Source organism: Chelon labrosus (genome assembly GCF_963514085.1).
Source record: "Chelon labrosus genome assembly, chromosome: 11".
Taxonomy (NCBI): domain Eukaryota; kingdom Metazoa; phylum Chordata; class Actinopteri; order Mugiliformes; family Mugilidae; genus Chelon; species Chelon labrosus.
Window position 1 is genome coordinate 28808258 of NC_140344.1, and position 69782 is coordinate 28878039.

Genomic DNA, 69782 nt, shown 5'->3' on the forward strand with positions numbered 1-69782 from the left:
TAACTTCCCGGTGGAAGTTGTGCAGCTTTAGAGGCTGAACTCTGCAACAACAACGAGCCCGGTGAGGCTGGCCCATCTCAGCCAGTTGTTCTTTTCTTTTCCTCTCCCTCCGTCCTGGGAGTCCTTCTGTCCCCCCTCCCTCCCTCTCTCTCTCTCTCTCTCCCCGCAGTCTCTCGGCGGGAGTGGGTGTGTCGATGCGGGCCAGTGGTGTAGCTTAGCCGCTGCTTGTGCGCACTTTGAAAAAGAGGAAAAAAAAAAAAGAAAGAAAGAAAGAAAGAAAGTTGGTGATGAGTTTAGTGTGAACGCGGCCCGCCTCGGAGCAGGCTCACCGTCCCGGGATGGCAGTTTGGACCCGAGCGGACAAAAACGGTCAGCTGGACCTTCTGCTCCGCGACCGCTGGATCCGAGTGTCCGCGGAACTCACCCGAGAAACGCTCACTTTGACGGCCGAGGCGGAGGCAGCCGCACCGGGGGCGAACAACCACTGGGACTACAGCAACTCCTCTGTGGGCCTGAGGAATGGCATGTCGAACGGAAACGACCCGGGAACGAGTCCGGGGGGGAACCGCGGTCCGCCGCCCCCGGGTCAAGACCAACTCCAGAACCAGAACCACGGGGGTCGAGGGCGCAGCAGCAGCCCGGGGCGCGGGGGCGTCGGTCGGAGTCAGTACGACGCTGGCTACGGTGTAAACAGCCCAGGAAAGTACCCGAATAACGGCACTAACTCTGACTTTGGAAGTCCCGGCTCCAGCTACGGAAGTCCCGGGGGGTCCAGCTTCGGGTCCAGGCAGGGCGACTTCCCCATCAGCCTGGACGGCTCCTCGGAGGCGGTGCGCAAAGTCCGGGTTGTCAAGCAGGAGTCCGGCGGGCTGGGGATCAGCATCAAGGGGGGGCGAGAGAACCGGATGCCCATCCTCATCTCCAAGATCTTCCCGGGGCTCGCCGCGGACCAGAGCCGGGCGCTGCGGGTGGGCGACGCGATCCTGTCGGTGAACGGCAACGACCTCCGGGAGGCGACCCACGACCTGGCCGTGCAGGCGCTCAAGAAGGCCGGGAAGGAGGTGACGCTGGAGGGTAAGTTGTGCCACGCGAGGACGGGGATTTGAAAAAAGGCCGAGATTAGACTCCTGTGGTCCGGCTGCACACCTCAGGTCTCCACCGCTGTCAAAGCTCCAGGCTCCTGCATGGCTGCCACTACATTTATTCATCACACTTATTGCACTTTACATTAGATCTGGAACATATTTTTACACAAAAAGACTGAAACGTCAAATAGTTTCTAACCATGTGTGGAAATGTGTCACATGTTGGAGCATGCATGGAGGAAGGAAAGTCAACATCAGCCACTAAAACAAACTAAAATTACCTTTTTCATGAAGCATTTGTTCCATAAAACTTAAGAACTTGTTGAATAACGTCCTGCAGTCAAAGTTAACACATAGAACATTTTACATTTTTGTGCCAAATATTAAAACAAATAAAAAAATATGAAGTTTACAGTAACGCAGCTGTGTTTTGAGACCGGTCGTCATGACTTGAGGAGATGATACGCATTTTAGAACAAGCTGTAAAGTCTCTCAAAGTAAATCTCTGTTAGTTAAAGTAAATAAAGACGACGGTCATGCTCTTTCAGTTCACACTCACTTGCCACTTCATTAGGTACACCAGTGAACTCATTCTGCTATAACGGCTCTGCTCCACATCTTGAAATCATCTTTTTCATGAATTATTTGCGCCATAAAACTTTTATAAAAGTGAAGTTTCCAGTAACGCCGGACAAAGAAAGTCACCAAGACCTCACACCAACAGGATGTTTTATAAATTCTAATATTAGAGCAGCTTCAGGTGCAGGTAATAAACTCACCTGTCCTCTTTTAAATGTCATGAACTTTCTAGACTTGTCTGTTCTGTGGTTTTCTCAACTTTCACCACTGTTTACATGCTGTAATATAGAAACCAGTCTATGATCTAAGAGGAGGAGGAGGAGGAGGAGGTTTGAATGTTTGTGGCTTTATAATCTAACAGTCCTGGTTCTGGTGTTCGGCTTTAGTTTCTAAGAACTGAGATGTTGATTCAGTTGTGTTTTCATTGTGTAGAACTATTAAACTACTAGAGTTTAATTCAATCCAGTTCAACAGCACCACAACCTCCATCCTCCTCAATGATCATCAGGTGAATCAACACCTTTCTGACTCTGGTTCTACATCAACTCAACACTTGAGGAGGATTTAGTGCAGGGCTGGTTTAATAGCATGCATTTGATTCCTCTAGTGTACCTAATGTTTTGCCAAGTGAGTGCATATCTCTGAAAAAGTGCAGTGATTTCTTTATGCACCTTCATCGTGTCCCTGTTTCTAACATTTAAAGCCTGGGGAAAGAAAAATAAATGGAAAAGTAGGAGAAAAACAAATAAATATCAATAAATAAATCTGTTTATTTTTTTTAAACTTGTCTTGATTTAAAAAAAAAAAGCAAAAAAAAAGGTAAATTAATGAACAAATAAATAAAGATAGAAATAAAAATGAATAAATACAAATAAATATATATTTTTAAAATAATGCAGTTTAAAAGGAGACATGAAACTTTTGTACCAGTTTCTCATAAATTTATTTTATTATATTTTATTTTTTTAGTTTGCTACCTGTCAGAAAAGGTTTGCAAAAATTCTTGTTCTTCTTCTTCTTCTTCTTCTTCCTGGAGTTGGTGGAGACCCAAACAGAGCTAAGAGTGCATTAAATACTGGATTAATTTCTTTGTGTGTTTAAGTGGGTGTGTTATTTGGATTTCCAGCTTCTCTGACATGGTCTCATGTGGGAGGCAGGTTATTTAGGAGGGTATAAAAGCCAAGACAATGTCTGCTGAGAGTTAGGTGTACAGACATGCTCCCCTGAAACTATGCACATATGAACACGCCTACTAAACCTCAGACAGATGAACTGTACAAACATTTACAAGGATTATTAATTCAGTTTAACCTCTTCACTGTGCTGCGTGATTCTGCAGGACACGTCTAAGTTTAGATCTGTTAAAGGTCACAGCTTCAGAGAACGAAGCAGGTGATGAAATGTGCCGGCTCATTATGAGGCTGCACAGATCTCCATGGAGACGCGTTTACATCCCAAACCTGTCGAACGGTTCAATCTTTTTAAAAGCGGAAAAAAACAAGAAAAGAGGCCGTGGAGCCTCCGGGGGGTCGGAAGCACGAGCATTTAAATCTGGTGTTTAATGGTTTGGAGCAAACGCAGAGTGAATTCTGAACGAATCGTAGGAAACGGATCGACGTGCGACACATTTCCACTCCTGAGTCGTTCGTCCTTCCTAAAATAAACCTGGGTTAAATGTGATCGACTCTTTTAATCCGTCCGCTGTTGATTAAATTAAAAACCAGAGACCAGAGCATGATAACCAGGAGAGATCCAGTTCAGTCTGTTTCTGGTCTGTTTGTTAGTTTTGTGTCTATTTGTGTCACTTGTAGTTGTTTTGTGTGTTTTATTTCTTTTTGTGGTTGTTTTGCCACTTTCTCTGCTCTGTTTGCTTGTCTTTCTGGTAGTTTTGTCTCTAGTTTGAGACATGCGTACTTTTTGTGGTAGTTTTGCCAATTTTTCTGCATTTGCGTGTAACTTTTTGCAGTTTTGCGTGCTTTTTATGTCACATGTCGTTGTCTTGTGTGGGTTTTTTGCTGTCTTGCAGCTTTTTGGTGTTGTTTTGCCTGTTTTGTCTCTGGTTGAGACTCTTTCTGGTCTGTTTGCGTGTCATTTTTGCAGTTTTTCTGTCCTTTTGTTTCACTTCTGTGTTGTTTTTTTTCAGTGGTTCGGTCTATTCGTTGAGGTCTTGCAGCTCTTTTGAGCCAAATTGCATCTGTTTGTGGTTGTTTTGCCACTTTTTCTCTGGTTGAGACTCTTTCTGGTAGTTTTGTGTCACATGTGGTTGTTTTGTGTGTATTTTCTGTCAGTAGTTCGGTCTCTTTGTCGTGTCACAGCTATTTTGAGTGGTTGTTTTGCCAATTTTTCTGTCTTTTTGCAGTTTTTTGTGTCACATGTAGTAGTTTTCAGTGGTTTTGTCTCTTTATTGTCGTCTTGCAGCTCTTTTGAGCCAAATTGCATCTTTTTAAAGTTGTTTTGCCACTTTGTCTCTGGTTGAGACTCTTTCTGGTAGTGTTGAGTCACCTGTAGTTGTGTTGCGTCATCATTCAAAAAGAACGAATCAGAAACATTTCCCTGAAGCTTCAGACACAGACAGAGGATGTTCCGCCTCCTCCTCTTCCCGCCCTCATCCAGACGTCGTCCAGGCCTCGGTTTGTAGGAATGTGTCAGCTGCCCGTCACTGTTTGTGGTGTTTCGGTCGGAGCGAGGCTGCAGCTTCCAGACCGACGTGCCGTGTACACAACACATAAAAACCCCCCAGATATTCCTCCCAATTAGCTCAGGAGCCCCACATTCCTGACCTCCGCTTTCATCTGAGTATTTAGGGCAGAGGTCAACACCGCAGCTCCGACCTGGATGATTCCTGCTGCTCCACATATGCAGAACACTTTTAGGTGATTGCTTTTGAAAGTGTTGGTTCTGCAGGAGAGAAGAGACGTGGAGCTGCAACAACGAGTCACAGTGCAAATATTTAATGATTCCACCTTAAATCTGTTTATCAGATGTTTTTATTTGTCGCAACATGAACCGAAACTAAAGTTTGTAGAAAAATGGGTCTACTAAAGTTGCTCCATACGCTACAAGTGCTGCTGGACCTTTGACCTTTGTACTGCAGACCAGGGACAAGAGCTGCAGTTCTGGAGATGATCTCATCAGTCGTCTAGACGTCACACTTAAACATTTTCCTTTCTTCTAACATCAGCTTTGAGGACAAAACGTTCAACGTGTTCCCTGACACGTCCACCGACTGACAAGAGACAGACGATCATAAGGTCATAATGTTATGGCTCATCGGCGTGCGCAAGTTTAAATGAATGAGTTCTCTCTAAACAGGCTGGTTTCCACTGACCTATTAATATGTGACATACATAACCCAGACATGACACGCTGCTGATTAATCCCCCCCCCCCCCCCCCCCATCCCATATGTCCAGATGATTAGTGGAAGCCCCTCGTGTCCCGTCGGGTTAGCTCGCCGCTCGCCGCCGGACGGAGACGCAGGATCCGACCCTTTTGTCAGCGTAATTGGAGGAATAAAAAAAAAGAGAGAGAGCACATACCAGACACAAAGGGCTTTGATAAAATGGGGACAGCTTCATGGAGGAGCTGTTCCTTTTCTCAAATAGACCAGTTAGTCAGCGCTCTGTGTCGGGACGAAATGAAACGTCCTCGACCTTCAGATGAAATTAAAACCAATGACGGGACTCCTTAAGTCACTACAAACCATTCAGATATAGAATCACCTGTTGGAGTTTTGTGGTTGTTTTGTCGTTTTGTCTCTGATTGAGTCTATTGACGTGTCTTTCTGGTAGTTTTACGTCTATTTGTGTCTCTTGTAGTCACACTTTCAAACCATTTTGCATCTTTTTGTGGTTGTTCTTGGCACTCTTTCTCTTTTTGTATACCTTCTTTGCAGTTTTTGTCACTTGGGAGTTGTTTTGTTGTGTTTTTGTTGTGTTTTGGTCTCTTTGTCGCTGTCTCGCAGCTCTTTTAAGTCATTTTCCATCTTTTTATGCTTGTTTTGCCACTTTTCCTATGAGTCTATTTCTGGTCTTTTTGGTAGCTCTGTGTAGTTGTTTTGTGTGTTTTATTTAAGCAGTCTTGTCTCTTTGTGGTTGTCTTGCATCTCTTTCGTTTCTCTCTTTCTTTTTTGCAGCTCTTTGTGATTCTGTTGCGTCTCAGTAAACCTCCAATTTCTCTTTTTAGTTTTGGTTCTATGTCTTTTCAGTAGTTTCGCACCTTGTTCTGGTCGTTTTTGTCTCTTTGTTATCTGTTATTATCCGTTTTTTTGTTAGTTCACCTCTCCATTTGGTCGGTTTGCATCTCTTTGTGGTCGTTTGTCATGTTTTCTCTCGTTGAGTCGCATCGTTTTTTGATCCCGTTCCATCTCAGTAAACCTCTATTTTCTCTTTTTAGTTTTGAGTTTACGTCTTTGCGGGCGTTTTTGACTCTTTGTGGTCTGTTATTATCTGCTTTTTGTTGATTCACATCTCCGTTTGTTTGGCTTACATCTTATATCTTACCCCTTTGTGGTGACGTTCACTCTTCCTCTCGTCATTTGTGTTTTTGGCCACGTCCTCTTTCCGTCCTGGAGGCTGCAGCGAAGTCTGGAGACGAGCCGAAATCCCCTGAGATCAAGAAGTTCAACCTATCCTCAGATAGAAATGACCTTTTAACGCTTTGCTTATCAATATCTGTTATAAAAAGTTGAAAGTGACCGTGTCATCTAAAAGCTAATTATTCCCCACTTTGCTGTTTTTCTTACGGTTCAGGACACACAGGCGTTAAAAGGAGCTGACGTTAACGCTGCTGCAGCCTCAAAATGCAATAATTGAATATTTTAAAGTTTTTTATTGTGAATAAAACCAACAAAAATCAGAAGACTAGAATTTTGACTAAAACTAAATCAGGAGCCAACGAGGGCTGGGTGTCGCTACCGTTTTCCTGAATCCATTTGGTTCCTGTACACAAGGAACTGATTCAATTTACATTTCAGTATCTTAACAATCTTTATTAGTTATAAATAAACTTCTCCCTCTAGTTTCTCATCTTTCATGTGTCCTATCTAATCTTGTTGTCTCGTAGACATGAGGCCGCAGCAAGATTTTAAACGAGAGGGAACTGATGTATATTTTAAGAAATCAAGCCATGTATTTTATTAATTGATGTCGAATCTTTTCAGTTAATTGGAATATTTTTGATTTTTTTAAAATCGTAGAGCAGGTTGTCCACTAATCACAGGGTTCAGTCCCTGACTAGAGGATGCTGGAAAGATTTTATGAATCCACATCAGATCAAACCCAGTCCTAGTTTTCTTGAGCGTGAGGTTCTCACCACCTCCACGTGTCGTCCAGCTGATCTCATCATAATTAGATACCAATGCGTTCTGGATAAATTTACACTTGTGCATTAACTTGTGTCTTCATTTATCCAGCAAACATTTATCTAGCATGTTATCGTCCTGTCAGGTTGGACGGTTAAAACCTTTTCATTGCAGAAAACCTCCAGAACTAGCAGCAGCTGGAGCAGCACTGACAGGTAGATGTTTGTAATCTTTACCAGTCACTGAATGTGATTAGTTTTGTCTGTAATCTGCTTTATCCTCTGTAGAAAGTTGACATACATATCCAGATACGACTCTAAACTCAATACTCTGACCTTTTCGGAAAACCGATTTATGTAATTCCATAAATGTGATGGCGTGGTGTCGCAGATTAACACTCTCATGTGTTTACACTTGAGTGACGTGATTTCCCAGAGGCCCGAGGTTAGAGGACGTTAACATAGAGGATGGGGGCAGGTGTGACCCTGTGTTTGAAGGATCAGGGGAATATTTTCCCTGTTTGTGATCTATGTATGCAGGAGATACTACGTCTGTGATGGTGTTTGATTTAACTGTCATGACATCTGGTGTTTGTATTTGGTGTTGGCCTTTATATTTAATTAATGTAGCATGATATCTGTTAGAGCCTGACTGTTTAGACCCTCGACCCATCAAATGGTTTCCATGTTATCTTACTTTAGCAATTAATCAGCTTTTAAAATGCTGGGTGTCAATCAACCAATCAATTCATCAGCTGATGTTTGAAGCTGTAGTCCTAATCAGAAACAATCTGATTCTACTTTTGATGTTTTGGTTCTGACTTGGCGCTTCATGGTCTCAGCTTGAGGCTTCATTGATGGTTTTGACTTGAAACTCGTTTATTAGACTTGAGAATTTTTGGTTTGGACGTTGACCTTGACCAGAGACTTGACTTCGGATGTTCAACTCGTGACTCTTGGTTCTCAAATTTGGATTAGATGTTGGACTTGTTGGTGGTTTTGAGTTGGACTTGACTTTGGATGTGTTTGGGACTTGGCACTGTGTGCTCCCAACCTGGGACTACACTTGGGACTTGAAAACTGATGGTCTCGACTTGGGATTTTGTATTCTTGTCTCATAACATGACTTAGACATGACTGGTTATTTGACTTGGAACTTGAGCCGTGACTTGACTTTTGGACGTTTTGGTTCTGACTTGGTACTTTGTGATCTCAAGTTGGGACTTTTTGTTCTTTACTTAGGACTTGACTTGGAACCTCTTGCTTAGGTTTTCACTTGGAACTTTGTTTTTCGTGGACATGGTCTGTAGTAAGACTTGAGACTTCCGGGTTTGGGACGTGGAACTTAACCCGAGACTTGACTTCAAATGTGTTGACTTGATAGATTGTGGTATCAACTCACAACTCTTTGTTCTCCACTTTGGATTTGACGTGGGACTTGTTGGTGGTCTTGAGTTGGACTTGACGTTGGATATGTGAGGGACTTGGCACTTTGTGATTTCAACGTGGGGCTGCATTTGAGACTCTTTGTTCTTAACTTGGGAAAATGTTGATCTTTACTTGGGTCTGGACTCTCTGTGGTCTTGACTTTGGACTTAACTTAGACCTGATCAGCTATTTGACTCTGGACTTGATGGTCTTGACTTGTGACTTGACTTGGGACTTGATTTTGGACATGTTTGTCTTGACTTTGGACAACTTGCAGCTGCATTTGGAACTATTTGTTCTTAACTTGGGGAATTGTTCATCTTCACTTGCGTCTTGACTAGAGATGTTGTGGTCTAAGTCATTACTTGGCGTAGACTTTGACTTGGGACTTGTATTTTAAGGTTTTGTTCTTGGTACTTGATCTCAGCTTGGGGCAGCATTTGAAACGATTTGTTTTTGGGTTTTCACTTTGTTTTTCTTTTCCTGTCTTGAGACTTCCTGGTTTGTACGTGACAGAGTGACCAGCTTTAGGAACATTCATGCATGTTGTTCTAGATGGTTCTGCAGACGTGCGACACCAGAACCTCGTCCACCCACATGTGGTCTTTGTTGGACACGCTGTTTTCATTATGTTTCTGGCTGAACGAGTGGAAGCGGGGGGAGAAAGACGATTTAGAAGGAAACCACCGATGTGGAAGTTTATAAGAGGTGAGGGAATCGAGCAAGGAGGATGAAGAAGATGGAGGAAGAGGAGGCTGAAAACAGTGAGGAGGAGGGAGGAGTGATAGTGGAGAGTAGAGGGCCAAACCACAGGCTGGGGAATTTGTGGGCAGTTTTGGGGGAAAATTCAGAGGCCAGGGTCTGACCGAGGGACTGCTCTGTAAGCTATTATTTCAGTCATACCATAGGATGAATACTTACTGTGTGTGTGTGGAAGGAGAGAGTAGTTTTAGCCCTGCACAACCACAACTATCACCGCAACCAAATATGTGTCGAGTCAGACTCTCCTCCGCTTCTACGCACTTTGTTCTTTTCCCGTCCACCATCGTTCCCTGAAGGCACGGAGGCAGGCAGATGAGCCGGGACCCTCACGGGACGCCGGTCGGCATCTCGGGGGGACTCTCCTCTCTTATATGATGCATGAATATAGAAAGATAGAGATCCGTGCACAGAGCAGGAAGTCCTCTGTGGACAGGCCTAATTAGAAGCAGAAGTGGAGCTGAGTGACGAGCTGAGTTCATGTGAGAATCCAACCAGAGAATCTGTTTGTAATGATGGCAAGGGAACAAAGCATTTTTTTAACTCGAGAGACGCAAAACCTAGAACAACAATGGGAATTTAGAACAATAAAAAAAGTCCAGAGAGTTGAGATCTGCAACTGATCGGTGGAAATTTTACCGAAACCCAACGTGGATTAGAAAAGAAAAAGACCTGACACAGGTTCTGGATTTCTGGAGTCTCTCTGTTGGGAACTGATTCTGCTCCTGCAAACATCTGCAGGGCCAATCGGCTCGTTGTGGGGGCGGGGCTTAATGTGGTGATGGACAGAAGAGTAACAGTAGTCGTACCACGTCATCTGAACACATGAAACTTTACATTTTGACATTCCCCGGTTCCCATGTGTCCTCTCTACTAGTGAAGCATGTTTCAGACTGACATGTGGATTTAGTTGGTGCACCTGGTTGTAATAAAACTCCTCTAGATGCCGGCGTCCACGCAACGAGAGGTTAAAATAATCATCGTCGTCACCTGTAAAGTGGTTTGTACTAGTTAGAAGCAGCTTCACATTGTGTTCACGGTGAGACAACACGATGCATGAGGACGGCTCTGGGGCTTGAGCTTTTAAATGGTGGCAACATCCCACCGTGATGGGTTTGATTTCTGTGGTTACATCAAAGACTGAATCCGCTCTGATGCTTTTTATTTTCACTTAGACCCAATGAGAGAAAAAAAGAAAAGAAAGAAAAAGCTGAATAGAAGCAGATGTACAGCGGTTCCACACGGCCAACAAATTACACAACACAGCTCCACCACAACAAGACTAGACATAATTATACACAATAGAGTCAGAGAATAAGAGCTCAGGTCTGCTCCTTCCTGCTTCTTCTTTAAGATTTGTTAAACAAATTTTTGTTTTATTAATGAAGAAGATCAGAGCTGCAGCGGTGGTTCTGGTTCCAGGATGTGAACGAGTTTCTGCAGCTTTATCGAATATCTGTGAGCATGTCACCTTAAACTTTATAGTTTTACATTTTTCACTGACTGATTTAGGAAAACAATCGGTATATTCACCAGAAACCAAAAACAGTTAGCGCTGAGGCTTTTTGCAGGATATTTATTACGTAGTTGTCAGTCCTTATCTACTGGCCCAGCTACTATTATGACTTCATTTATTTTTTTTGTGTAAATAATTCCTGAAAACTGTGATTTTTTTTTTTGTTGGTTTCCTCTGTTAAATTTTAGTCCGGAGCAGATCAACAACTCATCTAGAAGACGATTCACTCGCTTTTGTCTCTTTCAGTTTTAGTTTCTCTTTTGAATAGACGCAGAATCGTTGGCTAACAGTGATACTTGTTGTTTGGTCAACGTTAAATGAGCTTAACGGTGGTAAACGCAGCCATGTGTCGATGAAATTCAGAGTGTTGTAGCTGATGATAGGAGATGACCTTTATTTAGACGACCGATGGGAGCGACTGATCCAGTTGAGTTCCCTAAATGGTTACCTGAATGAAACACTGTCAACCACTTTGGTTCCCACCACAAAATCCACAAATTCAAAGCTTCTGTTGACGATCTAAACGCTGCTCTGCTCTCAAAAATACCTGGAGAACATGGTCAGATCATTTAATCTACAATCCTCCCCAGCTGGAAGATGCTGACCTGGGAACCTTGGACTCATGTTTGTCTGCTAAACTTATAACAAGAAAGAATCACATTTTACGCCTGTTTAACAACATTAAATGCATCATCAGTCAAACTGCTTTCTCACGCCTTTACCCAAAAGTCAAAGTTAGTTTCCAGCAGCTGACCAACAAACACATGAATTCCAGTGAATGAGTCATGTGCAGCTTGTCTATGCTGTCTCATAATGACCATAATCTGTGGTTCAGCCACTGACTTTCACTTTCGTGTTTGCAGAAATTCGATGCAAAACCCCCCCCGCGATTTCTGCTAAATGACGTGTTGTTCCCGTGTCCTCCTTCCCTGCACTCACTGCTGCTTTAGAAAGACTTCTTCTCTAGAATGACACATGTGACCGTAAACATTTGGACGGAGGAACAAATTGTTTTAGCTTCAGAGCCGAGTCTCTGCTTCAGTTTATGAAGGGAAATGACATAAGATGATATCAGATATAACCCTGAGAAGTGAGCAAATTATTTCCTCAATAACTCCTGGAGTCTTCATTTCCTCTTTATCATCAGAGATGTTTCATTCCTCTGAGGATGAAGCTTCCAGGGTTCAGTTCTAATCTGAGTCTTTGTCTCATAAATAAATCAGATCTTAACATGTGAGAGTCTTTCCATCTTGTTCCAACATCTGGATCATGTCTCCAAGTCAACAAGCAGCTGTTGATGGTTCTGATCCAGCGGTAGGTAGAGATCCATTAGAGACAGCAGCTGGTACAATATTCTACTGACCACATGATGGCGCTGCTGATTTACAGACACACAAACTGAGATCAGATCTCAAGTGCTGGCTGGGGACGCATGTGGAGACACATTTATATTAAGACCAGGTGACCAAACTTTAAATTCTCAAACTAAACTACAAAATTAAAGATACGTGTAGTTATGTTGCAGCGCCGGTTTGAAATCAGATTGTTGCTCCGTGCTGCAAACAGTGAACAGCCGCCTGATTTTTCTGCGATAAAAGACGATGGTCTGTCTCGCTTTCATCAAGTTAACCAAATGTTATTTGTTCATAGCCTGAACACCGCAGCACAGTGAGTTGTTCATGCAGAATGTGGAGATATAATCAAGCAGAACCACGGAGAGGACCGGGTCGGCGCACGGAAAATATCTCGGCTCGACATCAAACCTGCAGCAGATCTGGTTGTTAGTGTGAGAGTCGTCCTCTTCTCTCTGACCCTCACACATAAACATGACCATCCAGGAATGCTCTCACTCACTCACTCACTCACTCCAAACCACTGACGTCTGCTCAATCTGCTGTGGGTGGTGGTGGTGGTGTGGTTGGGACGGCCGGCCTTGGCTCGTTGCCTCAGCGTTACTCGCCGACCCGCCCTCCGCTCTGACTCATACGTAGAGTAAAGTACACACAGGCGTGCAGGGACTCATGCAGCGAGCAGCCAGCTCTGCATCTGCAGCTAAAATCATTAACAATGAATCTCACACACTGGAGGGTTTTAACATCGAGTCCTGATCTGATCTTAAACGTCCTAGAGTTGGTCTCCTGTAGCTCCCCAAAGTCTGTCCTTGTCTTCCTTGTCTTCTCCTAGAGTTGGTCTCCTGTGTCTTCCTAAAGTCTGTCCTTGTCTTCCTTGTCTTCTCCTAGAGTGGACTGGATTCAGTCCAATAAATCTTTCAGTCAAAGTTAGTGTAGTGTGGAGAGGGTAGCTGGTACCTTGTGTTCTCTACTCCAGAAATGTTCTGGTCATCCAACGCTGCCATAAACTCCCTAACCCTCTCTGGAAGATGTTTCTCCTTGACGCTGTCTCCAGGAAACTTTTCTCTTCTTTTAAACGTTCAGTGTTTGTTGTTGTTGTTTGGGTGCAGCCTTTCTTCTTCTTCTACTACTTCTTGTTTGGGTTCTTCTTTTTTTGTGGTTTCTATAGTCATCTTCTTCTTCTTCTTTTTCTTCTGGTTCCTCTTCTTCTTCTTCGGTCATTTGCCAACGGTGCCAACCAGCATTAATTAACACTCAAACAGAAGAGGAAGACGTTTTGACACTACAGGGGCGTAGTTTTGGTTTACTTCAGACCTAAAACAAATAACTATGAATGAATAACTAGATCAGACTTGAGCTGGATTCGTCCCTAGCACTTATAAAACACTTTTCTACCTCTTAGTTCTCAGTTCTTAGTTCTTAGTACTCAAAGTTCACACCATTCACTCACCACTTACAGAAGCTTTCATCCATGGTGCAAACCTGGGAACTTCCAGTTCAAAGTCTTGCCCAAGGACTGAAACTCCAACTCTCCAACTAGCAGACAACCCGCTCTACTATTTTCCGATTCAAATCAATCTACATTTGAAGGATCCTGCATCCTCTCATTCTCAGGTTAGCTGTTTAGTCTAATTATTATTCATCATCCGACTTTTTAGCCAACTATTTCAAACACTTTTTCTACACTTCTAGCTTTATTAAACAGCTTTAACATCTATTTATTAACCCCTTGACGCCGCGACACACCCAAGATAACATATTTGTTCCTCCAGTACCGGTTTGTGCACATTCAGTACGTACCTAGGAACCTTTTGCAGGCACTAGTTTCTTGTAGGACCGGTCAGAGTGGGAACTACATCCGGTTTATGGAATCTAACGAATAGAACAAATTAACGTTTTAAAGTTTAGAAGTCCTAAGTGAAAAACTTGAGCTCTGTTTCATATTGGATTATAATAGTTGGTGTTATAGTGTGTAATTTGAACATTTATTGTAATTTCAATAAATGTTTTACCATTTTTACCCGTTGCTAATTTGCATCATACCTAAAATTATATCTATACTATGTACTATAGACAAATTAACAATCTCCACTTAATTTACTCCACTTAAATCAATTCAGGCATCAAGGGGTTAATTACTTTTAACTGTATTTCAACTATTTTATTATTAACTTGTTCATTATCAAACATCTGTTGATACTTTTCTACTGTTAATCCATTGCTTTAGATGTTTAGACGTTTAGATATGTCCTTTATTTAAAAGGTTTATGCATTAGTTTACAAGCTACAAAGTAAATTCTATGTATTTCCTGTTCTTCTCTGTGTTACAGCTCATATTTTCAATGTCTTTCATAATTTACACTTGTTTTAAATGGTTCCCCTGGTTAGAAGTCCCTTCTCTCTCTCTCTCTTGTGCATGAATACCTTCACAAACCAAATATCTTGGTCCACATTCAGGAATGACCTCACCTCCCTAAAATCTCAGGTTTCAGACCCAGACTCTCTCTCTCTCTCTCTCTCTCTCTCTCTCTCTCTTTTTTTATTATTTCTCATATTCATGAACTCACTTCGCTGCACGAGAGCCAGAAAGTTCACGCATACAGGAGACGAGGAAGTGAAGTGGTCGAGGCTGCAGGACCAAATTTGGAAAGTGAATCCATCACAAGTTGAGCGGCCAAGTCCTCTGCTGCACAGCCAAGTTGTTTCTCTAAGATAAATTCTCACAGGAGACCACTTTGTGCTTGTAGGAAGATAGCAGCGTCTGTTTAATATCAAGGCTCTCGGCTCGAATTTGATCTATTAGGTAATTAGTTAAGTTTAAACTTCAGGTCGGACAAAAACTCGAGCTGATTTTCTGCACATGCGGTTTGAGACCTTCAAGCGTTAGAGGCCCCAGAAGTGTTTTTAAATTCTGACTCCCAGAGTGTTTCCTGATGGTTTGGTTTATACTTGGTCCCTCCATGTACCCCGAGTGAGGGGCTGATTCTGGGGGGGAATCCAACAGATGGTTAAACTATCTGTAGATACTCGGCAGGGACATTTAGCTCCTTGGATATGAAGGAATATCTGAGAATCTCCTGTTTGTTGGCTTCATTCGATCAGTTAATGGAGTTATTTTAAGGAGCTGTGGGAGACATTCAGCCGTCGCCTAAACCTGAAGCTAAATTCCTTGAGGTTTAGCATTCTACTGATTCTCTTTAGAGCTGTAGTCAATGATTATTTTTATTAGTTGTCAATCATGAGGTCTCGTAAACGGTCTAAACTGACATTTTAAAATGTACAAAACACAAACCTATTAGGGCGCTCCGATAGCCTGGCGTTGGGTGGTCCTACAGGTTGGCTGCAGTCTTTGTGGATGCACATTTACTAAAATGTAAACTGCTCCGTGGTCTAGTTAAATATTTGGACCATTCCAGTTTAGTCTGATTGTTGGTTGGTGGTCAGAAGCATAGACTGTATATAAATATGGACACCACGTCTCCACTTCCTCTCAACTGATGCTATTTTCCCGAGGACACGGGCGGCGCCATCTTGTGACTTCAGAGCCAGAGTCTGATCAGTACGGTCCGAGGGTGGAGCCACGTGGAGCCGCAACATCAATGCCCTGCCCACTTCCTCCAGACTCACTTTAATTAATACTACGCTCTGCTCTACCTCCACCTGTTACAAGGAAATGTTGGGTTATACACTGGACTTGTTTTTTAATTTCTTTTTACAACTCTCACGGTCTCACAGGACGGCTTTACAGAACGGTTGGCATGGCAACTGGTAGTCGCCATTATGTCGCATCCTGTTTCTATAGCGCCAAATAACTAACTAAAACGAAAATTATCCCAAAAACTGACTCTTGAACATTCATCGACATTATATTAACTACCTAAAATGACAGAAACCATCCTTGGAAAAAAAAAATATTTGAAGTGTATGTTAGTGTTTTAGTTTGGTCCAAGTCCCGCCCACTAACATGGAGGGGGTGGAGCTTATGACCTATACTGCAGCCAGACACCAGGGGGAGCACTAGTTTATTTGGCTTCACTTTAGAGGAGCTGTTCCACCGTCTATCTTTATTCTGTCTACGGTCTGAACCTTGGAGTTGTCGTTGTGTCCTCATGAGTTGTTTTTGAGAAAAGAACTTAACAGAGACTCCAGAGCAGATGCTAATGAAGATGCTAACAGCTAGCATGAAAGCGCCGCCTTCCAACAGTTTGTTTCTACTCATATAGACGTCTAAAACTAAACCAGGTAGAGTCTTAGTAATGTTCTGCCCTAAGTGGGTGTTAGCAACCGTTAGCAGTGGTTAGCATCGCAGCATGAAGGTTGTGGGTTCTAACCTGCTGTACGGCTGGGGTCTGTCTATGTGGAGTCTCCATGTTCACTTCCATATACAGTCAGCTCAAGTTAAATCAAACTCTATCTATATAATTAATGACAGAATATAATAAAAACATATTTCCTAATTAGACTCAGTAAATGTTCGTTATGATCATTGGTTTGTTGCAGCCGTAGACCATCAACACTGACCGTACATCTCCATCAGAGACGTCCACCTCTTGACATGCGTCCTCTGTCTCCCTCCACAGTGAAGTACATCCGCGAGGTCTCCCCGCTCTTCAAGAAGCCGTCGCTGGTGGCCGACCTGCCGTGGGACGGCGTACGCCCCCAGTCGCCCAGCTACAGCGGCAGCGAGGACTCGGGCTCGCCCAAACACGGCAGCTCCTCCTCAGCCAAAGACAGGAAGGTGATCAGCCTGAAGATGTGCTTCATCAGCAGGAACCTCACCATGCCGGATCTGGAGAACAGGTCGGAGACATACCTGAGCGCTGTGTGGGAGGGAGGGAGGGAGGGAGGCTGGGCGTGGGGCAACTTCCTCTTCATTAGATTGGAATGTTTGATCTGTTAGAGATAATGAGCTCAACTAAGAGTTCAAGAGACAAACTCTCTTTAACCCTTAAAGCCTGAAAATGTCCACCTGCACTGTTTGGTTTGTTTCAATGATAAAAAAGGTAAAAACTATCATGTGATACGTTGAACTGACTCAAATCCTGAACAACTCGTCAGCAGTTCATCAAACCTGTAACTTGTTCCTCTTTGTCTTCGATGCTTGTCTTTATTTCTCCATCCGCTTTGTTGATGCGTTAAATAATTCATCAGGTTTATGCTTCATGCATCTGCAGCTTTTAATGCACACAAGCTTTACACCGATCAGCCACAACATTATGACCACTGACAGGAGAAGTGAATAACATTTAAACCATCTTGTGACAGTTCAGTGTTCTGCTGGGAAACTTCTGGACCTGGCATTCATTGGTGTGGATGTTACTTAGACATGTAGCACCCACCTAGACCAGACCAGGCACCCCCACCCCATAGCAATGACACTCCTTGATGGCAGCAGCCATCCCCAGCAGGATGCAGCCTGACACAGACACACACACAAAAACACTTTAGGAACAACTAAAAAAAAAACATGAAGAACAGCACAAGGTGTTGACCTGGCCTCCAAATTCACTAGATCCCAAACTGATCAAGTATCTGTGGGATGATCCACAGAGGCCCCTCCCCTCAAAGGCCCCCCTCCCCCACTAACAACAGGACACCCTCAGAAGGCCCATGTCCAGTTGTGTGTGCATCTCCAGTTACAATTTTTGAAAAATAATTTAAGATTAATCTATGAAATAGTGATGAGACTTTGTAGAAATGCTCCAACCAGATAAAATGATGAATGTTTCATATCTGAGAGGTGACGTCATGATATGTAACCCTAACCCAAGTCTTCATTTCTTATATGACACGAGTCTGACATGGATAGAAACTGAAACCTGACCAGATTAATATCATGTTATAATTAACATTAACATTTCCGGAGTTTCAAACTTCGTCCAGACGTTAACCGTTAACCTAACTTGTCTCTCTTGGTTTTCTGCCAGCGTCGATGCCTCCTCTAAGAGCTCCTGTTGGTTTCACTAAAAATAAATCCGTCCTGTTTTCAAGGGAACTCAGCAAAGTGGAAGTGGACTGAAATAAAAAAGAGGAAAAGAGCTGCTCAGAGTTAATAACTGGACAACGGCTCATCAAACCTTTAACTCGTTCCTCTTTGTCTTCGCTGCTCGTTTCTGTTTCTATGTTCTCCAGCTGCTCTGTTGATGCCTTAAATAATTCATCAGGTTTTTAGTTCATGAACCTATAGAGAGCCGAAGTCTAGCCCCCTCTACTTCCGGGTTGTGGGACCTATCTTTCGAAAAAATATGAACGGCAGTCTATGGCGAAAGATAAATTATTTTCTGGTCCCGATCGACTTGTGCCTTGGATTATACATATGTTGTTTTTCAGAATAAAAAATGATTTTACATGTCAAGAATGTCACAGTTTGTCGCAAGATAGTTAAGTAAAACGCTATGGAAAATACGTAATTAAACGAACTACAAGTCCCGCATGCTGGCGCGTACAGAACCGACCAAAACTCCCTTCGTGTAACTACAGCTCTCGACATGACCCGATTTATAATGATTTTCACCTCGTTTGATGCTTCTGCCTTCGTCCTGGAAGAAGACGGTAAAGCTCAACAAGGAGACAGCCATAGTTCTCTAGGGATCTCTAGAGAGACGTAGTTCACTAAGCGATCTCATACAAAACCTAATGTTGTTCAGCTTATTTACGTCAAATAATTTATCTCTTGACGTGAAAAATTATCTTTTAAATTCACACACATCATATGTGAAATTCATGCCACAATTCGATCGGGACCAAAAAATAATTATTATCTCTCCATAGACTGCCGTTCATATTTTTTCGAAAGATAGGTCCCATAACCCGGAAGTAGGGGGGCGGGACTTCGCCTCTCTATATATCAGTGTGGGTGGGGCCTCATTAAATAGAACAAATTAGTTTTCTTTAGAATTAAAAAAATAAGTTCCTGTGTTATTTCACAGCAGATACTGAAAACAAAGGTTCACTGACTCTTACACCTCTCTGATATGTAATATTGGCTCATTTATCCTGAATAAAGAAACAGACAGGTCTAATATTTCTGTTTGTTGACTTTTAGGACATTTTTATGAAGAAATGTGTAAAATTAATACCAAATTTTTGCAGATTACTGTTTAGGACAATTTCCAGATTAAATGCAGTATTATTAAATGTGACTTCTAACCTTTGTCCCGTCCAGACTGCTGGAGCTCCATTCTCCGGACGGCCAGCACACGGTGGTGCTGCGCTGTAAGGACGGCACCTCCGCCAACTCCTGGTTCACCGCCATCCACACCAACATCGCCGCCCTGCTGCCGCAGACGCTGGCTCACATCAACGCCTACCTGGGCGCCTCGTCCTCCACGCACCCACACCTCAAACACATCGGCTGGCTGGCTGAGCAGGTATGCAGGGACGTCTGCAGCGTCACGGGACGGGAGGAGGACATTTAAACTCCTCGCCTCCCTGAATCTCTACGACAAACTTCAACATAGGATGTGAAATAGTTGATGTAAATGATCTGACGTTAAATGTGACGTTCAATCAGTTTTCTGGTCCATGAGGATTTAACTCCGTACGTTTATCGTTTTTACTAATTTCCTGTTTTTCTCCACTTTCTTTATAATAGTTTATTTATTCTTTCTTCACAGCACAATGAAAATGTTCAGATATATTTGCCCTTAGGTCGTTTACAGTCGGCGCTCATGAGCTCTTGAACTTTTAAAAGCAGTCATGTGAGGTTTAACTTTAGATGTGCAGAACAATCTTCTCAATCTTCTATAGATGTAAAAAGTCTAGATTTAAATAAAGAAGGAACTGTTTTAAATAGAAAAGGAATTTACAATTATATTAATGTGTCTTTAATCATTGAGCTTTATAAAAATAAAATTAAAATCTATATAATAAATAAAATAATTATATTAGAAAATAATAGAAAAAATAATAGAAATAATAGAATTAAAAAATAAAATAAATATTTTCTATTATTTTAAATAAAATAAACAGAATAATAGAAAATAATAAATAGAATAAAAAAATAAATATATTATATATATTTTACATAAGATAAATGGAATATATTTATTTTATTTTTTTATACAGATTTTATTTTATTTTTATAAATTTAAAATGAACTAAAAACATTTTTCGCAATAAAAGAAATTGATCCAATTTTTTAATTTTTTAGGTGTTTATTTTTAATTATTGAACATTTTTTTTAATTCTTGAACATTCTTGAACAGGGCCACACTTTAAACTTCTTATTTATAATAATTATTATTATTATTATTTTAGATCCGTGCTCAGTATTTAGTCTAAAGGACTAAGTGAAGTTACATCAGTGCCTCTTTTCATCCGTCAAAGCTCAAACTCTGACCTTAACGTGAAACCTGCAGCAGCTCAGGAAGAGTTTGTGTTTTCTTGTTTTATCCTCGACCCTGAATCATAAACGGATTTATTCTCTCTTTAAAGCTCTGGGGGGTTTTCTGTTTTTTTTTTCACGCTGACCTCCACAAACAGGAAACGCAGGTGGAGGTTTCCGTTGCATCACTTCCTGTGGTTTCTGCTACAACACCTCCGTTATTTCATTCTAGTGAGTCAGACAAACACGACCTGTTTTCACCACAACGCTGTCAGAATCCAGATCAGACTGACTTCTACTTTACCCTGAGACTAATTCACTTTCACACAATCCTGCAGATTCTGTGGAGGAATATTATACTTATCTATTTGATTACATATCAGTGAGGTGTAACACAGGTTAATGTCTGGGTCAGTCAACGACTCGTGAAATGAAACTAGAAGTAAAAACTCTTCATCAGGTTTTCACTGACGCCTCCTCCTGACTCCTCCTCCTGACTCCTCCTCCTGACTCCTCAGGTCCAGCTGGAAGGCGGGCGGCAGCAGTACCGGCCGGTGGTCATGGCGCTGACGGAGAAGGACATCCTGCTGTTTGAGTCCGTGCCGTGGAGCCGAGAGTCCTGGTCCATGCCTCTGCTCACGCACCCGCTGCTCGCCACCAGGTAAAAACACGACAAGTTGGTTAGTACTGAGTGATGATCTACTACCACCTCACCAAACATCTACAAGTACTAACTACTGTCTGACTCACTTCATTTTACACAGCAGATATGGTTAGTCACAGGATTCGTCATCTTTGATGTTTGGCAGCTTTGATGCTAGCAACTGACATTAAAACAGAAGAAGAAGACGTTTACTGAAAGGAGCCATGACAACTAGATAATCTCTCGATGTATGTTTCAGCCCATGTTGAAATCATTTTAATCATCGGACTAATGTTTGTCTGTGTCTGTTCAGACTGGTTCACTCCGGCGGTGCCCGTGGTTCTCCTGCCCAGGGTTCAGACCTGGTGTTCGCCACTCGGACCGGCACCGGCCGAGGCATCGAGTCCCACGTCTTCAGGGTGGAGACCCACTGGGATCTGTCCTCGTGGACGCGAGCGCTGGTGCAGGGGGCGCACGCCGCCGCGGAGCTCATCAAAGAAGTCTCCATCGGTGAGTGTGTGGATACGATTGGTCGGTTTGTGATTCTGTTCTTATCAGACGAAAAATAAATGTTGTGCTGGAGAAAAACATGGGCGTGAACATTTCGCATTGCATCGCATCGGATTGTATTGGATCGTATCGTATTGCATTGTATCGCATCGTATCGCATCGTATCACATCATATCCTATAGTATCACATCGCATCGTAACGTACAGTATAGCATTGGATCGCATCGCATTGTATAGTATAGCATCGTAGCGTATAGTATCGCATCGTATCGCATCGTATCACATCGTAACGTATAGTATAGCATCGTAACGTATAGTATCGCATCGTATCACATCGTAACGTATAGTATAGCATCGTAACGTATAGTATAGCATCGTATCACATCGTAACGTATAGTATAGCATCGTAACGTATATTATCGCATCGTATCACATCGTAACGTATAGTATAGCATCGTAACGTATAGTATCGCATCGTATCACATAGTAACGTATAGTATAGCATCGTATCACATAGTAACGTATAGTATAGCATCGTATCACATAGTAACGTATAGTATAGCATCGTATCACATCGTAATGTATAGTACAGCATCGTATCACATCGTAACGTATAGTATAGCATCGTAACGTATAGTATCGCATCGTATCACATCGTAACGTATAGTATCGCATCGTATCACATCGTAATGTGTAGTATCGCATCGTATCACATCGTAACGTATAGTATAGCATCGTAACGTATAGTATAGCATCGTAACGTATATTATCGCATCGTATCACATCGTAACGTGTAGTATAGCATCGTAACGTATAGTATCGCATCGTATCACATCGTAACGTATATTATCGCATCTTATTACATCGTAACGTATAGTATAGCATCGTAACGTATACTATCGCATCGTATCACATCGTAACGTATAGTATAGCATCGTATCACATCATATCGCATAGTATCACATTGTATTGTATCGTATTGCATCGTAACACATCACATCGGATCGCATTGTATTGTATCGCATCGCAACATATCGCATCGTAGCGCATTGTATCGTATCTTATTTCATCACATTGTATCATATCGTATTGTATCGTATTGTAACGCATCATATTACATTCTAATGCAGTTAGAATGACAAGTCGTAGCCTCCTCCTCGCTCAGCAGTTTGAATGACAGCTACGATCAGCTGCTAGTTTAATGTAGTTGTACAGTAGCAACCATGTGCTATTGTTTTTAGCATTTCCCTGTGAAATTAGCTTTAGCTAAGTTAGCGGCCCAACTCTCCACAACAAATACATTCACGACAAACTCCAGCTCCTCCACCACAGTCCTCTCAATAATACTATCCAATAACAAAGCGTCGATGTGGAGGTCTCATCTGATTGGCTGCTCTGAGCCTGAGGAAGCTACCTGATTGGCCATCTTCAGTCTTCAGCTTTAAGCCTTATCTGCTGTTTAGCTCTGGTCGTTTGTCTGACTCTGGCTCCTGTTGTTTGCTGGCAGTCTGGAGCCACGTTAGGGTTGAACTAAGAGTTAGCGTTAACGTGTGTGTGGTCTCAGGTTAGCAGAGAGCATTAACCAGAGGATGTGGGTTCGCTGTTAGAATCATGAAATTAAGTTTCTTCACAAAATATTTACTCTCAAGCTGAACCCTGACATAGTTTCCATGTTAGCAGAGAGAATATTATTCTGGTGAAATGTCTCTGACTGTGGCAGGAAGCAGTCGACTGCAGCGCCGTGCAGGAAAAGCAGGAGTGGGAGCCAGCAGAGGGAAATGTTTCCACTCTGAGCAGAACAATCGTTGGCTGCTGCAGCAGAACTGGAAGGCCTCGGCCTTTTCTTTTTTTATTCCTCTTCGCTGGGCGGCTGTTGCACAAACTCTCACACACAGTTGTTGAGGAACATTCAGGACATTCAGAGAAACACATGGAAATGTTTTCAGATCAGATGACCTCATAGTTAAAGCTGCTGGAAGCTGCAACGACTGATCCGTCAACGTTTATTCACTTCCTTTAATGGTTTAATGAACTATATCAGCTGTTTATAACTGTTATCTGTTTTATATCCACATTATATTTAGTTTGAGCTTTTATTTAATTATTTCTAGAGGTTAAAGTTATGACACAAGAACTATTGGCTCAGGTGGTGGAATAATTCCTCCTCCTCCTCTTCCTCCTCCTCTTCCTCTTCCTCCAGGCTGCACGTTGAACAGACAGGACGTCCGGCTGACGCTGCACTATGAGAAGGGCTTCACCGTGACGAGGGAGCCGGCCGATCCACCGGGGGGCGCCGTGCTCTTCAGATACCCCTACGAGAAGCTCAAGATGTCCGCCGACGACGGGGTCCGCAACCTGTACCTGGACTTCGGGGGTCCGGAGGGAGAAATGGTGAGATAACGTTACCAGTAAATCATTCTGTGGTTGATCCAGAAAATGTTAAAAAAAAAAAAAATAATAATAATAAAATAAAGTGCATTTCATAAAAATAAAAAAATAAATAAATTTAAATTTAAAAAATTTATAAAAAAAAATCTAACAAAAACTGAAAATTAAAATTAAAAAATTAAAAACAATAAAAAATAAAATAAAAATAATAAAATAAAACCAAATTACATTTAACGCACTGTCAGTGATTACATAGCCTCACTGCTGCAGTAAAGTTTGTTATTGTGAAAAAAAACAAATGTAATTTAAAATCTTTAAAAATTAAAAGGTAATGTAAATGACAATATAGATAGTCTGGTGCAGTTTAAACTAAATCCATCCTTCCATAATAAATCTTATTTACGCTGCATAACGGGACGTGTTAGCTTTGCTACCCTTAACGAGCATCTGCAGTTTTCTCTTATTTCATGATTATATTCTAATGGCAAAATAAATTATTGAATATTTTATGTTCGGAGACTGAAAAACAAATTTAATTTAAAATCTTTAGGATAAGAAAAGATGAGACTTTATTGATCCTCGGGCGACAAGTTAAACAGAAAATGGAACAAACTAAAAAATAAACTATAAATACGTTAAAGGTTCAAGAAATATTAGTTGTTTGGTTCACTTAAAAAATATAAGTTAATATAAATCAGAATATAAACTGTAGATAATATCAAAGATTGGTTTAGATTATTAGAAGCATTACAGTAATTTGTTCTTGTCCATCTTGTCCTTCCTCTAACGTCCTCCTCCGTCCGTCCCTCAGGTGTTTGACCTCCACTCTGGTCCCAAGCCGGTGGTGTTCGTCCTCCACTCCTTCCTGTCGGCCAAGCTCACCCGCATGGGCCTCCTGACGTGAAGCCACCGACGCCGCCCACGGCGTGGACCACGGAGGATTTTATTACCTTTTAAACGTGTTTTCATATTTTTTTTTTTCCAGTTTCTCCTTTCACAGCTGAAGTTAGACGTGAGGCGGCGGCCGTTTTATCTTTTCTCATGGATTGTCTCAAAGATGTGCCTTGTCCTCCGGCTTCTCCTCGGCCTCCTGTTAGAGAAGGCGTCAGTGATGTAGGAAGGCTTTTCTAGACACAGCCCCTGTTTCTACTGCCTATCATTCCATAAGAGCCTTTTAAAGTGTGAGAGGACGTTGGTAGCGGAGGTTTGCTGTGAGCGTGTCTCCGTGCTTCATGCTTCCCTTCGGCCCGGCGGCGTGACGCCACGTTACCCCAGAACTACAGGACTCGCCAGCTGTGCCTTCTTCTTCTTCTTCTTCCACCTAGACTCTTTATAACGTGTCCGCTGTTTGTTTGTTTTGTTTTTTTTATTGTTTAAATTTCACACAATAAGAGAACATTACGCTTCAGACACAAGCAATAGTATTACTCTTATAGTGGAAACAAGTGTTAGCGTCGTTTTGGTTTTTATTTTCTCCTCGTAGCACGAAGCTACCAGACCTGACCTCCTCCTGCTACAACCTTCACCTTGTTTCTGCCACCGAGGGCTCGTTACAAGGTCACATGACAGGTAATATACACTCCCTGGCCACTTCATTAGGTACACTAGTGAAGTCTGATCTAAATAATGTGGAGGTGATGTAGAAGCAGCGTCAGGAAGGAGATGATTCACCTGGAGGATCATTCATGTGGAGGATGGAGATCGAATCGAATTAAACACTAAAGTGTTTCTGTTATTGAGCTCAGCCCACTGACTACTATGTCAAAATATTAGGAACACGTGCCAGTTCAATAGTTCAGTTATTAGAAGCTAAAGCTGAACCAGAACCTTCACGGAGACTAGATTTAGAGCAGGACTGTGTTCACTTGGTGTACCTAATGAAGTGGCCAGTGAGTGTATCTTCCAGTCACGTTCAGTGTTTCAAAGCTTTAGCAGTTGTTTTATTTCAGGATAATTAAACTGAATGTTTTCAGTGATCTTATGTTGAAGAAGAAACTGACTCATTTAAAGGAAACATGCTCTGAAACGACGGCGCCAAGTTGAACATAAACGTTGACCAGTCTGATAAATGCTGCGCTCATTTAGTCCCAGAGTTAAATGTTGATGAAGACGAAGGTGAGAGCTCTGCAGGTTCAGTTAAATGATTTTTATTGGAACCATTTTAACCTTTAAACGAGTCTTTTTGTCGTTAAACTTGAGGAGAACGAGTTAACAAAGCCCCCCCACCCCCACCCATCCCACCCACCACACCCCCCTCAGCAGAGCCTCTGTGTCCTATTGGACCTCAGACAATGAACCACTGTGTCCCAACAAGACAAACCGTCTGTCCTCAGATCAGGAACACAGCCTCCCGCCTCGCTGACCTCGGCTTCAGGGCTCAGCGTCCTCGATGTGAATGTTTCAAGAAAAGTTTTGGGGCTTTTTTATATAAAATGAAAAATAAGTTTTAAGCAGAAGTAGGTTTCCCTCCTTCCAAACATCAGGGGGGGAGTTTTATATTCAGGCCGTCCGTCTGCGATGCACTAACCCGACGAAGCCCCTCTTAGAGCCTGTGAATGTACCCCTCTCCTCTGTCTCTCCTGTTCTATGCAAAGCAACGCTTCAAACCGGGGGCTCCTGAACCAAAGGTCGCCTCGACACTGTGGCAGCTCGCGTCCAACACAATCATGAAACTGAAAAGTCACACGGAGACAAAGTGCTGCTGCAACAAACCTGTCATATGCAAAGTATTTTACACTTCCTTCCAAGATACAGTATACGATGTATGATAGCAGTGTAGTAATCTCAAATGTAAATATCTACCAATAAAACCTCTAAATGACAAAAGCTAAGAGACTTCTTTTTGTGTTTTTAAATCATTTTTGCATTTAGTTTATATTTTTTAACACATTTAAGCTCTTATGTCCATGACTTTTTAATTTTATCTTAATATTTTAACTTTATCCATTATTCCTTAAATTGTTTGAACGATAGAATGAGTTTCACAATTCTGTAGATGCCAGATCTCAGTCAAGATGTGTATATATATGTATATATTTAAGTATTAATTTATAAGACATAATTTACTTTATACTCTATTTTTTATACCTTTAAAGTTTTCATTTCATTTTCATTACGAGTAGTGATTTTCCAATTAACCGTGACCTTCTACTAGTGACCGCTAGGGGGCAGTAGCTGTAGCCCGTTGAATAAATGCTACCGTTATTTACCGTTATTCCATTCGTCAAGTTACTAGTTTTAGCCAGGAAACCGGAAGTTATCGTTTATGTCTTCAGGTTAAAAGTATCGTTTGTGTTTATTGTGTTAAATAAAGTGCACATACAATTTTAACTTGTGAATATCTTAGCCATACGTTTGATTAGATTGTCGGATATGTGTATTTAGTCATTTAAGCGTCTGTGATTTTCAATTTAATGAAATATTTTTGAAATTTTAAACCGGAAGTCAAGCTAGTATCGGCTAGCTTGTCGGTCGACGCAGTGTTGTTGCTGTGGTGGTTGTGTTGGGTCGAGGTGGAGCTGTCATCCTTAGCTAGCCGCCGTATTATTAGTATTAGCCGCAGCTGTGTGTTGTCATGTCCAGAGCGGCCCGTCCCGTCACAAAGCAGGGCCGCTGAACGAGCTCATTTCTCCGCCGCATCCACCTTCGGGGAGGGTCCGAGGATAGAAGTCTTGTCGGAGAGCAGAAGAGTGAGATGAAATGACAACGTCAACACTACAGGTCGGCTGCTGTTAGCTAGCAGGCTAACGTTAGCATGCTATAAGAACTGGACATTTAGCATTACCGTTAGCTTCTCTTGTGTGGCTATATATTTATATAAAGGCTTTTAATGCTGGTTATCTTTAGGAAAGTAAAATAATAATGGTGTTTGAATAACCCAGAGAGGACTTATACATGTTTTAAATGCATGTCTACAATCTATAAAGACGTATTTTAATATTCTTTTAAAAACATATTTTGTCTGCTAAACAATATTAAAGATTTTTTTTTAATTTGTTTCCAAGCTAGGCTCTGCTACCTGGACAGAAAACACCTATTTTATTATGGAAAACGGGCCAAAAAATATATGTTTGTATAATTTAAAGGACGGAAAATGCAGCCAAATTTCCCAAAACAGTGTTAAATAATTTTTAAAATACTTATTAAATTACGAGGAATGTTTTTAAACCACCTTCTGGGTCTTTTAAAACCATTTCAGGTGTGTAATACACTCTCAGTAAAAAATAACGGTTCGTTGTTGACCTGTATGCTAATGCAGCTAGCTTAGCCGGTGCTGCAGCTTTAAGCTAAACTTGCTAGCACAACAGCTGACACTGAAGCCTGCTAACTGTGCTAGCAAGGCAGCTAATTAAGCATTTTACATCATTTACATGTGATGTCAGTGTGTTAGCTGACTACATCATATAGTCGTGGTTATATTTATTAGTTCTGGTGTGTTTAGAGGAGGTGTGGAGTGCTAGCTAAGGTTAAATCTCTGCCTCTCTGTTAGCAGGACCCTGCTAACACAGTAAGCATGCAAATATTTTAGTTTAGGGATTGTTTTTAAGATATAGCACAGAATAAACAGCTCTGATCTTCTTTGTTTTGTCTGAATGTCAGGTTTTAATGAGAAGTTACACGTGTTTATTTATACTTCTAACATTTGTCTTTTTCTCTGTATCTGCTGCAGAAAGCGATCGATCTCGTCACCAAAGCCACAGAGGAGGACAAGGCGAAGAACTATGAGGAGGCCTTGCGCCTGTACCAACACGCCGTGGAGTACTTCCTGCACGCCATCAAATGTGAGCACTGCGTCCCGAGCTTCTTCAGCTGGTCGCCGTGTTGCATTCGTGTTGACCGTTTGACTTGTTCCTTCCAGATGAGGCCCACAGCGACAAGGCGAAGGAGAGCATACGAGCAAAGTGCATGCAGTACCTGGACAGAGCGGAGAAGCTCAAGGACTACCTGAAGAATAAAGACAAGCAGGGCAAGAAGCCCGTCAAGGAGGCGCAGAGCAATGACAAGTATGTCACGCTCTCCTGCTGATAACAGGTCTCCAACGCAGACGTGGAACTCACTGTGTTTCTCATTTTATTCTCGGTGTGTTTTCAGGAGTGACAGCGACAGCGAAGGTGAAAACCCAGAGAAGAAGAAGCTGCAGGAGCAACTCATGGGTGAGTTGGCTTTGAAACCTCAGGAACGTTGGACTGGCTCTAACTTTTTTTTTGTCGCTCCTCAACCAATGAACAAAAGCCCCCGCTGAAGTCTACATCGCTGGCAACGTTCACCGTGTAGAGAGCGGAGATGGCAAGAAGAGCTTTCACTTTTTCACTCAACATTTAGAGTGAGAAACACACAAGAGTGTTACCTAGGCAACCACAGCCCGAAGCATCCAGCAGACACCGACTGTCGGCTGCAAAGAGACGGACGACAAGTGACTTGCTTTAAATGTGGACGGAGCTTTTGGCTCATTGTCACAGTAACGTGTTTAGTTTGGAGGATTTTGATGACAGCAGTTCATTCGCTGGGGGGGGTCATTGGTCTAGAGGGGGGGTCCACCCTGGACAGGTCTCCAGTCTATCCCAGCTGTCATTGGTCTAGAGGGGGGGTACACCCTGGACAGGTCTCCAGTCTATCCCAGCTGTCATTGGTCTAGAGGGGGGGTCCACCCTGGACAGGTCTCCAGTCTATCCCAGCTGTGATTGGTCTAGGGGGGGGGTCCACCCTGGACAGGTCTCCAGTCTATCCCAGCTGTCATTGGTCTAGAGGGGGGGTCCACCCTGGACAGGTCTCCAGTCTATCCCAGCTGTGATTGGTCTAGAGGGGGGGTCCACCCTGGACAGGTCTCCAGTCTATCACAGGGCTAACACAGAGAGACACTCACACCTACAACCAATTTAGAATCACCAATGAACCTAACCAGCATGTCTTTGGACGGTGGGAGGAAGCTGGAGAACCTGGAGAGAACCCACGCAGACACAGGGGGAACATGACAGCAGTTCTGCAAATGAACATGTACCAGAGGCTGATAATGATGATGATGATGATGATGAGGAAGATTTAATGACTCTGCTGCTACAAACACAGCAGTAGTTTTCCAGGACTCGTGAAGGCAGAAGATCTCCCAAAACCTTTAGCTTGTCCAGAATCAGAACCTCCAGCTCAGGAAACTCCTCATGTTTCCATCCATGTTTGACCAGAGAACAGAGGAACTGCAGCTTTGTGCAATAAAGTTTTAATTAGAAACAGAACACTTCCATTTGAGGGGTTAATAATTCTGACATAATGAGTTTCATGTGTCTGTGTTTGTAGGTGCTATTGTGATGGAGAAACCCAACGTGAGGTGGAACGATGTCGCTGGACTGGAGGGAGCTAAGGAAGCTCTGAAGGAAGCCGTCATCCTGCCCATCAAATTCCCTCACCTCTTCACAGGTACTGTGGAATCGTCACTCTCCAAACATCAGTTAGGAAACGTTTCAACTTGTGAATCATAAATAACGTTTCTTCTCCTGTTCCCAGGCAAGCGGACTCCCTGGAGAGGCATCCTGCTGTTCGGACCTCCAGGAACAGGGAAGTCGTACCTGGCTAAGGCCGTGGCCACCGAGGCCAACAACTCCACCTTCTTCTCCGTGTCGTCCTCAGACCTCATGTCCAAGTGGCTGGGAGAGAGTGAGAAGTAAGTAAGACTGCTGTTGTTCAGAAATGTGTGAGAATATCAGTTTAACGCCAAACCTGGTACTGGTTTGGCAGAGTGCAAGTAGGTCAGGAAAGTTTCCCAGTCGGTGTGACAGAATGTCTTCTTATATCTCAGTATTTTATCAAATCCAAAAACAACTGGCATCATACGCTTTTAATAGTGTTTTTATTATGATTCTCCATCAACCGTTCACCACATGGTGACTTGCCAGACAGAATCTGATTCCTAAGCCTCAGTTTCATCCCCTTGGCCTCCATCTAGTGATGGTACTACAGACAATAAACACAATACAGTCATCTTGTAGTGAAAGTTAGCTTAGCACCGATATGTAGCATGACTTGGTGACTGGTCATTAGCATGGACCTGATGGTTCTGGAGATAGTCCTGATTTATTTGGTCTTCACAGGTTCATAACTTGATGATTTGACAGAAAAATAAGCATCAACCAGTTTGACAAGCTGCTAGTTCGCCTTTATTACCATTAAAGCAAGAATTATTTAAGTCGTTTCCTGAAATTGTCATATCTCAGCCTCTTATTTATTGGTTTTCTATGATTATAAACTGAATATTTTAGGTTTTTGACACAAAAACAACTCAATGCTAAACTTTATTTTAGAGATTTTCTTCTCTATCTTATGACTAAACTATCGGTTCGTTGAAAAAGTAATTAATAACAAAATTAGTTTTCATTTGCAGCCGTAAAGTCTTCATCTCTTTAGATTAAACATGTCAAACACATCAGTCCTGATAATCCCGTATCTCTGTCAGGTTGGTGAAGAACCTGTTCGACTTGGCTCGTCAGCACAAACCCTCCATCATCTTCATCGACGAGGTGGACTCTCTGTGCGGCTCCAGGAACGAGAACGAGAGCGAAGCCGCCCGCCGCATCAAGACAGAGTTCCTGGTCCAGATGCAAGGTGAGACCGAGACACTAAGACACTACAACACGGCCTGTGTGCCACTTCATTAGGAACACTAGTCAACTATAACAGTCCTGCTCTAAATCTGGTCTCAGTGAAGGGTTCAGCTTTAGTTTCTAATAACTGAGACAACTGTGTTCTCATTTTGTAGAACTATTGAACTGACACGTGTTCCTATTATTTTGACATTGTAGTCTGTGTTCTAGGCTAAATAATAGAACCTTTTTTTTTCTTGAAATCCCACTCTGACTCTGCTTTTTTGTTGTAGGTGTGGGAAACAACAACGATGGTATTTTGGTGCTTGGAGCCACCAACATCCCCTGGGTGCTGGACGCCGCCATCCGCAGAAGGTCAGAGGTCACGTCACTGCACTTATATAAACATCCAACTGAAATATCATCCTGTGACAGAGGCCTTTAGCTGCTTAGATGTTCCCCTGGGTTCCTTTGGGACCTCTCAGACTATTATGGTGTGACTCTGAACACATGGACTCTGATCTGACCTTCTTGTCTCGTCCCGGGTCAGATTTGAGAAGCGTATCTACATCCCTCTGCCGGAGGAGCCGGCCCGATCTCAGATGTTCCGGCTCCACCTGGGAAACACGCCGCACAGTCTGAGCGAGGCCGACCTGCGGCAGCTCGCCCACAAAACCGACGGCTACTCCGGCGCCGACATCAGCATCATCGTCCGGGACGCGCTGATGCAGCCCGTCAGGAAGGTCCAGTCGGCCACGCACTTCAAGAAGGTGGGAGGAAACAAGACGCTGGGTCTTAAACCTGATTTTAAATGGGTTTATAAATCAAGCAGAGTTTACTAAAGTCCTTCTGGTGAAGCCTGCACAAATTCTCTCTCTGTCAGCCATCTTGTTTGAATAACCTTTATTAAACCGTCAGTTGACAAAGGCTAACCCTGCTAGCATGCTATAGCTAAGAATGTGGAGGCGTGACCTCTGACAGGAAGTGTTTGGATCCCAGGAAGTCTCCGTCCAGAGCTGACCTTCCTGTTCAAATAGAGGATTGATTTATTTATTTATTTATTTTTTCTCTTGCAGGTCCGCGGTCCTTCCCGAAGCAACAACCAAGTGATGGTGGACGACCTCTTGACTCCTTGTTCCCCCGGCGACCCTGCAGCCATAGAGATGACCTGGATGGAAGTGCCTAGTGATAAGCTACTGGAGCCCATCGTCTGCATGGTGAGATGTTTTACTAACGCTGCAGTTATGGACGTCCGTCCTTTAAATTAGTCCTTAGACACAGAAACTACAGTTGGACAGACTAAACTGTTGGAGAATGAAAATAATGATGATGATAATAATAATAATAATTTGGTTTGTGTGTCTTTTCAGTCGGACATGCTGCGCTCTCTGTCCACCACCCGTCCCACGGTCAACACTGAAGACCTCCTGAAGGTCAAGAAGTTCACAGAGGACTTTGGGATGGAGGGTTGAGAGACGGAGCTCCACGTCTGAGACCATCAGACTTCAAACTGCCCCCGATAACAACACTCCTTCCTCCTCCTCCTCTTCTCTGTTCACCGCTGTATCAACCTTTAAGGCTTCTCATCTCTGGGCTGAGCGCTTGGTTCACTGCCTCTCATGGATTTAAATCTGGAGGCGTTTTGAATCCTTGGAGAGGACACTGACCAAACGCTGCAGCAGAAAAACCTTGGTGTGATTTAGTAGCTGGACCGTAGATCCCACGTCGTTTACCCCCCACCTGCCCCCCCAGCGTATTTATTCACTACAAGAACTCTTCATCCTCGCTGCGTTTGACGTTTGGACACGAGTTTGTCCCTCTGAGCCGATTCTGTTTTGTTTTTTTTTGACTGAAGGACTGAACGTTCTGCCGCCGTCGTGCACTTTTTGCTTCGGATCGCAACGAAGGACAATGAAGAAGAAGCTAAACTAAATAAAGCTGTTAGTCGTCCCGCCAGGCATGCGAGTGTGTGAATGCATTAAGTGTTTTTATTAAACTTGTGTCTGTGTCTTAATGTTAACGTGGAGAGCCCTGTTGATTTATTATTTAATTTAATGAGTTAAATTACAAGAGATGTGCTTGACTGAGATATTCAGAGCTGCAGTTAAAACTTAAAACTCCAAATGTTCCTGGTTTTCTTTGTCTTCTATTGCAGTCTTTGGTTTTCAGAACCAAACTAAACGTTTAAAGTGTTAAGTCTGAACTGTGCCAAGTGTTTGTTTGGTGTTTTCGGAGGTAAATCTACACAAGTTTAATGCTCGGTCATTAATGTCCCTGTACGGAGACCTAACCCATCAACATTTAGTTGATTTATGGAGAAAATAGACAGATTAATGCATAAATAATAATAAGTTGGAGCCCTGAGTCTCTCTATAAAGATTTGTTGTTGAGCTTTAGTTTAAATTAAATCTTTAATTTATTTTAATCATCAGTTGATCATTTTCTTTTCTTATTAAAGTTAATTTAAGTCATTTTTGAGCTATTTGAAAAGTAAGAAGACTTCATTTTTTAGGGATTTCTTTGTCTTCTATCCCTGGAGGTTAAGTGTCTTTGGATTTCAGAACCAAACTAAACATTTAAAGCGTTAAATCTGAACTTTCCAAAGTGTTTTCAGTCAGTAACAAACTAGTTTTACTTGATATTTGTATTTTAGGAGGTAAATCTACTCACTGAGTTTAATACTCAGTTATTAAAGTCCCTGTACGGAGAACTAACCCACCGATGTTTAGTTGATTTATAGAGAAACTAATCTGGGGACAGTATATTAGATGTATTAGTTTATTAAAAATAAGTCAGAGCACTAATTCTGCTCTGTTGTTGAGCTTTAGGTGAAATTTAACCGTCTATGTTTTTCTCTTCAACACATTTGTTTTAATCATCAGTTGATCTGATTAATTAATAAATAAACAAAATATCACATATTTTCAAAATGTCCTCAAAGGAATTAAGGCTGGGCATCGATGGTGCAGTGAGTAAAGCTGGAAGGAAACGGACCTGAAAAATAATAATTAAATAAATGACAAAAACATCTGACGTGTGTGAACTGACAAGGAAACGTCGACCGTCCTCACGTCAATAGTAGATACTAACTGATATTTCTTTAACTCAGTCAAACACATCTCTTCATGTTTAAGCCGGCTCTAATGGTTCAACAGTGTTACAGAACTTCATTTCTATTTATTTGTCTTGTATCTATCTCATCGTTGGCTATGTTTACACTTGAAGTACGACTCTGGTGGTTGGTGGTTGTCTGCTGGCCCGACTAGACTCCCTGTTGGAGGTGATGACCGTGTTAACGTCAGCGTCTCAGACTGACTCTGGTGTTCATGGAGGTTCCTGTGGTTCAAAACGTCCCTGCTACCGGGACCCGCAACCATTACTACTAATTTAACCTGAATTAATAAAAACTGACATTTCAAATGAAAGACGAGGGTCAGTGCTGGTTTCACCTGTTTTATTCTGTTCAGTGGTTTAAACAAAGGAAATCTGTTTAAGATTGAGGGAAATATTCTCAGTTTTATTTATAGTGGAGGAAGATCCAGTGACGACCTGTTAACTGACTTTTATTTGAGCTTTAGATTAAGTTTCTTGTTTTTACTGCACAAAACTAAACCAGCAAGTTCTGGTGATGTTAGCACAGTGTGACAGATTAATATTTAATTATTCTTATTTCAGTCATGTTCCCACTGCAGGATTAAAAAAGTCTCTGATCCACGTTTATCCAGAGAGTTAAAGTGTTGAATCCTGATCTGAGCAGCTTTATGAACTTTTTTAATTGTGATAGTCAACAGAGAGAATAAGAGGTAACTCTTACGTCTTACTCTGAAAGTCCTCTTCAACTTCCTGTCTCTGAAGACCTGGATGATTCTCCATCTTTAAACAGGTTACATGAAGCCTCAGAGGATCTGGAATCACGGCCGCCACTTCCTTTCCTGTCCATCTATTATGTCAGAATCTTGTTTCATGCTCTTATTTTGAAAGTACAGACCCAGTATCTCTTAATTACAGCTCCAGGACGTTTTTATCTGTAATTATTAAGACATAGAAGTTTGTAATACTTGGATTTTCCTTGTAATCATGAGATGTCAATCAACAAAATGTTCGATTTGTCTGTTTGACCTCAACGGGGAAAAAACATCCCCACCAGAGTCCAATGTCTCTTCATCATCATCATCATCATCGTCTTCGTCACACCTTGCTCCTCTTGGAGTGGCTCTCTGCCGGAGCAGCTGCTCGCTTGTTGCGGTGATGGGGGAACGTTGGCATCAGCTCCGGTTCACAGGCTGGAAAAGATAAACGAGTTAAAGGTTCATCTGAGAGGACGGAGACGGAGTGAGACATGTAGGACGTCTGTGGACTCACGCAGAGGTTTCTCTTTGAAGTAGGAACTCTCCAGACTGTCTTTAGCCGTCGCTCTGAAGGATCAGGAGAAGAGACACGGGGTCAGTGACCTTCAGCTACAACAAGTTCCAGGTAATGAATGAATGAAAACACTAGGGACGTCCCGCTCTGGTCCTAAATGTCCTAGAGTTGGTCTCCTGTGTCTTCCTAGAGTCTGTCCTTGTCTTCCTTGTCTTCTCCTAGAGTTGGTCTCCTGTAGCTTCCTAAAGTCTGTCCTTGTCTTCCTTGTCTTCTCCTAGAGTTGGTCTCCTGTAGCTTCCTAAAGTCTGTCCTTGTCTTCCTTGTCTTCTCCTAGAGTTGGTCTCCTGTAGCTTCCTAAAGTCTGTCCTTGTCTTCCTTGTCTTCTCCTAGAGTTGGTCTCCTGTAGCTTCCTAAAGTCTGTCCTTGTCTTCCTTGTCTTCTCCTAGAGCTGGTCTCCTGTGTCTTCCTAAAGTCTGTCCTTGTCTTCCTTGTCTTCTCCTAGAGTTGGTCTCCTGTAGCGTCCTAAAGTCTGTCCTTGTCTTCCTTGTCTTCTCCTAGAGTTGGTCTCCTGTAGCTTCCTAAAGTCTGTCCTTGTCTTCCTTGTATTCTCCTAGAGTTGGTCTCCTGTGTCTTCCTAAAGTCTGTCCTTGTCTTCCTTGTCTTCTCCTAGAGTGGACTGGATTCAGTCCAATAAATCTTTCAGTCAAAGTTAATGTAGTGTGGAGAGGGTAGCTGGTACCTTGTGTTCTCTACTCCAGAAATGTTCTGGTCATCCAACGCTGCCATAAACTCCCTAACCCTCTCTGGAAGATGTTTCTCCTTGACGCTGTCTCCAGGAAACTTTTCTCTTCTTGTAAACGTTCAGTGTTTGTTGTTGTTGTTTGGCTGCAGCCTTTACCCTCCTCCTCCTCCTTCTACTTCTACTACTAGCAGACATGTTTGGTCACCCGACTCTGGTTCTTCTTCGTTTTTTGGTAGCTTTGACGCTCGCCAACAAAGAGGAAGACGTTTTGTCTGTACAGGGATGTGATTTTATACTAAGCTCGAAGCCAGATACTAATCAGATCATTTTAGAAATACCTGGATGAGCCTTGATTAGTTTAACGTGTCTAACTTTAATAAACTTAATTGTCACCGTAGGGAGATTTGTTCACATTTAGTCATAGTTAAACCACCAGTCCTTTACAGCTACATCTTCATCTTCAAGAAACTCTAGATGTCCTTGTTTATTTAGTTATACTATGACCTGGATGAGCTCGTACCTGCGCTGAGGGTTGTACATGAAGAGCAGGTTGAGCAGTCTGTGTCCGGCGTCAGACAGCCAGGTGAATTTATTCTTCAGGTTGTTGTAGGGCTGCTTCCTCAGACTGTACTGACCGATGAGAGGGAGCTGAGAGAAACCCTGCAACACACGTACAACCATGAACCATTAACAACAACGGAGATGATAAAACGTTTACTACAAGTCCTGAAAGTAGACAAAGACAGGAAGAGTGAGCCAATATTACATACCTGCTGCAGCTTTCTAAATAACAGATTTGTACGCGAGTCATTGTTAATATTTGTTTTCAGTCTTATTTGGAGTAACATCTTACTGCAGTAGGGATCTCCATGCAGGATCATTTACAGACTGAACTCCATTTCATTTGATTAATCTACATTTATAATATAAATTTAAAAAGCAATCACAGAAACGAGACTCCTCCCACAAAGATTATTTTAACTGGACTCATCCTCTAATGGATCCGTCGTCTCCAGTCAGGACCTACAGGGTTAGGGTTAGTCTCACCGGCCAGATGTTCTCGTTGGGCGTTCCCAGCAGCTGTACGATCAGGTCGACCTGTTGGATCTCTGAGGTCCCGGGCAGCAGAGGTTTGTGGGCCAGGAGCTCGGCCAGGATGCAGCCCACCGCCCTGCAGAGGAAGCAGCAGGTTTCATTTCTTCTAATCTGGTACGTTATAGTCTGACTCATTAGCTTTATAAAACACTTTGCCTCTGTGTTTAGGAATATTTATTCATGTTTTTAACTGCTCATTATTTTTGATTTTGAAATTGAAAGCTCCAGTCTTGAATAATAATAATTGGTAATAATCCATGTTTCCTGACGCCAGCATGACTGAGGAACGTTCAGTCTGCAACCAAATACTAAGAACTCAAATATCAAAATATAAACAAAGGTTAAAATAAGTACATTTATTCAAAAGAATCCCAGAAATGAATCAAAATTATCTTTAAATTAAATTAAACTTGAACAAAGTTAAAGATGAGAATTTGAACTTTCAATCAAATCCTTTTTTTTTTTCCAGATTCATTAAACGTTTGACTCCATATGTACATACACCTCTGATTCTACTGTTCATTTGTCCTTCTATGTGTTAGTGTCGAGGACATGAACTTACTTAAAAAGCTGATGATTAAATGCTAATATATATATATATATTATTATGTTATATGTTAATTATATTGAGTGTCTAGCAGCGGCCGTCTTGTGTTTTCTCACCACATGTCCAGAGCTGTAGTCTGGGTCTTGGTCCCTAGGAGGAGCTCTGGAGCTCTGTACCTGCACCACGACAGAGGTAATTAATGAAGGATTACAGCCGGAGGATTACAAGGAGAGTTTCCACTGAGGCTGCACAAGTAGAGCAACACAAGGTTTATCTGCAGCACACACACACCACACACACACACAACACAGCACCCAGAGTGAATTACACTCACCACAGTGTGACCACTCTGGGGGTCATGGGCTGCTGGGGGATGCCGTACATCCGGGCCAACCCAAAGTCAGCTGCAAGAAAGATCAGAAAAACATTTTGTATTTTATTAGGAAGTAAAAACGAAAGATACAAGTTAGATAAGAATGGAACAAAAAGGAATAAAAAGGAAGACCAGCATCTTTTAAAAGGCTCTCATTACTAATGAACAGACATCACTGACTCATGTGATCATTTCTACTAGTGGTTGAATGAATGAGTTAAACTCCTCTTCCTCAGATCAGCCCTGTTGAGTAGGTGGTCTTTAATGTGACCCAGGACTCATTGGCTGCGTTCAGACTGCCAGCCAAAATCCGATTTTTAGCCCATTCAGATTTGAATCGGATCTCGATTTTGAAGTCTGAACAGTGACAGATCACATGAAATCCGATTTTTGCCAAACGGTTGCAAACCACATCCAGAGGTAGTTTCATATCGCATTCGTATCGGATATGGACAGATGCGTCTCAGTCTGAACAGCTCCCAACACTCAGATGGGTTTTGACTGTCCGTGACGTCACTTACGCGACGCCAGGCCAGAACCAATGCACCAGACCGCGTGCCTATTTCCGTTGTGGAGGAGCCACGTTACGGCCACGGACAGTGATACTACAGCTATCACAATGGAGGAGGACTTTGAAAACAATTCGCCTTGGACAGAGGAAGAAACTGCATGCCTTATAAATCTTTACACTGACGTGACGTACATCCATTGTGTTGTTTGTTGTTGTTTTGCTTGTCGCTGTCGCAATTATATGACGTCTGACAAATACACGTGCTGAATGACGCTTCCACTCGTTGCTACAGCAACCTATCAGACCGGTGAAGAATGTGGCCCAGTCTGAACAGAACCATATCCGATTTGGACACTTGCTAAAGGCAGTGTGAACAGTCAGCCCTAAAAATCGGATATGAGAAGGAATCAGATTTGAATCAGATCCGTCTGCAGTCTGAACGCAGCCATTGTGTGTTCACACTACCAAAGGAAGGAGGTCACATGTGTCCCGGACCACCTCCACATGTGGACTGACACCAGATCAGTGTTCACACCTGGACCTGTTTAACCTGGACACTAGAGACCAGATCAGTGTTCACACCTGGACCTGTTTAACCTGGACACTAGAGACCAGATCAGTGTTCACACCTGGACCTGTTCAACCTGGACACTAGAGACCAGATCAGTGTTCACACCTGGACCTGTTTAACCTGGACACTAGAGACCAGATCAGTGTTCACACCTGGACCTGTTTAACCTGGACACTAGAGACTCGATCTGTGTTCACACCTGGACCTGTTCAACCTGGACACTAGAGACCAGATCAGTGTTCACACCTGGACCTGTTTAACCTGGACTCTAGAGACCAGATCAGTGTTTACACCTGGACCTGTTTAACCTGGACTCTAGAGACCAGATCAGTGTTCACACCTGGACCTGTTCAACCTGGACACTAGAGACCAGATCAGTGTTCACACCTGGACACTAGAGACCAGATCAGTGTTCACACCTGGACCTGTTTAACCTGGACACTAGAGACCAGATCAGTGTTCACACCTGGACCTGTTTGACCTGGACACTAGAGACCAGATCAGTGTTCACACCTGGACCTGTTTAACCTGGACACTAGAGACCAGATCAGTGTTTACACCTGGACCTGTTTAACCTGGACTCTAGAGACCAGATCAGTGTTCACACCTGGACCTGTTTGACCTGGACACTAGAGACCAGATCAGTGTTCACACCTGGACCTGTTTAACCTGGACTCTAGAGACCAGATCAGTGTTTACACCTGGACCTGTTTAACCTGGACTCTAGAGACCAGATCAGTGTTCACACCTGGACCTGTTCAACCTGGACACTAGAGACCAGATCAGTGTTCACACCTGGACACTAGAGACCAGATCAGTGTTCACACCTGGACCTGTTTAACCTGGACACTAGAGACCAGATCAGTGTTCACACCTGGACCTGTTTAACCTGGACACTAGAGACCAGATCAGTGTTCACACCTGGACACTAGAGACCAGATCAGTGTTCACACCTGGACCTGTTTAACCTGGACACTAGAGACCAGATCAGTGTTCACACCTGGACCTGTTTGACCTGGACACTAGAGACCAGATCAGTGTTCACACCTGGACCTGTTTGACCTGGATACTAGAGACCAGATCTGTGTTCACACCTGGACCTGTTTAACCTGGACTCTAGAGACCAGATCAGTGTTCACACCTGGACCTGTTCAACCTGGACACTAGAGACCAGATCAGTGTCCACACCTGGACCTGTTTAATCTGGACTCTAGAGACCAGATCAGTGTCCACACCTGGACCTGTTTAACCTGGACACTAGAGACCAGATCAGTGTTCACACCTGGACCTGTTTAACCTGGACACTAGAGACCAGATCAGTGTTCACACCTGGACACTAGAGACCAGATCAGTGTTCACACCTGGACCTGTTTGACCTGGATACTAGAGACCAGATCTGTGTTCACACCTGGACCTGTTTAACCTGGACTCTAGAGACCAGATCAGTGTTCACACCTGGACCTGTTTAACCTAGACTCTAGAGACCAGATCAGTGCTCACACCTGGACCTGTTTAACCTAGACTCTAGAGACCAGATCGGTGTTCACACCTGGACCTGTTTAACCTGGACTCTAGAGACCAGATCAGTGTTCACACCTGGACCTATTTAACCTGGACTCTGGAGACCAGATCAGTGTTCACACCTGGACCTGTTTAACCTGGACTCTAGAGACCAGATCGGTGTTCACACCTGGACCTGTTTAACCTGGACTCTAGAGACCAGATCACCTCATATTCTATTCTTCAATCTATCACATCTATCTGTCACAGAGGTCAGAGGTCAGCGGGGTTTAATGTGATTACAGTGAGCTCTTCCCAGACGACTCACCGATCTTAACGCAGCCTTTGTCCGTCATCAGCAGATTAGACACCTTCAGGTCCCTGATAATGAGATGGAGGAGGACAGTGAGACGTCTGCCAGGAGACGCAGCATTACAAGTGTTCAGGGTGTTCTGCCATCAGAACAGAGACTACTGCTCCTCAGGTGTGTACGGAGCCAAAACCTTTAGGGCACAGGTGTTGTAATGTTGAGAAACAAAACCATAGCTCAACTTAGAAGAAGCGACTCTTTTAAAGAGGAGTTAAAGAAGACGTCTGTGTAAACTTTGTCCACGTCCCTTTATTTTATTTTAGTGTTGTTTTAACAGACTCTCTTAACCCCTGAAGGTCTGGAGTGTCTCCACTGGGAACAGATTCTGCTTCTGCAAAGATCTGCAGGAGGTCGACTGAAACATTTTTAGATTCAGTGCGATTCAAACGTTCAGGGACGCCTTAGTTTTAATAATACTCCTTATTATAAAATAATCAAATTAAATCAGATCGATAACATAATTATGAGTCACTGAATCAGACGTCTAGATCATGAGATAATTATTTTAGTTTTCTTAGGAGGCTGCACTGTGCTCCTTCACAGTATCGCAGAGTGAAAATGTCAAAATTGAAAACAAATGTCACGTCTATTTATTTTGATGTAAACCTGTAAGTTAGCTGTGTTCTGTGACTGACCTGTGAATAATGAAGTTGTGATGGAGGTACTCCAAACCTCTGAGCAGCTGAAGGACGATACACTTCACCTGCCGAGGAAAAAACACTTTAGAACACAAACTAAACTAGAATCAACAGCTCTCTCAGTTATTAGAGACTAAAGCTGAATACCAGAACCTCTAGTGCACATGTGTCAAACTGATCCGTGAAAGGGCCATGTGGCTGCAGGTTTTCATTCCAACCATGCAGCAGCACACCTGACTTGGCTCCATCCATCAACTGAACTGCCTTCACGCAGTCATTTCAGGTGTCCTCTTGCTTGATTGGAACAAAAACTTGCCAGCCACACCCACTGCATGGGTGCTGCATGGTTGGAATGGAAAACCTGCAGCCACAGGATCAGTTTGACACCCCTGCTCTAGTGCACGGCTGTTATATTAGAACGCATTCACTAGTGTACCTAATGAAATGGCAAGACAGTGAAGTTCCTCGTGTTCCTACCTGAGCCTCAGAGAACGGCGTCTGCATGTTCTCCAGCAGACTGGCCAGATCCTGTTCACAGTAACTCATCACCAGGAACAGACTGAACAGGAGACGCACAAAGTTAACCAGCAAGACAGAAACACACAAACGTCCTGAAACTAACATGGTCCTGGTGATTTCATGGACCTCAAAGTTTGAAAGGCTGCAGCAGCAAATCAGAGAATGAAAGAGTGTTGACCTGTATTTGATATTTATGAAATGAACTGACTGTTTAAAGCATCGTTTTTAGCAAAGACAGGAGATGTTAACGAGAACCCTGAGTCAGAGCAAGTGTCTCAAACTGCAGTTCCTCTAACGTCCACTAGAGTCTGACTCCTACAATGAGTCAATCCATGTTAAAACTTTATATGAGAAATAAACATCTTTACAGCTTGGTACAAAAAACAGAATTAAGGCCGTGGCTTCACCTCTTTGACTATTTTTGAATCAGCTGGGAGTCAGGTGAGCTCCAAAACTAATGCATTCATACAGACTGCTCTGCTGCAGGATCTCTCTTGTGCGTTACCTCTCCAGCTGGCTGCCGACCACCACCTCCTTCAGCTCCACGATGTTGGGATGTCTCAGCCTCAGCAGCAGCGTGATCTCTCTGAGGCTGCTGATGGGGATCCCTGACGGAGAGACGGCAGCGTTTACAAAAAAACTAAACTACAGAAACTCTGAACAAGAACACTTTACATCATGACTTTAGCATAATCAACTCCATGATGCTCAGATGATGTGTATGACTGCTGTTACTCTTCTGTTTAATTGGCCCAGCAGATGTTTGCAGGAGCAGAATCAGTTCCCAACAGAGAGACTCCAGTTAAATGATGCAAAGAGTGAAACACAAAGTCTCACCATCTTTCTCTTTGTCCATGCGGACCTTCTTCAGCGCTACGATCTCATCTGACTTAGTGTCACGGGCTCTGTCTACATCCAGAAGAAGGATCAGATTACTTACTGGTGAACAGGTTTCACGGTCAAACTGTTGCATTAGATGTTAAACATTCGCTGCGGTCGATACTCACACACGATGCCGTATGTTCCTTCTCCTATTCGGTTCAGTTTTTCAAACTCTCTGACGCTTCTGCAGCTCCCAAACTGAGAAACAGTTTCACAGATAAAGAGAGAGTTTCCCCTCAGATCTGACATAGTGTTCACTGAAGGTTTCTGCAGCTTTAAAACAATCTGAACGGTCAAATCTTTCAAAATGTGACGGGAAACAGTGGAATATCTGTAAGTGCTTGAATTTGTTGACATTTTTTCCCCCCAGTAATTAAAAGCATGCTTTGATGGTCCCCATTTTTTGGACTGATGGTCAAATAAAACATATTTAGGCAAACAAATTAATATATGCTCAGAAATCTGTTAATTTATACTGTGCAATTTAAAGCTGCTTTTAATATTTAAGGATTGTTTGTTAAAGTAAATAGACTTAAAGTGTCAGCATTTACAGAAGGACCTCAATTTCCTTTCCGATACAATATGTAGCTTAAAAAAATAAACGTGGCATGTAGTTCCCCTGGATACATGATTTTTAATGAAGCTCAAATGAACTGATTAACATTAATCTAATAAAGGAATCTAACAGTGAGATTTGGCTCTCAAGTGGAATTTGTCATTACCTAAATGGAATTCAGCTTGAAGGTTAAGTAATTCACACTAAGAGGCTCGTCTCTACTTAATTAGTTAATTGCAATTAATAACTGTGCAGATAAGAGGCACAGGTGGCTGGTTAGTGTGAGATGGAGAGCAGACCAAACTCCATCTAAAAATCTGCCATTTTAACCACTGGGCACAAAACACTTCGCCTGTTTTTAAGCATGTGCAATGATTATATTTTAACTTGTTTAGAAGTTAGACGTGATGGCGCTTGCTAACTTAATATTAGCTCATTTTATTCATCGTTACAACGACGTGAGGAATCTGAAAACAGTGACTCAAGAAACTCGCTTATACAACGACATCTCTCCATTAAGGTTTAACTTGAACTATTTCAGATATAAGCCGAATTTGGGACCAGGCTACCATGTTTTGTTAAATACTATTAACTCGTGTTCTTTGTTAAAGTAATGTCGCTGATGACCAGAGTTTCCTTAAACTACAAGAATCGTGAATGGAGTTTGGCGTCACTTGTTCCCGTCTCTTACCCTGTCGCTTTGAGGCACTGTGAAAGTTTTATAGTCCTTGATGGACTTGAGCCTTATGGGGTCCGGTTCGTCCTCTCCGACGGCGTCCATTCTTTAATTAAAGAAGGTTTATTTAGCTCAGTAGAGACGATAATCATCCGTCACGGCTTCAACTCGACAAGCCGCAGTTCACTCCAGCGGGCGCCGCCATTTTTGTTTGTTTTGGGCCGTGAGGACAACAAAGACCTTTCCCGGAGTTTGAGGCGTAAAAGACACGGTGGATAGTTTTGGTTGTCCACGTTGAGTTCCTTACATAAAACCTGTAATAAACATAAATATGTATTAAAGTTATTAAAGATTTCTACGAGGAAAAAAAAATAAAAAATCTGAACATAAACTATTATAATGATTAAAAGTAATAATAGTTATTGGTTGTACAAAAAAGTGAACAAACATTTTCTACACTGAATTATTAACTGTTTTTTTTTTTTCCGTTTTGTTCTCAGAAACATTAGTAGAAACTAGAGCAGCAGATCCATTGATGTAGAAATCAGATCAACTACAAAACCTTCTCTTGATGGAGGCTCTCAGATGAGATGAGCTCTTGGTGCTTTTCTTTGTCCTGTGTTACTGGAAACTTCACTTTTTTAAATTGGTTTTAATAAAATGTAAATAGTTCAGACGTTAACTTGGACTCTAGGACGTTGGGATGAAGTTTTGTGGAACAAATGGTTCACGACAAAAGATGCAAACAGACTCAGAAGAAGGAAGGAACAGAGACAAAACTACTACAAAGAAACACAACACAACCACAAAAAGACAAAAAAGACAGAAACAGGCCCAAAGGTGGTGGAAACACAATATCAAAGAAGATACACAAACTACCACAAAATGAGATAAAGTGAAGAAGGAGACACAAAACATCACAAACAATATCACAAACTGAGGCAAACAAATACAAAGACAGACACCAAAGAAAATGTTTCCCACGTCTACGCTGTATGTAGGAAGGATTTTTATGTTTTTATTTGAAGCACATATGAATCAGTGGAAATAATTTAATGATAGATTGACATATTTATAAGTTGGGATATGTGGTTGACTCTTTCCTCTCAGCGTACCTGATGGGACATTCTGCGTCACCGTCCGGTCGGTGGTTTCCTCCCCACGACGATGGGAGTGGAGGAAGGCCTCCGCTCTCTGACGACGTCAGCCAGACTCATGTTGGACGGCGTGGCATGGATGTCTTCCTGTGACGGAGCTGTGATGAGGATGGTGGGAAGACGTGGAGACAAGCCGGTCGAATCTGACTCGGTGTTGGACTGTGACGGGACGGTGCTCTCTGAACCTGGGGGAGGAGGTGAAGAACGCGACCAACCAGTCACATCCACTTACACCCAGGTAGAAGAATGGAAAGATTTAACGACTCATATCATCAGTACAGGAGTTAGATGTCTGAGTTAAAGGTGCAGGTGACCCCCACCCTCAACATGTTTGTCTTATTGAAGGTTTGTGTAAAAATCCAAAACGATAGTTGAGAGTTGTGTGAAACATGCTAAGTTAAAGTAGAAATAGTTGCCTTGAAGGAAGTCTCACCTTTGGGAACTGATTCTTACCCAGCAAGACACTGGAGTGATGTGAATAACATTTAGTAAAAGCACATCAACCGAAGCCTTAGTCCCAGATAAAGTTTAATAATTCAGATCTGAGTTTTCTTGCTAAATTCACAGTGAGATCAATTGATGTAGATGTGGTGTTTTGCTTCCTGTAGCTAAAGATAAAAGCTCAACATCATGCTGTCACTAGCCCGAGGTTGACCTGCAGGTTAGGTAACGTATACCTGCTGACTCCAGAAGAGGTTGTGTATGTGTGGTCTTGTTGTTTTATGAAGTTGTGGAGGGCGAAAGTTCATGGCATCCAACTTTTTGAGGGGGAAAAACCATAGACAGTATAAAGATGGAAGGTGGAACAGCTCCTCTAAAGCGAAGCCAAAGCAAGTAGCGCTCCCCCTGGTGGCTGGCTGCAGTATCGGTCATAAGCTCCACCTCCTCCATGTTAGTGGGCGGGGCTTGAATGAAAACACTAAAATACACAAAGAATTTTCTTTCAAGGATGGTTTCTGTCGTTTTAAGTAGTTAATATAATGTTGATGAATGTTCAAGAGTCAATCTTTAGGACAAGTTTCGTTTTAGTTTGTTATCTGACGACGTAAAAACAGGATGTGGCATAATGGTGGCCACCAGTTGCTATGCCAACTGCTCCATAAAGTTGTCTTGTGGGTGCGTGAGAGTAGTAAAAATAAAATAAAAAATAAGTCCAGTGTATAATCCAACATCTCCTTGTAACAGGTGGAGGTAGAGCAGAGCGTAGAATTAGTTAAATGAAAACATGAGTGAGTCTGGAGGAAGTGGGCGGGGCATCACTATCACGGCGCCACGTGGCTCCACTCTTAGACCGCACTGATCAGACTCTGGCTCCAAACTCACAACATGGCGCCAAAATTAGGATCAGTTTGGCCAATGAAAGAAAGCGGAGACGTGTTGTCCATATTTATATACAGTCTATGGTCTAAACCTGTTAAGACGTGTTAATGATTACAATTAGGTCTGGTTTAGGTACTAAGGAATGCAATGGTTCAAGGTCCTCACAAAGATAGAAACACAAGTGTGTGTGCGTGCTTAGATGCAGTGTTTGTCTGATACAGCAGCACATTTTAAATTGGATTGCGCTAATTTCTTAAGAGTGTTAAGGTTCAGTCTGCATCATATGAGAGCTGCATGGAGGAAAAAGGATTCTGGGTAATTAGAAACGGTATAATTAATGATTATTTACGGATTAATGCCTAACCTTCCTAATGCGGTGCAGCTCTGTCACATGGACACCCCCTGCCATGTGTGTGTTCACTTGTTTTTAAAATGATCAGATCTTTTTTAGTCATTTGTTATAGATCTGAATAAGGACTTTCACACAGCATCAAATCTGCTGAGTCAAATAACGTCAGTCAGACATGGTTAGTAACTAGTGTGAGGTGGTAGTAGTTGATCATCTAAACAGAATCCATGGAGTCCACTCAGTCAAAGGCTGCACCCAAACAACAACAACAAACACTGAACGTTTAAAAGAAGAGAAAAGTTTCCTGGAGACAGCGTCAAGGAGAAACATCTTCCAGAGAGGGTTAGGGAGTTTATGGCAGCGTTGGATGACCAGAACATTTCTGGAGTAGAGAACACAAGGTACCAGCTACCCTCTCCACACTACATTAACTTTGACTGAAAGATTTATTGGACTGAATCCAGTCCACTCTAGGAGAAGACAAGGAAGACAAGGACAGACTTTAGGAAGCTACAGGAGACCAACTCTAGGAGAAGACAAGGAAGACAAGGAAGACGAGGACAGACTTTAGGAAGACACAGGAGACCAACTCTAGGACATTTAGGACCAGATCAGGACTCAAAATTAAAAGCTTCATTTGATGTGTTTTTATTAAATGTTGTTTACATCACTCCAACGTCTCGCTGGGTAAATTAGTCATTCATTTATATTCAGAGCTTTCTACCGAGATGATATGACGTCATTCTTACCTGATTCTTCCTTCTGGCTTGCTCCAGCCCCCATTTAGTCTTCAGTCAGCTGTCCTACATGTCCTCATACAGGATGTTGGTCAGTCCATGCTGCAGCACACATGGGAGTCGTCTGCATTCAGCATTGTTTGTGTGAGGCTTTGCTCGTCTTTGTCTCCCGTCCTCTCTCCCTCTGTGTGACAGACACTAATCCTGTCGCTCACAGGAGAAAGTGATCCTGGATTTATAAAGGCCTAACACGGATAAGAAGCACAAACTCTTGTTTTACTGTGAGAGAACAGAGAACAAACCACCGACAGATACTGTTAGAAAGGTCATTGGTTTTATTTTAATAACATTAACTGATCTGAAACAGTAAAACGCTACCCGGACTTTAAAAAAAGACTCATCTAATCAACATAACGATGATGTCGATGCTTTTGTCAAAAGTCCACACAAACATGAAACACCACTCCTGAACAGGAACCAATAATAACTGCTGCATATTTAATTCCATCCTGAACTCCAGCGTGTTTCATCTGCTGGTGTGTTTTTACGACAGTTGGTTCGCCCAGCGTCTGAGATACTCCAAGTCATCCTCAATCTCCTCTTCCTCCGTCTGGGCTTTGGAGGAGAAAGGAAGAAAAAAGACGGTGTGAGCAGTTTGTAGGAATTAGAAGATGAATGTGAAGCTTTTAAACATGTTGTTCCAAACACAAACAGCAGAGGCAGCACAAAGTAAAATTAAACTATGTTCCTTCAGGACCACAGTGCTACGTAAAACTAGCCTGAGGTATCCAGACTCTTATCAGCATACACACCGATCAGGCATAACATTATGACCACCTTGCCCTTGTGGTGACTCACCAGAGAATGGACATGGTCCTTCTGAGAGTGTCCTGTGGTGTCTGATCGGCAGAATGTTGTTAGTGGGGGGAAGATCAAGCATCCCACAGATACTTGATCAGTTTGGGATCTAGTGAATTTGGAGGCCAGGTCAACACCTTGTGCTGTTCTTCATGTTTTTTTTTTTAGTTGTTCCTAAAGTGTTTTTGTGTGTGTGTCTGTGTCAGGCTGCATCCTGCTGGGGATGGCTGCTGCCATCAAGGAGTGTCATTGCTATAGGGTGGGGGTGCCTGGTCTGGTCTAGGTGGGTGCTACATGTCTAAGTAACATCCACACCAATGAATGCCAGGTCCAGAAGTTTCCCAGCAGAACACTGAACTGTCACAAGATGGTCAATGTCAGTCACTTCTCCTGTCAGTGGTCATAATGTTGTGGCTGATCGGTGTAAAGTGCAAGTTTGCAACGTATGCAGACAATGCCAACACACAGAGAACAGTAGAGTGAGAGTAAGGTGCAGGCAAAGAGTAGGAATAGACTAGAACAGCTGACCAACGTTTCTTCTTGTGGTTCTTACCAGGACGAGGAGGTGACACCGTGGGGTCGTCCATCTCAAAGAGACTCTCGTCCCGATTCTTCTCCAGCCTCTCCAGCTCTGCCAGCAGCTCATCCTGAAGGGAAACGCGCACACACACACACACACACACACACATATATATGTATTGTTTGGGAATTTTTCGCTTCATAAATGATCAAAATACATAATTTGAACATTTGCATTTATATATTGTCCAGTTCAGGGGTCACTTTTAGGGGAGCTGTGACCCAGCGGTTACAGAAGCAAGATCTGGGACTTTGAGCAACCCCCAAATGGCGGGATGGGTTAAATGAAGAGAATGAACTTCCCCATGACGGATTTATAAACATTTTAATAAAAATTTATGATTAGAGTAAATGTCAGTGAAATACGCAAAGATGACTCGCTTCCCATGACATAAGATCATAACTGTCATCCTGCCTCATCAAATTCCACTTCCAAGCACCAAGATGTGTGGACGGAGTCGGACATGTCTTCATTCACATCCTGCTCCTCCTGAATGTCCTCCATCAGGTCATTCACCTTGTTGACGATCTCTCTGCAACAGCCGGCAGACAGTTCCAGTTAAATGTGTCTTTAACACCACTTTGAGGATTTTAACAAAAATGAAGATCTGCGTCAATGACCTGTAATCCTTTGTGATTTCATGTTGATGTTTTTACTGTTTTACTCTCTTTCATGAGTGTTATTCATTCTAACGATGTCTCTTCTTCCTTACATGTGTTCCTGAGCAGATCTCATGGCCTTGAAAGCGTAGTCGATGTACTCGAGCTGCTTCTCATAGCGCTTCTTCTTTCTGAGAGCCTGCAGAGCCACTGGGAGGAGAGGCAAGACATTTCAGAAGAAACACTTTAACTCAACTTTACTTCCCACGGTGATAAATTAGTTGTATTAGTTTGCATAACACCCTGGAACCAGCACATGTGTATGAAATGCAGCAGTAAAACAATAAATATTTGTAAGCTGTCAGACATTTAAATATATTTTCTGGCTTTATTCATTTTTATCTTTAAGCAGAGTAGCATTTGCAATAAAAGGAAAAGATTCTTGTTAAAAGATGTATGAAATACAACATATAATAGTAAAAAACAGCTAGTCTTTCTTGATGTCTTCTTTTTCTTGGTTTGTTTTCATGGTTCACACATTATCAGATGCCTTTTGTGAATAACAAACTAAAAATGTTGATTACTTATTTAAATCCAGGTTTGTTTTACTTTTTATTGCTGTCAGTAGCCTCAGCATTGATATGCTTTTTCCAACCAGAACATGTGAATGATACAAAAACACAAATCATCTACCAGGATAGTTCGATTTTGCATTACACCACTTTATCCTAACTACTGTATGAACAGTATGAGCTGTGTTAGTCACAGCAATGTAAATCAGACAATATTGTGGAATAAATTAAAGGATAATCTGTTATAAAAAGTTATTTCTGGCATAATTTCTTTAATTGTATAATAATAAACCAAATTGTAGAACATTAATTCCCACAGTAAAATAACCTGGATTTGGCCAGTTTGGTCAAGACAGTGATCACACCTGCAGTGACAGGATCAACTATTAAATCTATAAGTTTTAGCTTTTTCAACTTCTGTCATTTTTGGATTTTCAACGTTTATCTGTTACTTTCATCTTGCTATTTTAATTGTTTATAATTTATTACTTCACGTGATATAACTCTGAATCCAGGTCAGTTATAGTAGCAACTAGTTAGCTAACATGCTAATTGCTATAAATCTTCCACTATTAATCCATTTCCGTTTAGATTTTTTTAACTTTTATTAATCACGTTCAGCTTTTCACAGTTTCACAGTTACTTTCACCTGTTATTCGACTGTTCATGAATTACTTTTAGTTCTATTTCTTATAATTCAGGCCTTTAGCCGTAGCAGCTAGTTAGCTAACATGCTAATTAAAAAAAAAATAATAATTATATATATATATATTAATTCATAACGTTTGGCTTTTCCACCCTTTGTCAATCACTCTTAACTTTTCAGAGTTTATCTATAACATCCCACTTGCTATTTTAACAGTTTATAAATCACTTAATATGTCTCTTTGAATTCGGGTCAAAAACAGTAGCAGCTAGTTAGCTAACATGCTAACTCAAATAAATCAGTACAGTTCAACTATGAATCCATAACTTTTAGATTTTTCGACCTCGTTGCTTTCACCTTTATTCATTCTACTATTCATATTTTTATTTATTTTATTTTTTAGTTATGTGTTTCTTTTAATTCAGGTCTATTACAATAGCATATAGTTAGCTAACATATTAATTAGCGTGATAACTCGCTAACTATCTCTTCAGTTAGCTAACGACCTTTAAAAATATACTTTTCAGTAAAATATCTCACCTGTTCTGTTTATTGTGCTATTTTTCTTGGCAAGCAGAAGTTCCTGCTTAATCCTTTTCTTCAGAATTTCTTTCTTTTTCATCAGAAACTCTCGTCTCCCTGGAAGCTTATTGACTTCCTCTTCATAGCAGGAGGTCTTTCTCACATTTTCACCCTCACTAAATATCTTAAACACAGACATTGGTAACTGTTTTTAGATCCTTGGCTTGTGCTGATGAAAGGTGGTGTCCACTGTAAATTAGCTGCCTCCTCTCTGAGCCTCTACAGCTGCCTGCAACTGGTAAGACCACTTTCAAAAGAAAACACTTCCTACACTAAAAACTACAGATCCTAGTCAAAATGAGGAAACATTTTATTAATCTTAGGGAATTTAAGCATACGGTGGACTATAATTATTCCACCCCTACTTTACAATTTTAAGTAAAAATGGATGAATTCATACCAGACCATTTTATAAAATGGTCGCCATCTTTGAAATGATCCTATGATTTAGCCTTAGCTAAAGAAGTTTTTTTTTTTTAATAGATTTAAAGCAGCGTTAATTGTTTTAAAATGTATTAATTATATGTTTTAAAATTTTGAGGCTTTTTGCGAAAGTTAATAAAGCAGACATCAACTGTCACAAGAAACGGGAAGTATGACGTTGCCATGGATACACTGAGCGGAGCATTTGTGCTCTAGCTAGCATCTACAGCTAAAACACGAGTACTGGTTATTCTTTTAAGCCCATATGATTTCATATTATGGAAAATTAACAATGCCGAATGAGCTATTATGAGTTTGTTTTTTATACTTACCGGTGGATGCCTTGACAACTATCAGTGAATTGTTTCGTTACTCAAGAAATCTTAAAAACGTGATTATTCTCGGGCAGTTCTGGACAGTTCCCTTCCAGTTTCTAACACAATTTTAGAATATAACATTAATTCACATTTTACAAACTTTTACACTTGGCCAATAATGCCATAAGAATAATAATTTTCTTGACAAAGTGTAGTTTTGATTTAATGTTATTTTATGATATTATTGTTATATTATTTCTAACCCACGACATTTTAAATATAAATGTTGTACCTTTTTACTCCCCTACAGTTATTAACAGTTTAAATTAATGTTTGCTTTTTGAATTAATGTTTTATCAAATAAAAAAATAAATAAAAAATTTGTTGAATTATAATGGAGTAAACTAACCCAGCTGTAGATGAAAAAGTTTAAACTGAACTAAACTAAATGGAGGCGTTTTTGTTTGACAGTAGGTGGCGGTGTTTCACTTAAAAAGAGAGGCAACAACCTTAGAACAAGGCAAGAGAGACGAAGAAGAAGACGATTTCTGGTCACGTGTGTAGTTTTGGACCAGGAAGAGACACGGTAACAACACATAAACAAATAAAGACTACAATTTTCCGTGATCGTTTGGAATCGTATTCGCGTTGACATGGACGGTACGTTGTGTTTTAACAGTCGATTTGTCGTTTTAATATACTTTGAGAATGTTTTTGTTTAGCTAGACCTCCAGTCTTATGACATATAGCTAGCATTAGCCTTTTAGCTTGGGTGTGTGGCTAGCCGGGGCTAGCTGCCAGACCTGTTTTGATTTTTCAGCTGATTCATTTCTGGTTTCTCGTGTTTACTGTTGCTCCCAGATTGTTTATTAATATGAATTTGATTTAACAGGTTACTCAGAATCTGTCTGCTACTTAATCATCTCTTAAAACTTGTTTTATTAGGATTGTAACACATTCAGACAAACGTTGACACTTCCTGTGTTTGGCAGTTGTACAAAAATATGACCTCATTTAACTAAAATGTGCTCTAGCTTTAGAAACGAGTGTTTCCGGTTTATATTTATAGTACCAGGTAAATTGGCTACATGCCATTATAACAATAAACTTAGACTGAATAGCTCGTCAGTGGATTTACATATAAATAGATACTTTATTTATCATAAGGGTAATTAGCTATCCAGCAAGATAAAGGGTCAAAAATAAAAGTATAGTGAGGTAGAATGTATAAAAAAGTATATGTAAAATATACGATATACATACAATAAGTATGGATATGAAATATATGGTAATTAAGATTTGTAAACATAATGTAAAATATATAGTGATAGACAAATATGGGGTAAATATGGTGTATGTAAATATAAGATATATACAGTAAGTGAGTAAGTCTCTGACCCTTTCATTAGTTTTTTGTTTCTGGTCACATATTAGTATCAGTCTGTATTAAACATTAAACTTCTTGAGCATTTGATTTAAATTTGCTCATACAGAGTATTTCTTGTATTTCACAGAACATACGCCCCCGCGTTGGGGTCTGACCTGTGTTTATTTATGTTCCCACCAAAACCTCATTCAGGAAGGACACACACATTCAGAGCAAGCATGCAGCAGATGCAGATAGTAAATGGAGCAAACGAACAAAGTAGATATGCAGAAAGCAGGAAATAGCCATTAAAGAAATAATGCTTAAAAAGGAGAAAAGTTGAGGGTGTTGTTGAACTGATTCCTCGCTTAAAACCCTTATTTATATGTTGAGATGTTTTTTTTCCGGAATAATAAAGCAAGAATTTGGGTTTATGAGTCTGAATCTCAGCCAGTAGAGACATAAACTCCTGTGTCAGGGTTCAGAGGTGCAGATTGTTTTCAGCTGCCCCTGTACGTTATCTTATTTATGTATTTATTTTATAATAAGACCTGCTCTTCTTCCAACTGAAGCAAAGAACAGACAGACATCAGAGTGTCTGCAGGTCGTTAAAAGTCTGAAAAATCCTTAGCTCCTCCACAAAGAAGCGTCTTCAGTCTAACATTAGTTAGGACCTGATTTGTTTGGGGTTGTGGGCTCTCAGAAGACATACGAGCTGTGTGGCAGCAGGTTTTCTAATTCTAATTCTTTTTGTTAAACAATGTTCAGTTTTATTGGGTGAACACGGCAGAAACACCAGTGGAACACTTTATCTGAATGAAAGGCTCTTATTCAAGTTTATGTTTGTCCACAGACACTACAGAGTAACATCATATACACATTTCTAACTGTCTCTCTCTCTGTCCCTCTACAGAAACACTATTCCAGCTAAAGGTATGGTGCTTTGAAATTATGAATCCATATAAGCGTAAATAAATAATATAATGGATTCTGTTCTTTAAAGTCTGTTTTATCTCCTGTTTGGATCACAGTTCACTTCCAAGCAGCTTGAGCGACTGGCCAAGAAGGCAGAGAAGGAGTCTGAGAAGGAGCAGGCCAAGGTCAAGAAGGTGAGCTGCAGGTCAAACCGCTGGTTCAGTGTGGACAATGAAACCTCCCACAATGCTTTGTGTTATCGTCTTGTTCATCAGCTGCTCTATGTTTAGCACCAGTGAACAATTTAAAACATCCAGGCCTCTCGGAGCGTGTCTTTATCTCTTTTGTCAGTTCCAGTCGGTGCGTAGATGTCAGTGATGACGTCTGGGTGCGGCTGTTTGACGTGTTCTGTTCTGTTGAGGCTTTAGGTTTAACGCCAATCTGTTGAGCTCTGACTGCCACACCCTGCCTCAGTGTCCGTATGTGGACAGAGTTTATCGTCGTCTTTCACTCCAGCAGTATTACCCCTCACATGAGTCAGCAGGGGGCAGCGCAACTTCAGAGATCTGCACGGCCCTGAGGAAACTCTGCTCCTGTTTAAATGTTTGATGCAGAGATTACACAAAGTGGTATTCATGGAATGAAAGAGCAGGGAGGGTTATGACATGACGGTCAGGTCCGTGCATTTTAGTTTGGTGTTACAGGTTTGCTTTTAAGAACCAGAAGTGAATTCAGTTTAAATCCAAAAACAAAACAAAAAAACAAAGAAGGGAACTCTTTCTTTTATTCTGTTGTTTAAAAGTAAAAATGTCTGGACCAGTGGTCTCCATGGTGACCACTGGTCCAGGTCTCTCCGGTCCAGGATTTAAGTTTTTGAATTAAATGTAATATCTAATCTCATTTTTTATTTAAGAGTCTAAAACCAAACTTGAAATACCAGAAAGTACACTGACCCACGACCAAGCCCTTTTTTATTTCCCTCATCAGAGACGTTAGTCATGATACTGTTCATGTCTCATATCCTGTGGCTCATGTTCATCTGAATGGACGAGCAGTGGCTCATCACTTTCTCTCTGTTTGTTCTCTTCACATTTGAAATGATTAGTTCACTTTTTTACTCTAATCAGTTCAGTGAAACATTAATCAGCAGATGAATCGATAGGAAAAAGAATTTCTCCTTTTCTTTGCGCTATATTAACAGTTTGATTGTCTCTCATTTGAAGCTGAAACACAAATCTCAAATATCAAAGATTTGCTCTAAATAGTCCAAATATTGTTCTTTGCTGATTCTTTACAGACTATTGTAGAAAACATATGAACTGATTGTTCTTTTAATTGTCCTGTTGTGAGTCTATCAACGATATGAGGGCAGGTTTATTCTATTATTCATATATTTAGTTGTTTTGGGGGGATCTGGTAACGTGTCTTACATTATGAGACATGTGAAGGTAGACGTGAAATGAACGGGTTGAGGAAACGTCCTCATTGTTTCTGTCTGTGTCTTTGTCTCGTCTTCAGGCTCTGCAGCAGAAGAATGTGGAAATCGCTCGAGTCTACGCAGAGAACGCCATCAGGAAAAAGAATGAGGGTCTGAACTGGCTGAGGATGGCGTCTAGAGTGGACGCCGTGGCTTCTAAAGTCCAGACGGCCGTCACCATGAAACAGGTCAGTTCAGTTAAAGCCACGAAACACACACAGGAAGATATCTCACCGTCTAGATCATGGTACCTCCTCCTCTACTCCTCTACTCCTCTACTCCTCTCCACCTTATCTCCTACTCTAGTCCCCTCCTCCGCTCTTCCTCCTCCTTCTATCCTCTCCTCCTCACTCACTCCTCCTCTCCTCCTCCCCTCCTCCCCTCCTCCTTTCCTCCTCCTTTCCTCCTCCTCCTCTCCTCCTCCCCTCCTCTCCTCCTTATCTCCTCCACTCTCCTCCGCCTCTCCTCTCATCTCCTACTTTCCTGCCCTTCTCCGTCTCTTCTCCTCCTCCTTCAGTCTTCCTCTCCTCCTCCCCCTCCTCCTTTCCTCCTGCTTCACTCCTCCTCCCCCTTTTGTCCTCCTTCACTCCTCCTCTCCTTCCTTCATTCCTGCTCTCCTCATCTCCTCCACTCTCCTCCACCTCTCCTCTCATCTCCTACTTTCTTCTCCTCCTCCTTCTATCCTCTCCTCCTCATTTATTCCTCCTCTCCCCTATCCACCTCTAATTCTCTCCTCCTCCTCCTTCTCTCCTCTTCTCCTCCTCCCCCTCCTCCTTTCCTCCTGCTTCACTCCTCCTCTCCTTCCTTCATTCCTGCTCTCCTCCTCTCTTCCTCCTTCAGTCTCCCTCTCTCCTCCTCCACTCCTCCTCTCCTCTCCTCCTTCTTCTACTTCTCTCCTCCTCTCCTCTCCTCTCCTCTCCTCCGCCTCCTTATCCTCAACTTATCCACTCCTTGTCTTCTCTTCTATTGCTCCTCTACTCTTCCCATCCTCCTCTCTTTTCATCTCCTTTCCTCCTACACCTCCTCTGCTCTTCTCCTCTGTCCAGTCCTATTGGTATTAATGAGTCTATCTATATTATAATAACCTATATAATAATAATAATCTATAATATATAACTCTGATCTCATTTCCTGTCAGGTGACTAAGAACATGGGTCAGGTGACCAAGGCTCTGGACAAAGCTCTGAGCTCCATGGACCTCCAGAAGGTCTCCGCCGTCATGGACAAGTTTGAAACCCAAGTCCAGAACCTGGACGTCCACACCTCGGTGAGTGTCTCCTCTCCACAGTAGACCTGAAGAGGAGGTCCCACCCACCCAGCTCTGACCTCCCTGACCTCCCTGACCTCCCTGACCTCCTTGTTTTTCAGGTGATGGAGGACTCCATGAGCTCAGCCATGACGCTGACCACGCCTCAGGAGCAGGTGGACGACCTGATCCACCAGGTGGCAGAAGAGAGCGGCCTGGAGGTGATGGACCAGCTCAGCCAGCTGCCTGCAGGAGCCACCTCCATAGGAGCCGAGAGCTCCAGGAGCCAGGACAGGGAGGACCAGCTGTCCCGACGGTACGATGGTTTAACTTGTAGTTACGCTAACTCCCTCCTCCTCCTCCTCCTCCTCGTCCTCCTCCACTCTTCCTCTGTCTCTGTTCTCCTCCTCCTCCTCCCCTCCTTGTGCTCCTCCACTCTTCCTCTGTCTCTGTTCTCCTCCTCCTCCCCTCCTCTCCTTCTCTCCTCCACTCTTCCTTTCTTTTCCTCTTCTCCTCCTCATCCTGTCCTCCTCTCCTCCTTTGCTCCTCCCCTCCTCCTCCACTCTTCCTCTCTTCTCTTCCTCCCATCCTCCTCTCCTCTCCTTCTTCATTATTGTAGACTGTATCATGTAACATCTCATATATCTCTTAGCTCCATCTCATTGTTCTTGGCATGTTGGTGACTCCTCCTCCTCCTCCTCCTCCTCCTCCTCCTCCTAACTGCTATCACATGAACATGCATCTCTGCAGTCAGAGCGAAGCATGAGATCAGTTAATTAAATTAGTGCTGCCGTCACACACTCAACACAACTGCTGTGGTTGCACAGTCATGTGAAGTGAACCAGAATGACTCGGAGCGTTGAGCTCAAATGAGGAAGATGAAAAAGAGAAGGAAGGTAGAGCTTTATGAAGAGTCATTAGAATAGTCAAATACAGTGTGGCTGGACAGTAGACATCAGCTGGTCATGGTTCAAAGGATAATTCTGGTTTGAAAGGTCCAGTTTGGGCTCCACACCTCTGAGACTTAAAGACAGGAGGATGGAAGCTTCCAGGGTTCAGGTCTAATCTGAGTCTTTGTCTCTAGAATAAATCAGATCTTATCATGTGAGAGTCTTTCCATCTTGTTCCAACATCTGGATCATGTCTCCAAGTCAACCAGCAGCTGTTGATGGTTCTGATCCAGCGGTAGGTAGAGATCCATTAGAGACAGCAGCTGGTACAATATTCTACTGACCACATGATGGCGCTGCTGATTTACAGACACACAAACGTTCCTTCCTTGAATCCTTTCACTGTCTTTCCTTCCTTCTTTCCTTCTTTAAATGACAGTAAATTGAATGTTTGGGCAAAATCATCAATCGAGTTTTGATTTTTTTCTTTTTCTTCTGATATATTTTATATTTAATCCAACATTTAACAGCTGTTGATATAGGGCTCTTTTATTTTGTCTTCTGTGTTTGTGTCAAGTTATTTCTAGACAACATGGGAAGCAGCGTTCACATGCCAGCCTGTTATCAAGCACAGAGGTGTTGTTGTCTCGTTATTGACGTGTTCCTGGATGGAAACGAGTTCATGTTCTGTTCAGGCTGAAGCTGACGGACAAATCAGGGCCGTTGGAGTTCAGTCAAGTCTGATCTTCTGTAGTTTTAGTTTTAAAATGTTCTTTTTTGTTTTAATAGCGGGTAGATAGCATCAGAACTTCAGAGCACTGACTAAAGGCGAAGAAGAAGAAGAAGAATTAGAAGAATTAGCAGCAGAAGAAGAAGCACAGTGTAGAAGAACTTTACTCAGGCGAACACCTAAGATCTGATCGGGGGGGGGGGGGGGGCATCCTTTTCAGAAAGCAACAAACTCTGAAACTGCAGTTCCTCTAATGTCCACTAGAGGATCAAGATCGGTTTAGGACTCGGATCGACCGATTCTCAATATTAAAAGATCGGATCAGGGGTGGCAAAAAAAAATAAAACGTTAACTTGATGGGGACATCCCTACCCACTGGTGTACCTAATGAAGTGGCCATGCTAACATTTGGTCTTCTCCTCTCAGGTTGGCCTCTCTGAGGAACTGAAGGCTTCGTGGAAGGAAGGGGGAGAGTTTCACCGTGACGACGAGAGCTGTGTGTGTTTCTATTGAACTGTTTCTACCGGGAGGACTTAACGAGGCTATTGATTACCATCCTCACCCTCCCCCTCCCCCTCCCCCTCCTCACCCTACCCCCCAGCTCTAAAAATAAACCCACACAGCAGCTAGAAATACCTCCACAGAAAGTCTCTCTCCCTCTCTCCCTCTCTCTGGTTCACCTTCCTGTTTTCGATCCTCCCTCCTCTTTTACATCCTTTCTTCTCAAACCTTTTGGATGTAAGCTTTGTACAGAAACACATTTTACAAACACGGGAAGTTTTAATGAGCGGTTCTGGTGATTGTATAAGAGGGACTGGGTTCTGTTTTCAATCAGAAAATCATTTACTGGACGATTCTGTTGGAGGAAGGAGACGCATCTAAAATAACCGAACACATGTCGGTAACACTAACGAGCTGACGTCTCCCTCCCTCATCAGGCAATCTTTGTGTTACTCTTGTCGATGTTTGCTTCCTTTATTGTTTGTGTTGTTTTTTTTTTTTTATTGCTTTGAACGCCTTATTTGGGATGCAGACGCTTGCGTAGGTGCTTCCTCCACCAGTGCCTGAAGGACTTTAGTTTCTCCTCCTGCCAGAAAGAACAGCCTGAGCTCCTGTTAGCCGTCAGGATGTGTTGTGTGTTTGTCTCAGGACAGAAACATGTTCACCATGCTGGATCTAATTCACTGTTATAAAGCACACATTAGTGCAGGAGCTGCAGATGGTTTAGATCTGGAAAAAGAAAAAAGTAAAAAAGCATCAGAATGAGTTAGAATTAACAGGAGACTGCTTCACCGTTGTTTTTGTTTAGTTTTACTCCAGGTGTGTAGTTCTGCTTTGAGTTTGCTCTTTGCCTGTTGTTTTTGTTCTTTGGCTGAAGACGTCGGCGAGGAGAAGCCAGGACCTCCAACCGACGACCGACCCAGTCTCTCGTCCTTCCTCATCATACTGGAGAGTTTATTTATACTCAAGTTCAGACTCTGCAGCACTTTTTGGTTTTGTATATTTTATCGTATGAAAATAAAATCTCGCCCTCTGGACGCTGTCCATCATTCGACGTCTGCAGTTTGTGTCTCGTGTCTGGAGCTAACCAGCTAGCTTGATGCTAACAGAGAGAACACACAACCAAACTTTGAATTTCACACTCAGCAGAACTTCTTCTTCTGTCTCAATATTAAATCAGATTGAAAAACAACTGACGACACATGCAGCTGATATTGTTCTTATTATCTTTTCATGGTCATTTTGAGTCTATCCACACGATTCTCCAACAACTGTGACAAAAATAGGTTTCCAGTCTTCTGTAGTCTCTTTGAATCTTTTCGAGCAAACTTAAAATACCAAAGCAATCCTCAGACCCTACATGAAGCAGATTTGTTTGGATTCTGATCTGATGAAACCTGCCAGGAGGTGAACTAATGTGTGGCCCGGTGCTAATTTGGATTCGCCATCATGGCCGCTCAGAACGTTTTCTTCATGAATATTCAAATCCAAGCGTCTGTTTCCTGACAGTAAACAGATGAAGCTGCATCTCCTGACGTTAAAGTGGATAAAGATGGCGGTGCTCTTTTCTCTCCCTCCTCCTCCTCCTCCTCCTCCTCCTCCTCCCTGTTTGTGAAATAAGTCATGGGGTAAATTATCATACCACGGGTAAATAATTAGACAGCCCTGGGGGGGAGGAAGGGGGGTCTGCACAAATGCCAAGCAGGAGAATGTGCGTGCCTGGCAGCCCTGCAACAAACTGAGCTGTCGCTGCATGAAATGTCAAAGCAGAGGCCTGAGCGGTTTCCCCAGCAGGTTGTTTCCGCCGCGGACTCCCCCGCCTTTTCTTTTTCTGGAAGCCTCGACTCACCCGTGGTGACAGAAGGAGGACGCACAACTCACGACAAAACACAATAGATGGTGAAACAGGCGGGCGGGTCGTCCTAGGAAGTGGCTTTTACATTTTTATTTTTTTTTTCACACCAAGCAGGCCGCTAAGCCTGCAGCGACCTCGCTAACCCTCCGCTGGGGGAACGAGAGTGCAGCTTATGAATTAAAAAAATGTCTTTTAGTGAGTCCCAGCAGGAGGCAGCTCCCATAAAAAAAAAATAAATAAAAAAAGAGAGCGACATAACGGGAGTTTCCTTTAAAGGCTGCAGGGCGTCAGGTTTCCTGTTTGTGTCGAACAAATAGGCAGTAGCCTACTTGGCAGCGAGTCTGTAACAGGAAACCGCTTGAACATAAAGGATCGGTGTCACCAGATAGTCCACAGATCAGAGGTCAGGAAACAGAAACTGAGAGTGAGGACGAGGCGAGGAACACAATCTACAAATTTACAACTAACACACAGGAATCGACCTGTGTCACTCATAAAAAAAAAAACACGCCTTGAACAGGAAACCTCAGGATGAGCGCGATGGCTAAGATATAAATCCTTTGTGGGAAAGATGAGGCCGAACTAACAATAGCATAAATTCACAGCCAACTGTTAATGTTTTGAAGATAAACGTGAAGGAATTATGAGACTAAAGGTTCCTCTGCCACCCTCCTAGACAAGAGACATTCAAAAACACGACTGTTTCAGATTTATGTTGCACTGCTTTTGGCTGTTTTGTTTGACTGTGTGGTTGTTGGTTGTTTAATGTGCCCTTTCTCATTGTTTTTGTCTCTTTATGTTGACATTATTTATTTTTGGTAGCAGGTTTCCACATTACTGTGATCATTTCATCATCTTTTTTTGCTTTGTAGTCTTTTTGTTTGCTCACATGCACAAAATATATTTAAATATTTTCATAATCCGCCATTTTTTTTATTTATTTTGCCCAGTAAATTTAATGTGTGTTCTCCTGTGTTTGTGTTTCATGGGTAATCCCTGGCTGCCCCCCCCCCCCCCCCCCCCAATCCACCCCCACCCCAACCAGGTGTTCCCCTCCCATGTGACCGCCCCTGCTCATTGTCTGGATGGGAGGGGGGAGAGGGGGGAGAAGGGGGGCTGACGCTATGAGCAGCTCTGACTGGATTAACGCCAAGTCACAATTAGTCAGAGACAGACCGGAAGTAGTGGGTGTTTTCTGTAAAATTAAATTTACAAAATAAATGCTTAAATCATAAAATCGTCATTTTAAGCCAAAGACCACAGGATTTATACAAGCTGTTTTTATTATGTGTTCATTATTATTTTTTTATTTATTTAAGAAACCAACTGAGTTACAGATGTATTTAGTGATTTTAAAAAAACGTCATATCATATAAAGTGGCTTTTTATGAGTATTACAAAAAGATAATGAGGTTAAACCTGATAATGAGCTTAAAATATTAAATCTGAATCTCTATTAATGTCAGTGGTGTTTTATCATTATAAGAATAAAAGTGAAAGGTCTTTTATTTTGGCAGGTCGCTACCGGAAGTTTAGCTTTAGCTACAGCTAGCTTAACGGAAGAAAAAAAAAAAAATCGCCGAGCAGAAAACAAACGGTCGCGGAGCTACGATGCTGAGTCTCCGGTTCCTTCAACGCGAGAGACAATAACGGTGGAGGACGAGGCTTCGGTTCACGGTGACGGACATTTTATCTCCGGTCAGTCGGAGCGGAGGGAGAGACACGGAGAGAGAGAGAGGGAGAGGGGGGGGGACCTGTGTGAGTGCTTCGCGGGGGCTGCCGCTTCACCACCGGGCTCCGTCAGGACGGGGCGGGGTGATGTCGAGGTTCCGGTATAACAGCGCCGAGAAAATGGAAAGCAGACGAGACGTGGAGCCGGCTACCGACGCTGCGCGTTCATACCGGAGACCGGAATGAGAAGTTCCCCGCGTTTGGATTAACAGGGCGGCGGAGTAACCGTCTGGGGGAGGCCGCTGGAAGAGGAGGAAGAGGAGGAGGAGGAGGAGAGGAGGGGGAGAAGCGTGTCTTCCGCCCCCCCACCCCCCGTCCGTCCGTCCGTGCACACGATGAGGACGATATTTACAGTCTGTTGTCTCTTCCTGGTCACCGGAGGAGCGGACCGGGCGTGGGCCACCGGAAACCTGACAGTCGACGGGAGCAGCACCAACATCAGCAGCGGCGGCGGCGGCGGCGGCATGTTCATCAGGATCGGGGACGGTTCCTCGCAGGAATTTGAGTTTCCGGAAAACACAAACGGCGTGATTGTGATCTCCAGCCGGTACCGGAGCGGCGCGGCCAGCAGGAAGGGCCGCCGGAGCTGGAAGGAGACGGTGCGGGTCCGCTCCCTGGACACGGACGTCCTCTCCATCCTGAACGTGACGGATGGTGGCCAGGCAGGAGCGGCCAAGAGCTACATCATCAGCATCCGCTCCGGGTTCCCGGGCACGGCCCAGCTCCAGATCCAGCTGCTGGACCTGGACCAGGACTCGGGTCCGGTTCTGATCGAGGAGAGGACGGACTACTCCATCAGGGTGGCGCCTGGTGATGATGACCCGGCCGCCCGGCTCATCCAGTCGGGTGGGCTGTCCCACTTCTCAGAGAACCCGGTGCTGTTCGCCCTGCTGCCCCTCATCTTCATCAACAAGTGTGCCTTCGGGTGCAAGGTGGAGGTGGAGGTGCTGCGGGGGCTGCTGAGGAGCCCCGTGCCCCTGCTCCTTGGGGTCCTGGGGCAGTTCCTGGTCATGCCACTCTACGCCTACTGTGTGTCCCGGCTGGCCTCTCTGCACACGGCGCTCTCTCTGGGCCTGGTCATCGCCTGTTCGGCACCGGGTGGTGGCGGTGGCTACCTGTACAGCCTGCTGCTGGGGGGGGACGTCACCCTGGCCATCTCCATGACCCTTGTGTCCACGGTGGTGGCGGCAGCAGCCATGCCTCTGTCCTCAGCCGTGTATGGCCGTCTGCTGGGCGTCCACGCCGCCCTGCACGTCCCCTTCGTGAAGATCCTGGGGACGCTCCTGTTCATCGCCATCCCCATCTCCCTGGGCATGCTGGTCAAGCTCCGCCTGCCCGCCCTCACCCGCGTCCTCCTGGCGCTCATACGACCCTTCAGCTTCGTGCTTATCGTGGGCGGCATCTTCATGGCCTACCAGATGGGCGCCTCCATTCTGGCCAACGTCAAGCCGCCCATCGTGGCGGTCGGGGTCACGGTGCCTTTGCTGGGCCTGGCGGTCGGCGCCGTCATGGCCAAGGTGGCGGGCCTGGAGCCGCCGCAGAGGAAGACGGTCAGCATCGAGGTGGGTGTCCAGAACAGCCTGCTGGCGCTCGCCGTCATGCAGCTGTCCTTCCGCCGGGAGGAGGCCGACTTCGCATCCCAGGCGCCGTTCATCGTGGCGCTCAGCAGCACCTCCGAGATGCTCCTCTTCGTCCTGGGATACTACGCCCGGCGGAGGTTTTGTGGGCCAGCCGCCCCGAGGAGCGACGCCTGATTGTAGCTGCAGTTTGAACTTTTTTAAACCTGTGGAACCCCGGGTGTCACACCAGACACCCGCCGATCTCAAACCCAGTCATCACTGTTGTTGTTGTGACACAAAACGGTGAAGAGACTTTTGTGGCTCGTTTTTTGTCGTTTTGGTATTTTTTCATGAAAAAAACCAAAGGCCTTTTACCCGCGAGACCTTTTACTTTCTTTTTTGTGTGTTTGTGTTTTACAGTATGTACTTTTTCAGATCAGATTATACTGTGACGTACTTTAATGTAAATATTCATAAGAAGAGAAATACCTATAAAAGAAATGATATTTTTCTACCAAATTACTTTTTTTTTTTTTGTAATCAAAAAAGCAAAGATTGATTCGTACCATGTTTACAAGCGGTCCATGTGTCTTAGCCGGAGGAAGTGGGGGGGCGTTTTTTGGAGAGGGGGGTGGAGTTAAAGCGAAAAACATTTTGTGAATCAAACTGAAGCGATGATGATCTGTCTTTTGAAAGTATTTACCACTGATTGTGTTTCCCGGATCTTCGTATCCTTGTACTTGAAATATTTGAGACGACAAGTGAAGTAAAAGGAAATAAAGTTTAAATAAAACGCCTTCAAGTCAAAGACGACTTTCGTTTGTTGAGTTGTGTGCACAGAAGAGCGTTGGACGGGTTCACACAGTCGAGTGTTTGCATATTTAAATCTTTTCTTTGTTCTTTGTCAGATGATATGAAAGAACCACAGCCTCACGTGGGACATTTAAGTGTAATATAGATAAATGATGCTGCTAAAACGCGACTTACTTGCAGAAACAAGAGCAACTGGACTTGTTGGGTTTCTTGAAGACGTGTCATCTAAGTCTTCAGCTCTAAAAGACTAGTGGGGGAAGATAATGCTTAAATAGGACCTTGAGGTTTGTCTTGTGAGTCTTTGAAGACGTTCCAACTTCCTCATTGGAAACACCAAGAGTTAGAGAGGAAACTTTTAAGGAAACCCTTGAAGGGTTAAAGTTTGACCTGAAAAGAAATTAAAATGTTTAAACCCTTTGGGTGGAACATCTTCAAGAAACTCTACAAGTCCTTGTTTCAGCTTGTTCCTTAATTGAACATGACCTGATATTAGGGTCAGTAAGTCACATGACTAGAATCATGACTAAACATTTAGTATAACCAGACGGTTGGAGCGTTGTGCAATTTCGCAAATTATCTTTCAGATCTCAAGGTTTGTCTTGTGAGAAACAAGACTCTGGTTAGCTCAGCGCTAACGCTACGGGCCAGCTGATTTTTAATTAACAATTTTGAAGTTTGCTCCAAAAAGAAATAAAAAAATCTTCAAGTATTTCCTAAACAGATATGCTTCTTCCGTTACTCCAACTCTCCACGAGTCAATTAGAAATGGAGACTTGGATGAAATATCTCAACGGTTTCAGTCCGTGTTTCAGCTTGTTGATGACCTGGATGACTGAGAGCCTCCACAGGTAAATGCTAAAAAGATCTGATGAGTCACTGATGAGTTCACGGCACCTGAAACTCACATGGTGACGGTCTGCTGGGGAGGTGGAGTGGAACATCTTAACATTATAAGGTGAGTATCTGGTCGTTAACACACACTGGTCGTGTGAGTTTCAGGTGGACGCCACCCACAGATGATCCTGTTTGAACCCCAACTCCCCAGAATCTTTTAAGAAGTGAAAACTTGGATGAAATATCCTAAAAAAAAATAAAACAAGCTGAAACAAGAACAACTGGACTCAGGCCACCTTCTCCAATGTGACATCGACGGCTCCTGCTGCTCCTTCTCTGGCTAAAACCCTAAAAGTTCAGTTGTTCTTGTTTCACCTTGTTTCTCAATTATACCTGAACAATTGCGACATTGTTTTACCTTCAACATGTCTGAAGCTGCACGAGACGTCACCTGAAACCAGACTGAAACATGATCAAGACAACACGTGTAAAATATCCATTAATAAGGACATTTTCTTTCCTGGTGTCTGGAGTTGTTCCGACTGAGTCGTCCAGATATCACAGTTTGGTCCTTTGTCTTTTAAATTCTTTCAGTTGCACGTTTTTCCTGCTTTGAGGACAAACTGTTCCACTTGCTGCCTGATATATCCACCCACTGACAGGAGCCACGAGAACCAGACAATCAAAGTTGTTCACTTCATGTATTTACTTCTGATTTTACTGCCCAACACAGCGGAGGTGAATGTAACTTTACAACATCCAGTGTTTACATGTTGATTATTATCTCTTTAACTCTCATCATTTATAGTTGTTAAATAACTAACAGACACACAAGGAGCTAAATCAAAATAAGTAAAATACTGGTTTAAGAAAGTGTGACAAGCAAACCGTGGTCAGTCTCGGCCCTCGAAGCCTTTAGTTCAGTAACCTATTGAACAAGAGGACAAGGTTCAGTTTTTATCAGTTAACTGCTGCTAAACAACACAATGCACCCGTGGTACGATCTCTAAACAGAGATCAGTGTTGACTGCAGGTTCAAAATTCAGTTTGCACAAGGACGGTAGCGCGGTACTTCATCTGCTGATAAGAAAGTAAAAGCCGCAGCGGGTGATAAGGTCGGCTGGAAAGGCCAATGGCTGCCATCTACCATCTCTGGATGACAGCGCTAAATCAGTGGTGATCTCTTTCATGACGGGAGATACAGAAGTTTAAAACGCCAAAGCAAACTAATTAAAAAACAGTTTTATCCATTATGAGTTATCAGCAAACAAAACATGTGCGATGTTTATTCTGATTTTATATTATTTTGTCTTGTTGTATCTTGTCTTGTCTTTCTCGCCTCATCTTGTCTTCTGTAAATCATCTGTAAAACTAAACCAGGTAGATTTCCATCAGCGTTCCGCTCTAAGTGGGTGTTAGCAGCTGTTAGCACTGGTTAGCATCACAACATGAAGGTTCTGCAACGTGCTGGAGGTCTTTCTTTGTGGAGTTTCCTCATTCTCTCTGGGTCGGAATCTGAACTTTTATTGAATAATATTATTTGGTAAAAGTCTGAAATGGGTTCTTCATTCATAGAAAGCATGTTAAAATGTGTTTAAAAGTTTAGGGGAAGTGTATTTCTTATTTGTTGGTTAGTCAAAGGTTTTTACTCAGAGAATAGTCGACAGATTGAAATCGACTGAGAAACGAATCGTTTCCCGAAGCCCTACTGTTTACACGTCTGGAGTGGCCGACTTTCATTAGGAGGTTTTGTGAGGCGGTGGAAAACAGGAGGGTTCAGAGGCGCTGTTCTGGCCCAGTAGATTTGACTGAGCTCTCAGGAATGCAGCGCATCTGTAAACCCCCCAGGCCTGAGCTCAGGAGAACGGTTCAGACAGAGGAGGAGAAGTCCAGCGCTCTGTTTCTCTCAATCAACACGTGACCCCAGAGTCATGACAATGTTCCTCTTCCTCTTTTGTTTAAACATGTCTATTTTTAAAATGACTCTTGACGGTAGATGCGTGTAGGGAATGTGACCTACATAGCTGTAAACACATTTATCAGCTCTCCTTTTTCTTCTCACAAACATCTAGAATCTGTCTTATCACTTGTTTAATTGTATTCAAGCTTTCTTTACCCTAAATGTTTCTTTAACTCTAGACAAAGTACATAGACTAAATCTTATTTGTTTCTCTCTCAGTTCCTTGACTGGTTGAGTCAAATATTTAAAAAGAGAAAGTGAAACCACTAGTTTTCTTTGACAATGTCCTCAAACATTTTGAAAGTAAATTTAAATTGTAATAATTAAAAAGTAAACACAGGAAAATGTTTCACAAGACTGATTATGAATAACTTATAAACTTTATTTCAGGGACAATTCCCTCTTAGGAGACAAAAATACATCCTCACAAGGTAAAGATATTACCTGTTAGCTTGGAAGCTAAGAAGAGCTATTGTTAGCTGGGTGGCTAGGAACCTAGGAAGAGCTACTATTAGCTGGGAAGCTAGGAAGAGCTACTGTTAGTTTGGAAGTTAGAAAGAGCTACTGTTAGCTGGGAGGCTAGCAAGAGCTACTGTTAGCTGGGAGGCTAGGAAGAGCTACTGTTAGTTTGGAAGCTAGCAAGAGCTACTGTTAGCTGGGAGGCTAGGAAGAGCTACTGTTAGCTGGGAAGCTAGGAAGTGCTACTGTTAGCTGGGAAGCTAGCAAGAGCTACTGTTAGCTGGGAAGCGAGGAAGTGCTACTGTTCGCTGGGAAGCTAGGAAGAGCTACTGTTAGCTGGGAAGTTCGGAAGAGCTATTATTAGCTGGGAGGCTAGGAAGAGCTACTATTAGCTGGGAGGCTGGGAATAGCTATTATTAGCTGGGAGGCTGGGAACCTAGGAACCTAGGAAGACCCTAGGGACCACTGGCTTGCTGAAAGCTTAGTTTTGGAGTATGTTAGGTTTAA

The 69782-nt window shown here is 42.7% G+C and overlaps 6 protein-coding genes across 10 annotated transcripts; 4 read left to right on the forward strand and 2 right to left on the reverse strand.

Annotated features, from left to right (window-relative positions):
* Window positions 1–225: 225 nt before the first annotated feature.
* Window positions 226–26769, forward strand: sntb2 (syntrophin, beta 2). 2 transcript variants are annotated; one of them, XM_084555142.1, is made up of 7 exons: window positions 226–1074; window positions 16600–16819; window positions 19185–19389; window positions 20864–21006; window positions 21302–21498; window positions 23699–23889; window positions 24698–26769. In XM_084555142.1, exons 1-7 carry the CDS (start codon window positions 339–341, stop codon window positions 24788–24790), a joined length of 1785 nt encoding a protein of 594 aa, XP_084411268.1. In that variant the 5' UTR covers window positions 226–338; the 3' UTR covers window positions 24791–26769. The 2 variants fall into 2 exon arrangements, with proteins under 2 accessions (XP_084411268.1, XP_084411269.1); XM_084555143.1 differs by lacking the exons at window positions 23699–23889; window positions 24698–26769 and adding an exon at window positions 23219–23670.
* A 624-nt stretch (window positions 26770–27393) lies between these two features.
* On the forward strand, window positions 27394–33477 carry vps4a (vacuolar protein sorting 4 homolog A). Its single transcript, XM_084555027.1, has 11 exons — window positions 27394–27606; window positions 28556–28667; window positions 28745–28889; window positions 28978–29039; window positions 30178–30297; window positions 30385–30541; window positions 31331–31479; window positions 31751–31832; window positions 32008–32227; window positions 32534–32674; window positions 32828–33477. Exons 1-11 carry the CDS (start codon window positions 27586–27588, stop codon window positions 32927–32929), a joined length of 1311 nt encoding a protein of 436 aa, XP_084411153.1. The 5' UTR covers window positions 27394–27585; the 3' UTR covers window positions 32930–33477.
* Window positions 33478–33604: 127 nt separating this feature from the next.
* cdk10 (cyclin dependent kinase 10) lies at window positions 33605–45056 on the reverse strand. 4 transcript variants are annotated; one of them, XM_084555030.1, is made up of 14 exons: window positions 44815–45056; window positions 43693–43765; window positions 43523–43594; window positions 43191–43293; window positions 42644–42725; window positions 42164–42231; window positions 41487–41539; window positions 38538–38607; window positions 38320–38379; window positions 37609–37732; window positions 37082–37221; window positions 35820–35872; window positions 35652–35740; window positions 33605–35482 (listed from the first exon to the last, which is right to left on the reverse strand). In XM_084555030.1, exons 1-14 carry the CDS (start codon window positions 44902–44904, stop codon window positions 35456–35458), a joined length of 1104 nt encoding a protein of 367 aa, XP_084411156.1. In that variant the 5' UTR covers window positions 44905–45056; the 3' UTR covers window positions 33605–35455. The 4 variants fall into 4 exon arrangements, with proteins under 4 accessions (XP_084411156.1, XP_084411154.1, XP_084411157.1 ...); XM_084555028.1 differs by lacking the exon at window positions 44815–45056 and having other exon boundaries at window positions 43693–44181; XM_084555031.1 differs by lacking the exon at window positions 33605–35482 and having other exon boundaries at window positions 35602–35740; window positions 44815–45051.
* Window positions 45057–48372: 3316 nt separating this feature from the next.
* On the reverse strand, window positions 48373–52338 carry LOC311495345 (charged multivesicular body protein 4b-like; the record flags this gene model as incomplete). The annotated part of the gene is made up of 5 exons (XM_084554757.1): window positions 48373–48977; window positions 49774–49867; window positions 50215–50332; window positions 50513–50609; window positions 52158–52338. The coding sequence occupies 5 exons, from the start codon at window positions 52336–52338 to the stop codon at window positions 48907–48909; spliced, it is 561 nt and encodes a 186-aa protein (XP_084410883.1). The 3' UTR covers window positions 48373–48906.
* A 1131-nt stretch (window positions 52339–53469) lies between these two features.
* chmp1a (charged multivesicular body protein 1A) lies at window positions 53470–61113 on the forward strand. Its single transcript, XM_084555818.1, has 7 exons — window positions 53470–53599; window positions 55219–55238; window positions 55337–55414; window positions 56739–56885; window positions 57836–57964; window positions 58066–58259; window positions 59990–61113. Exons 1-7 carry the CDS (start codon window positions 53593–53595, stop codon window positions 60009–60011), a joined length of 597 nt encoding a protein of 198 aa, XP_084411944.1. The 5' UTR covers window positions 53470–53592; the 3' UTR covers window positions 60012–61113.
* A 2567-nt stretch (window positions 61114–63680) lies between these two features.
* Window positions 63681–66281, forward strand: slc10a3 (solute carrier family 10 member 3). Its single transcript, XM_084555906.1, has one exon. The coding sequence runs from the start codon at window positions 63986–63988 to the stop codon at window positions 65402–65404; it is 1419 nt and encodes a 472-aa protein (XP_084412032.1). The 5' UTR covers window positions 63681–63985; the 3' UTR covers window positions 65405–66281.
* The last annotated feature ends 3501 nt before the right edge of the window (window positions 66282–69782 follow it).

Bases quoted from the DNA above. Each gene is read 5' to 3' on its own strand.
- chmp1a (XM_084555818.1), top strand. The intron at 56,886-57,835 runs GTCAGTTCAGTT...ATTTCCTGTCAG, and splicing joins CGGCCGTCACCATGAAACAG to GTGACTAAGAACATGGGTCA. The intron at 58,260-59,989 runs GTACGATGGTTT...TTCTCCTCTCAG, and splicing joins GAGGACCAGCTGTCCCGACG to GTTGGCCTCTCTGAGGAACT.
- vps4a (XM_084555027.1), top strand. From the start codon at position 27,586: ATGACAACGTCAACACTACAG. The intron at 27,607-28,555 runs GTCGGCTGCTGT...TATCTGCTGCAG, and splicing joins TGACAACGTCAACACTACAG to AAAGCGATCGATCTCGTCAC. The intron at 30,542-31,330 runs GTAAGTAAGACT...TATCTCTGTCAG, and splicing joins TGGCTGGGAGAGAGTGAGAA to GTTGGTGAAGAACCTGTTCG.
- slc10a3 (XM_084555906.1), top strand. From the start codon at position 63,986: ATGAGGACGATATTTACAGTCTGTTGTCTCTTCCTGGTCACCGGAGGA.
- cdk10 (XM_084555028.1), bottom strand. From the start codon at position 43,924: ATGTCAACAAATTCAAGCACTTACAGATATTCCACTGTTTCCCGTCAC. The intron at 38,380-38,537 runs GTGAGTGTAATT...GTCGTGGTGCAG, and splicing joins CCCAGAGTGGTCACACTGTG to GTACAGAGCTCCAGAGCTCC. The intron at 37,222-37,608 runs GTGAGACTAACC...CGTGTGTTGCAG, and splicing joins CCAACGAGAACATCTGGCCG to GGTTTCTCTCAGCTCCCTCT.
- sntb2 (XM_084555142.1), top strand. From the start codon at position 339: ATGGCAGTTTGGACCCGAGCGGACAAAAACGGTCAGCTGGACCTTCTG. The intron at 21,007-21,301 runs GTAAAAACACGA...GTGTCTGTTCAG, and splicing joins CACCCGCTGCTCGCCACCAG to ACTGGTTCACTCCGGCGGTG. The intron at 21,499-23,698 runs GTGAGTGTGTGG...CTCTTCCTCCAG, and splicing joins CATCAAAGAAGTCTCCATCG to GCTGCACGTTGAACAGACAG.